The following is a 71,466-nucleotide window of genomic DNA, read 5'->3' on the forward strand; positions in this document are numbered from 1 at the left end:
AGCCAGAGGAGCTAAGAGTCCTGTTGAGAGACAAGTAAACAATGCAGAAGAGTAGGGGGTGTGGTAGAGGGAAAGTACTTGAAGAAGACAGAGAAGCGACAGGTAACGGATCAGAAATCAAGGCACTTTCCCAGAGAAAGTGATAATTGAGCTTGATCATGAAGGAGGAGTAAACGTCAGCTAAGAAGGATACAGTCAACCGTTCATCGTGTGATCACTTGACGGTGTGCAGGGAAGAGTCTGGAGGCAGGAAGCCAGGGAAGAGACTTCTTCAGGACAGAGATGACACAGACTTGAATGAGCAGGACAGTGGCTGGGGAAAACGAGGAAGCAGATGGGAGAAATACTTTGGAGGAAGAGGGTGAGTTCAGGTTTGGACTTGTAGAAATCTAAGAGGAAGTGTTTAGTGGTCACTTGGGTTTGCAGGGTCCCAGACACAGAAGAGAGGACTGGAGGGGAGTCAGAGGCTAAGGCTGACAAGATCATTAGCCAGGGGCATGCGCAGTGAGAGAAGGAGAGGGTTGAGGACAGAGCCCCGAGGAGCATCCCCATGTCAGGGATGACGAGAAGGAGGATGCATGAGGCCGTCTGCAAAGGAGACTTCAGAGGGAAAGGAGGGGTTCCTCTTGATGAGAGAAAACAGACTTCAGGGAGGAGATGATGGCCCATGTGTCTAACGCAGCAGGAAAGTCTAGAAATGAAAAGACTGATAAAGCCCATCGAGTTCGGGCCATAGGGTGATAGGCAATGTTGGTGGGTGTTGATGGAATGGTGGATGGTGGAAGCCAGAATTCAGTAGGGCGGTGAGCCCTTGGGCAGCAAACTTCCATGCCTTATAGAATCGCTGGCTGGCCTTGGGATGAACGAGATCAGTGTGCCTGGAGGATACTGCAATCCTAGCTCCTTGAGACCCACTGAAGAGCTGCCCTACAAAACAAAGGACAGTAAATGGGATTCCAGCCCGGGCTGAGGCCAAGCCAGTTGGACTGCAGAGAGAATGAGGCTCATTTCTGCCTTCTGGTGACCATATGCCCTGGTCGGTGTGTTTTCTTCTACTCTGACTGGTGTATACGTTTAGGAGCATCCAGTGCATGACATCAGCTGCTGCCTCTGGGTGGAGTTCACCCTGAGTGAGATTTTGCAGAGCCAGACCCGAGGGTTAAGTACAACAGAGTTTCTTTTAATTCATTAAGGAAGTGTCCTTTCTGCTGCTGAGCTAAGCAGCGGGGTGTCTATTCTTCAGGAAATCAATTAGCAAACCTTCTTGTATATCCGGTCTCTAAACCTTGGCTTGGATGAGGAACTTGCATTCATTCTTCGGATGAGAAAAATAAATGACGCAGACCCCAAATAGTTCTAAGTGTGAGGAGAGGGGTGTGACCATGATATAAGGATTTCAGTTTGTTTACTTACTAAGGCATTAGAGGCCTGGTAAATAAAAAAGATGCGTGTTTTCCATGGATTATTTCCAGATTATTGCTTATTTTCCTTTGAGTTTCCACGGTGGGGGCATTGGAGAACCAGTACTGACTTAGGCCCAAACGGTACTGAAAACTTGTCATTAAAACTCTGCCTCTTTGAAAACGGATAGAGAGTTTTCAGTATTCGTGTCAATGAAACAAAACCATTAATGAATAAAAAAGCAAAAGCAAGATGTGAATCTTTCATATGGGGTGGAAAACATGACAGGTCATTGGGATGACATGCTATTGCAGGGGAGCACTGCATTTGGCTTCAAGCTTCTTCACCCCGAGGCAAGAAGGAAAACAGGCCAGACTACATAATTGTCCACATTAAATTCACATAAAAATATGATCAGCAGTGACTTTGGAGATGACACAACGGTATTAGTGGATGAAAGGGTAGCTGTTTTGGGTAAAGTCGGTACAGAGGATTTAGAGCCCCATGTGCTTCACACCCCTCAGGTACTGGTGTCAGGCTTCAGGGAAGGGTGCATGTCACTTTTCTCAGTCAGCAACTTCATGTCATATATGAGTAAACCGAGGCCAAGGAAGTGAACCCAGTTGATTGTTTGGTAAATCAGGACTAAGTTCTGTACTGTCCACCTCCTTTTCTGTCTATAGTGATTTCAAGATTCTTCTTAAGTGGCATTTGATTTTCATAAATAAAATTCACTAAAAATTGACCAATTTCACAAGCCAGAGCTAGGTACTGTTAACATTCAAAATGCACATATACAGGGACGCCTGGGGGGTTAAGTGTCTGCCTTTGGCTCATGTCATGATCCCAATGTCCTGGGATTGAGCTCCCATATCCGGCTCCCTGCTCTGTGGGGAGTCTCCTTCTCCTTCTCCCTCTGCCCATCCACCCCCCACTCATGCTCTCTTGTTCACTCTCAAATAAATAAATGTCTTTTTAAAAACTTAAAAAATGTGCATATACATACACACACACGCAATTTACAGATTCTCTCTCTCTCTTTTTTTTTTTACAAGAAGCTCAGACATGAAAGGTTTTTTTTTTTCTTCTTCTTTTTCCCTTTGACCCCTTTCACTCATATCTTCCACCCTCTAACCTCTGACTCTGGCAACCACCAATCTGTTCTTTGTATCTATGAACTTGTTTTTGGTTGTTTGTTTGCTTTGTTTTGTTTTGATGTCACATATAAGAGACATGATATGGTATTTGGCTTTCGCTGACTTATTTCACTTAGCATAATGCCCTCGAGGTCTAACCATGCAGTTGCAAATGACAAGATTTCCTTTTTTTTTTTTTACATCTGAATAATATTCCGTTGTATATATACACCACATCTTCTTTATCCATTCATCCATCAAAGGACACTCAGATTGTTTTCATATCTTGGCTATTGTAAAGAAGGCTGCAATGAACATGGGGGTGCATTTATCTTTTCAAATTGGTTTTTTCGTTTTCTTTGGATAAGTACCCAGAAGTGAAAGTGCTGGATCATATGGTAGTTCTGCTTTTAATTTTCTGAGGACCCTCCATACTGTTTTCCAGAGTGGCTGCATCAGTTTGCATTCCCACCGGCAGTGCCAGAGGGTTCCCCTCTCTCTGCATTCTCACCAACACTTGACATTTCTTGTCTTTTTTGTAATGGTCATTCTAATAGGTCATTGACGTTTTGACTTGTACTTTCCTCATGATTAATGATGCTGAGCATCCTTTCATGCACCTGTTAGCAGGCCATCTGTATGTCTTCTTTGGGAAAACGTCTATTCAGATCTTATGCCCAGTTTTAAATTGAATTTAGTTTTTTGGCTACTGAGTTGTATGAATTCTTTATATATTTTGGATATTATTAGCCCTTTATATTATATATCAATTTATTTCTGCTTTTTAAAAATCTTTTTAATTTAATTTTAAAAATTTTTACTTATTTATTTGGCAGAGAGAGAGAGAGAGAGAGAGAGACAGAGAGAGAGAGAGAAAGAAGCACAAGCAGGGGGAGTGGCAGGCAGAGACAAAGGGAGAAGCAGGCTTCCTGAAGACCAAGGGGCCGGATGCAGGACTCCATCCGGGGACCCTGGGATTATGACCTGAGCTAAAGGCAGGTGCTTAACCGACTAATCCACCCAAGGGTCCTATTTCTGCTTTTTTAACTTAACACTTCATAAATATTTTACCATGATGTTAGGAATTTTTCTATAAATGTGATTTTTTTAATAGTCATGTAAGATGATGTCATATGAATATATCATATAGTGAACTTATCTGGAAGATTGGCTGTATTTTTTTTCCAGGTAAAATCTGCTTACAGCTCTGCATGATACACACCAGCCCTGCTCTTTTAAGGCAGGTAACCCTCCACTTCAATTTTCTAGCTTGAAGAGTTTGACTATACTTCTACATGGTGATATTTGGGCACTATGGGCCTGGGTTTCCAGATTCTTGAGTGAATTCGGTTATCTCAGTACTTCCTGCCTCTGAGAAAGCCAGGTTGTTTCCTCTCAGTCTGGTTTTCACATCTCAGCTTGCACAGCTTGACTCTCTGTGTCTGGTCAGAAGCCCTCTGTTCTTCCCCAGTCAGCCTAGGAGCAAAAGGAAGGCCATGGACATTTTCAGAACCATTAGTAGAGCATTGGGGTGGGGAGTGGTTTGCATTTGCCGAAGAGAAAGATTCTTTGGAATTTTAGAATGGCCAAGATGAGATCAATTCCTACAAGACTAACAAATTAAGAAAGAATGAGGAAGGATGCTCAGAGAAATGACCTGAGGTCATTGCCAGGTCCTTAAAGTGCCTCCTGAATCATCAAAGAAAGATTGCATTACTGCCCGGATGGTTATAATGTCAGGTTCAATTTATTATGTCTGGATGCCTTGAAAATTAATCATTGAAGTATAAATATTTTATTATTTATTTATGATCTATACCCTGGTGACTTCAAAAATGAATCAGAATGGCAGGTAGCATGCCATATTTTATTTTTGTATTTTATTTGTATTTTTGTTAGAGTCAAATGTGCATTGTTTTAACAGCAATGAATACCCCTTGCTCTGCTCCTCATTTCCTGACTTTGCTCCTTAAAAGCGACCAGTTTCAACACTTTATGTTGGTTTTTACATGATTTATTTCCATTTTCTATGTGCTTATATTGCTATTTTAAAATTTATTAATGCTAGGCATTATCCATATTGACCGCCAGCACACCTCTGGTTGATTACTATGCGTTACTGATTCCTGATGGAGCACATCCAGAGTGAGATACTACAGAATCAGAATCCAGGAAGAATATATTTAACCTTCGGGTTACTTTAGTAGAGTTGAGGATTTAAATCTCTTATAACCATGCCCTTCACTTCCTCTCTTTCTACCCTCCCAATATAATTACTTTGTAATCTGTAGTTAAATCAATAGTTGGTATTTACATTTTTACTATGAAAATGTTGCTCACTGAAGAGCCAAGCAGTGCATGATGGATGCTCTTCTCTTTCAATACAGTATTTTTTGTTTGTTTGTTTTCTTCTGGAGTTAGTAATTCCCTGCTTAAGACTATGTCCATATTTTTATTTTTTTTTTAATCATTAAGGTTTACTAAGAGTGTTTTGCAAATGCTTATATAAAACAGACCATCTATCAGTCGTGTTTTCCTTCTAGAACCTCTAGACCACTCTCATTGCTCTTTGTCCTGTGGTCCACTGTAGACTGCTTTTTAGGCCTGATACATAGCTGTCATCCTAGGATGTAGTAGACTGCATGTTAAAACATATTCACTGAAAAAAAAAACAAAACAAAACATATTCACTGTCCCTTCCTGAAGAAGATGAGGTCTCTGAGTCCCATTGATATCGGGCTTAGTCCTGTAACCTGCTTTGGCCAATGAAATGTGAGTAGGAGTGGTATGTGTGTGTGTCACTTCTGAAAAGAAATTTTAAAGCCAAAGTATGGTTTGCTATGGCCTCTGCTATCCCCTGCCATGATGGCTGTCAACATTTCAGATAGAGGATGCCCCATGAAGTCAGATCTGGAGCAAAGATGACATGGAGCAGAGCCACAGCCAACCCATGGTGGGCATTTAGGAAGAAATAAACGAGGTAAGTCCCAGCACACCCTACCCTATTTTGTCAGGGACATATGACTTATCATGGCTGCCTTTTTGTGTTGGCTATTCTTCTCCTACTTGTTTGTTCAACTGATCTATCACCTCTCTCTCTTTCTCTCTCTCTTTAGTCAATTACCTACTGATCCATTCTGTTGTTTAATCCCTTGTTTTGATGTAGCATAACCCATGCCAGCTTCCTAAGAAATGGTGTATGGGCTGTAAAATTTTTGAGTTCTTGCATAACAAAACATTTCTTTCATTCCATTTTTATATTATTTAGCTAGTTGGGCTGGGTATAGAGTTCTATGTTGAAAATCACTTTCTCCCAGAAATATGAAAGCATTGTCTCTCTTTTTTCTAATATTCTATGCTGCTATTGAGAAGTCTGATGCCATTCTGACCCCCCAAACCTTTGGATTTTTTTTCCTCTTTAGCTAATGGGAGTTTTAAGATCTTTCTTTATCCCAGTATTTTGAAGCTTTACACTGAGGTAACTTACTGTGTATATTTTGTCTTGCTCTCTCTCTCTCTATTTTTTTTTATGGTATACTTTCAATACTGGAGCTTATGCCCATCCCTTCTAGGACATTTTTTTAAAAGTAATTATGTCTGCAATAATTTTCTCCTCTCTGTCCTTTCTGTAAATAGCATCAGTCAAATGTTGAATACCCTGGAATGATCACAACACTTCAATTTTCTGTCCTATTTTCCAATTCTTTGTTATATATAAAAATAAAATTCAAAGGTTCCATAACTTTATTTTCTGAATTTTCTATTGAATTTTTCTGTTTTTGCTATGTTGTCTAAGTCAAAGGAATCATCAAATACAGAAGAGATGACCTTGGGGATCTAAATCCCTGATATTTAGCTTTAAAATATGTATGAACCTAGAAGTCACTGGGTTTAGCCTCTCCCAGATGAAGATGATAGTTTCTAGAAAGGAAAATAACTTATTTAAGGCAATGTACCACACCTTCTTACCTCCAGGATAGCTGTCTTTCCACTACAACATTATGCCTTTTAATCCTATCATGGCGAAAACTTTGTTTAAATTCTGGAAAGGGAAAAAAGAAAATTCTGGAAAGGGAACTTTTAAAATTAACTTCTGAATGTGAGTGGATTATGGAGATCAGTTGGGGCGGCATTAAAAAGTGGACACTTGGGATCCCTGAGTGGCTCAGTGGTTTAGGGCCTGCCCTCGGCCTGGGGTACGATCCTGGAGTCCTGGGATCGAGTTCCGCATCGGGCTCCCTGCTTGGAGCCTGCTTCTCCCTCTGCTTGTGTCTCTGCCTCTTTCTTTCATGAATAAATAAATAAAATCTTTAAAAAAAAAAAGTGGACACTTAGGGACACCTGGGTGGCTCAGTTGGTTAAGTGTCTGCCTTCAGCTGGGGTCATGATCCCAGGGTCCTGGGACTGAGTGCCACATTGGGCTCTCTGCTCAGCAGGAAGTCTGCTTCTCCTTCTCCCCCTCTCTCTTTCTCCTTCTACCCCTCCCTCCTGCTCATACTTTCTCTCACACACACTCTCTCTCCCTCTCTCTCTCTCAAATGAGTAAATAAAATCTTTTTTTTTTAAAGATTTTATTTATTTATTCATGAGAAACACAGAGAGGAGAGAGAGAGAGGCAGAGACACAGGCAGAGGGAGAAGCAGGCTCCATGCAGGGAGCCTGACGTGGGACTCAATACCGGGTCTCCAGGATCACACCCTGAGCTAAAGGCAGTGCTAAACTGCTGAGCCACCTTGGCTGCCCCCCCCCCTTTTTAAGTGGGCACTTAATGTAATGGTAAGTGAGTGTCACTCAGAGACCCGGAAATCTACTTCCTCTTCTGTCTCTGACTTGCACTCTGATTTTGACAATTTGTTTCATCTTTCTAGACCTTGGGGTCCTTATCTACAAACAGAGTAACTTAGAGTAGGGCATTGCTTCTCAAAACACATTCCTCATAGCCCCAGAAGTTCCATGGATACCTTGAGCCTTGGTGGCTTGGGCAGGGGACTAAAATAGGGAAAAGGAGGAGGGCTCTGGGTCCTTCCTTTGCTTCTACCTAAGCTGGTACCCTTGGGTCTGTTTTATGTATTCATTTTCATGTAAACTTTTATCTCAAAAACAAAATTCTGTGGTTAAATGTTTGAGAGCCATTGAACTAAAACTTCTCTAGCCTTTCTCTGGGCAGTATGTTTCTTGGCTCTCTCATTGTACATGTTCTCTCAGAGACTCATTTAGACAGGCTCAAATTTATATGCTGTTGAGCTCTTTGGAGTTCCTATAAATTAGGATGCACATCGAGATAATTACCATTCTGGAATTCTAAGCACTTAAATACAAGTCAATCCTTATAACCCCCTTTTAAACCAATTGCCTCACTGCAGACATGGTCACTCAATATACATTATCGAATGCCAATAAAACAGGAAACCCGATCCTGCCACTTTCCCGATTAGATAGTACCGACGAGTTAAAGCCAGAATCTCAACTGTCATTCTGCTGGCAGGATCTTGCTTCTCTCAGCAGTCAAACTCTGGTTGTCATGCCAGGCATAGAGGCAGATTCAATTCCTTTCATCCCCTCAGCCCTGGAGACTCATGGAATAGACCAGCTTGTAGTCCCTTGCCTTTGGGTAGGAAACTGGTTTTCTGCTCTGTTCCGACCAAGTCAACTAATCATTAAAGGAAACAATAGATCCAGGCCAAGCACTGCTATAAAATGGAAGGGCTGGGAGGAAGCAGGTCAGTGTCCCTGCCTGGGATTAAGGAAGTCAAGGTCAGTGGTGGATCCCAGAGGACCACAGAGATGGTTTCTGTGGGGGCATATCTGCTCTGAAGAAGAGGATGGTGACCTGGGGACTGAGGCAGAGATTGGCTTAAAATCAGAATGAACTTCATAGAAAGCCCTTCAAAATCATATGATGGAGCCTCTTCAATGAATGCATGGAAAAACTAAAGCCCAGAGCAGTAACACCCCTTGCCCCGGGTCACCCCTAGGTCACATTATTTTCCTTCTTCCAGGTAACATTGTGAGTCTGCAAGTTTCAACAGGGGCTGAGTGTGTAAATGTGATAACTGGCAAGGAGTGTTTCCTTGAAGGGTAGCCTTCAGGAGGGAGGAGGAGGGGATGGCGTTTCCCCACCATGAGCTGGTGCTCAGTAGGTAGAAGGCAGCACCCCAGGGTGAAGCCAAAGCCAGATCCAGTTCATCACAATGTGAGACTCTCAACCCCACCCAGCACTAGACTTTGGAGACTCCCCAGGATATGCGAGAATCCTCCTTCTGCATCCCCACCCCCCTTGGCTGTCTGCCCACGCCAGTCAGTGCTTGTCAGCCTTATCTCCTGTTAAAAATGTGACCACACCCCAAACCCTCAGTCCTTGGGCCACCTCTGTACTGAAGCGTTTGTCTGTCGTGTGTGGGTTACGGATGGAGCATCCTGCCCTTTCTGAGGTTGACAGTCTGTGACGATCCTGATAGGGACAGGGAACTCACACATATCATTTACTTCCGTAAATAGTCATGCCATTAATGAGCATCCACCGAGAGGAAAGGGTTCATTTGCAGTCTCCCAGACCACAGGCTTCGGTTTCCGGAAAATGCAGATCAGGACGGCAGATGAAATAAAGCCATCAGCGGCCCACGGGACAGTCTCAAGAGGAGTGACGGTCCCAGTCCTCCGCAGTTGTTGCCGGGGAGCAATTTGCCCTTGAATCCAATACACCACCCCGATCCTGACAATTTCATTTCCCTCCGGCCCACCCCCTGCCCCGAAGATCTGCTGAAACCGCGACTTCCATCTCAAGAGGCGGCAGGATAATAGGTGAGTCCCGGCCGTCCATCAGCGATAATAGTCACCGACACTCATGACGCCTTTTGTCTGCTGGCTTCCCTGAGGATGCAGGCTGGGGACCTGGGTATTTACACTGCCTTTGTGTGTGAGTGTGTGTGTGTGTGTGTGTGTGCGCGTGTGTGCTTTTAACAGCAGCCTTCTTGTTTACTCTCCGGCCTTCACCCAGGCTGTTTACTACCTTTGCAGGGGCCCAGCCACTAAGTCAACACGCATTAAGACCCAACATCAAAATGTCATAATGCGAATGAGCAGAATTCAGAAAGGCCAGGGACATTGGCTGCTCTGTTGGGTCCTGTTTAGTCTGAGGGTAATGAAGAGCTCACAGATGACCTGATTTCATTAAACTAGGTCAGATTCGGCTGAAAAGCAGCTACCACTCTCACCCAGTTATCCAGCAGGCTCTCCCTGCACACCCCCCACCTCCCCCCCCCCCCCCCCAGGGCTTGAATGCTTTCTGGGAATTAACGCTGAGTTTTATCAATACGGTCGCTAAATCTCCATGGAATAATTGGACCTTTCCCTTTGGCTTCTGTTTGTGCAGTGGGGAGGCCATGCATGGGAGAGAAGGGTGGGGGGGTAGAAGGATGGAGAAATCTGAAATTGCCTTTTTGGAGGACGTTAGGGCAGGGCGTATGATTCAATGTTAGCCGATTTTTCTGGAGCCAGCCCTTCTGAGTTGCAGCATCTTATCTGAGGGCTGTATTGACGGAAGTTGCTGAGCCACTCAGAGAGAAGTTTCCAGGCAAACAAGGCTGGCAGTGTGCGCAGTCTCCCCAGGAACACACGGGCCCTCTGCAGCTTCAAAAATCTGACTGTGGGGAGCAGGGAAGGGCCCAGGCTGAGGGCAGAGGCAGGAAGCAGTGGTGTCTGCAGGAATGTTGGGGGCCTCGGAGTTGTCCTTCTTCTGGGAGCCCTGGAGGCAAGGGCAAGGTCAGCGGTGGGCATTCCGGGCAGACAGGACTCAGCTCATCCACATAGAAGAGAGCCTTTCTAACCATTCGAACAGAACCAAGGTCGGATGGGCTGTCAGACGAGATCATTTAAATGTTAGACTTGATCAAGCATCTACTGTGACTCGGCCCTGACGTTGGGCACTTTGCCTACCTTTTCTCTGAGCTGAACACCATCTCAGTGGAAGACGAGAGTTGAAGAAACCGAGGTTTAGACATAGTAAGGGATGTATTTAGGGACCGGTGGGGCTATGGGACCCCAATAATCAAGTTTTGAACCCTTGATTATTGGTTCAAGACCCAATAATCAAGTCTTGAACCCAGATTTTTCAGTGCTCATGCCCTGTCCATGTCCTCCGGCCTCTTGCCTCTTGTTCAAGAGAACAGGAGAGTAGAGCATTGCTGGGCTTTGGCAGAGGGGGTCTCAGGTATTGCTTGGAGGCTGGACCAGATGTTTTCTTCACTAGACTTTCTCAGGGAGACTTGTAGGCCTTGAGGTTTGAAAAGCTCAGATTTCTTGTTCCCAAAGAACCCAAGAAGATCCTTGGGAGAAAACAGCGATTGTGGAGCATGATCTCCCTCACCCTTCTACTTCTCCAAGCCCTCCCAACCTTCCAATGCCATTTCTTTTGGGCAGCCTCTCCAGCCACCTCAGGCCCGAGGAGTCTCTTGTCCAGAGGGCCCACAGGGCCCACTGGTTGGGCTTCTTCTGGGTACTGAGCTTGCTGGGCACTGGGTGCTGGGCACCGTATTCTGGGCTGAGGGTCTGGTCTCACAGGGACGGGCCTAGATGCAGGACCTCCCTGAGTCTGATGTAGCAGCAGGAAAAGGCTATGGACATACGGCTAGTTTCTGGGGACAAAGCGGGTGTCACCTCCCCACTTCTATAGAGCAGGAGGAAGAAATGTCTCTGAAACAGACCTTGGCGTTTGGAGACAGAGGACAATTTCTAGTTCTGGTTTAGCATCTGCTTCTGCCTGTGAACCTTGCTCGTGTTGCTGTCTCTGGACCTCTGTTTCTTCTTCTCAGTGATAGAGGTAATGACATACATCTTAACAGAGTTCTGGTCAGGATCGTATGAGATCATCCATATAAAGAGGCTCAGTGGGCTGGAAAGTGCTGGGTAGACGTGAAAAATACCCTGAGGCTGCAGAAACCAACCTGAGCAAATGTAAGCAAAACAGGGGGAATTTATTTTTAAAGAAATGGCTTGGTGGTTGCTCTCTGGAGCCTCAGGAAGGACTGGGTTCTAGAATGGCAAGTCCTTCCGAGACCCCGGGGGCCTACTTTCTCTTTCCTTCACCTCTACTTTTCCTCTGTGTGTCTAGTTCTTTCTTTTTCTCTGCTTGTCAGTCTATGTGGCATGCAAGATGGCTCCCCCCAAGTTCCTGAAGTTATTCATTAGGAGACCCAGTCGGTTCCACATTCCTGAGACGGCACTTGGGTCGGCCCAGTTTGGTGAGGTTGTTGCTCCTCACCTAATCCTCTGTGGCCAGAAGTGTAGGGGGTGTCCTCCCTACAGTTATGTGGCTGGGGTGAATGCATATGGAGAGAGTTCTAGAGAAGAGCGTGGGGAAGCCAATAGTTCCTGGGCTGGAGAGGTGTCTCATAAATATCTGTCATACTTACATGGGTTGTCTAATGCTGCATGACGAGGTGCCCAAAATTTCACAGGCTTAAAACAACCATTTATTGTGCTCACTCATCTCTGGGTCAGGAATTCTATTAGGGCACAGAGGGGATGGCTTGTTTTTGCTCTATGGTCTCTATGCTCTATGATGTCTAGGGTCTTAGCTACCAGACTCAAAGGTTGGGGCTGGAATCATCTGAAGGCTTGTTTGATCAAGACTTGAATAAGTAGGGGGCAGTTGATGCTTGCTGTTGTCTAGTGGCAGTCTCAGTTTCCATGTGGGCTTCTTCCTGTGGACTTGACACGTGGGCTGTTTGGACTCCCTCATAGCATGGTGGGTGGGTTCCCAGGGTGAGCATCTGGAAAGAGAGGCAGGCTGAAGCCACACCACCTTTTTGACCTGGTCATAAGAGTGACACAGGGCTTCTGCACATTGTACTCCGTAGCATTTGTTAGAGGGGAGTCATTAAACCTGACTCATGTTCAAAAGAGAAGCGAGATTAATCTCAACCTTTTAATGAGAGGAGAGGCAAGGTTCTTAAAAAAATCAGAATGGGACTGGAAATATTGCTGTAGGCTTTTGGGGGGAAAATAGGACCTATCACCATATTCATAATCCTTTCCATTATATTTTTATATTGTTTTATTAGTAAAAAGCTGAATGGCCATCTCTAAGTTTGTACCCTAGATTGTGGGTCTCCTAAACTGTGTTGGCTCCTGGTGGCACTAGACCAAAGGAAATACCTAATAGTTCTGTTCATTAAGTAGTTATATCCAACAACTTAATAATTATGTATCTCTTACTGTATTAGTAGCCATTTAATAATAGTAACAATACCCATAAATTGAAAGAAAAAGAATCATCTTTATTTCATTTATTTTTAAAGATTTTATTTGCCTGAGAAAAAGAGAAAGAGAGAGAGAAACACGAGTGAGCACAGGAGGAGGGGCAGAGAGAGGGAGAGAGAATCTTCAAGTAGATTTGCTGCTGAGTGCAGAGTCCAACGTGGAGCTCAATCCCAGGACCCTGAGATCATGAACCAAAGTCAGAGGCTTAACTGACTGAACACCCAGGCACCCCTGTTTCATCCTTAAATAGCTACCGCTAACAGGATGTGTGAGCCCTGTGAACCTGTTGGGTGCTACAGTTTCTTAGATCCTGGCATTTGACTGGACACCACCCTCTTCATTTCCTGTTTCACACTGATTTTCACACTTCATATGCTTGGTATCATTGAACCCCCAAAACCCACTTGGCAAGGAAGGATATGATGTCGTGGAAAGGAATGTAACACAGTCTAATGCTGCAAGAAGGAACAACCACGAGATCATGGTTTATGTGATGTTTAATGGTTGTCAGGTATTGCTCCAGGCTACAAAATATTCCTCAGTGCTCCCACGACTTTGCCGTGGGCCTCAGGGTACCTCAGCACACAGTTTGGGAATCATGGACTTACCCATAGTAGACTTAGAATTAGGGTTCTACTGCTGAAGATGCAGATTCTTAATAAATACCCAACTTCCTAACAAGGGCATTCCGATTTCAAATTTTTAGGGTGCTCTGAACTTGGATAATTTGGAGCCTGTGTAGTTAAGCTGAAATGTTGAAACTGATGAGTCTTAAGGAACCACTCTGCTTTCTTTCATATGTAACAGATGAGAAACAAGGATCTCCCCACCCCCCTCCTCGGAGACGATGAGTTCTGAGTTACCTCTTGTCTTTAAGATGTTGATGGTTGCCCTGGAGGATGTCATAGTTCGAGACTGAGGGGACGACATAGTATGCAGGGAACACATCTACATGGTAAGAGTTGCCCACACCACGCTGGTCAAGAAAGGCAGAGTATAGTTTCATTCCAAGCTTAAGGCAGTCTTTTACTACCCTATATAGTGTTGCCCAATATGAGGTGAAATATTACATGAATCATAAAAACTTAAGATAGGCCCCATCACCAAACCAGAATAGTTCTTGGAACCCCTGGAGCTAAATGAACCTGGAATATTGACATAGTCTCCAAAGCAACTCCCTGTTTAGTTTAGGACTTTATATATGGCCCCGACAAGATCGTTTGATAGCTCTTCATTTCTTTAAATAGAGCACCGATGTCGTAAGAAGGCATTATTTTTCTCTAAAGTTACTTAACCAAATTGCAAATGAAAGAGAAAATACACATGCAACTAGAGGGTTTATCACCTCGCTGAACTAAAAAATATGGCCCAATTTCTCTTGCTCCTCTCTCTGTTTCTCATAATTCTCAGCCAAGACAATGGGAGTCATGTGATGTGACCGAGAAATTGGGCCAGTTAAAAATAGAAGGCGCACTCCACCAAGTTCATTAGAAAGTTGAAGTCTTATTGTTGATTGCCATTAATTTATCTCTGCCTGCCACATGTGTGAGGGAGCCAGGCGACAGACAATTGCCGACTCTGAGAGCTGCAGCCCCTGGCCCCTGAACCCTTCCTCTCCTGCCCTGGCCAAGCAGCATCACCCACGACAGCTCATCTGGGCCCTGATAATACCCTCCACCAGCCCCAGAGGCCTTTTTCCTCTGGAAGCAGGTATAGCTGTGAAGCAGTTCTGGTTGGCTTCTCCTCTCTCTTGAAGGGAATGTTCAATATCAGCTTTTCTAAATGGAGAATGCAGGCCCCAGCTTCACTTACTGGGCCTAGCTCTCTTCCCTTTGCACCTGCGAAATCCTAAAGACTTCTCAGCAAGCTATGTCTGTGCAGGTGTGACAGCAGTGGCCTCGGCGACACCTACTAGTTTTGTAAGTAGGACCAAGTGCTCCCCTTACACCTCCCTCTCACGAATGTACACGCACCCACTGTGTGTCAGGCGAGGCACCTGTCCCTGTATGCAGAAGGGCCAAGGGTGCACACTTCTGGGCCGCGAGGGTTCACGGTGGAGAGAGAAAAGCTCTCAGGTAAGACTCCCTCCAATGGTGGCAAATACTCTTCACATTATGATTTGTGGTCATTTCGTTGAAAAGGCTTTTCTTACCCTTGGTTTACAGACGAGCAGATTGAGGCCCTGAGAGGTAAAGAGGTGGGGCTGGACCTGGACCCCTCTCTTTCTGGGTTGGATAATTTGTCATTTGGGTCCACGGTGTGAGTCATAGACCTGTGCTGTCCTAGTGGCCAGTACTGAAGTTGGGGATGAGGTCTGTTAGGGTTGTTTGCCATTCTTCCTGGTGTGGTGAAGATGTAATAGTGGGGTTCAAGTGGTGGTGCTCATACCCCTTCCTTTCCCTCTGAGTTGGGCCAACTGAGAAACAGCCTCAGGAGTGGGCCTACAGGGGTACAAGTCTTAGCCTTACTACTGCTGCGGTTGGCTTCGGGGACATGGCTTGGCACTCTGGCTATGGCCTGGCTTTCTAACATCCCTCCCCCACCCCACCGCCCCAAGTTTATACTTCAAAACCCACCTGGGGAAGAGCGAGAAGCTCTGAAGTATTCCTGTTTGCTGCCTCATTGCATCAAACCTGTTTGTGCTGGGGTTTCAGCTCTGGGTGTGGAGGCAGGCCAGACCCTGACCTTGAGCATTCAGTGTCATGGTTCAGGATACCCCGCAGAGCCTGGGGGATCACACCAGCTGGCGGGGCTGGCCCAGAGAAGGGCTGAAAGGGCATCCTCTTCATCCTTTCAGGAGGCATGAGGGTAGGGGAAGGAGGGTGCAAGAGTCTTACTACCTCTTCATTACATTTTCAGAGAGGGTGCACAAGTTCCCCTAATGGTCACAGGGTGGGGGCTCTATGCTATGAGGCCTTCTTTCACATGCCTTCCAGCCAGGTACCCCACCAGCCTGCCGCACACGGGGTGCACCCACAGTGTGGTTCGGATGACCTGCCGGGCTGAATTGAGCTCTGGAGTCCCCAGCCATGAGTGACACACAAAAAGCTGGGTCCTTTTTTTTTTTTTTTTTTAAGAATTTAAAAAATTTATTTATTCCTGAGAGATCCAGAGAGAGAGAGGCAGAGACATAGGCAGAGGGAGAAGCAGGCTCCCCATGGGGAGCCTGATGTGGGGCTGGGCCCTGGACCCCGGGATCACGTCCTGAGCCGAAGGCAGATGCTCAACCACTGAGCACCCCCAGGTGCCCCAGCAGCCTCAACTTTTCCCCTGCACCTGCCACTTCCCAAAAGCAGGGTTCTCAGCATCAACTGGGGCTGTAGAAGGCTGAGGTGCCGGGCCCCCACGCAGGGGAGGGGTTTCGTCAGGGAGCAGCTGGGCGCACCTGCTCTCCAGGTGGGGAGTTAAGCCTCAGCTAACCTCGGGGTGAGTGTCAGTGGGACCTCCCACTCCACCCACCTGGGATCCTCAGGAGGACTTCTCTCCGCCCAGCGCAGCCCGCAAAAGGAGGACAGCGGGTAGGGGGCTGAGCAGGGAGGCTGGGATGAAGGTGCTGGAACTGATGGCCTGAGGAGTGTTGAGAAACGTCCCATCACTGCCAGCTCCATCAGCTGCCTGGAAACTGGGCTAGCCTAGCTTCTATTAGGAGGTCTGGCAAGGGGGTGGTCTGCACTGAATGGGGTAGAGAACAGAATCCTGTGGGTATCACCAGGAGAGCCTGAGAGCTCATTCCTGTTTTTGCTTTTGCTGCTCTTTGTAGGTTCTTCTCCTCTGCCCATTTTTAAACTATGGGGGGTTCCAGGGGCACCTGGGGGGTTCAGTGATTGAGTATCTGCCTTCGGCTCAGGTTGTGATCCCGGGGTCCTGGGTTCGAGTCCCATGTTGGGCTTCCTGCTTGTATCCTGCTTCTCCCTTTGCCTGTGTCTCTGCCTTTCTCTCTCTCTGTGTCTTTCAGGAATAAAAAAAATCTTTAAAAAGATATGGGGGTTCTGACGCCACATCCCTCCTCCTCTAACTGCCAATGTCACCCTCCTCCTCCCTCTCCCTCTGCCCTTTTCTTCTCCTGTAGATCTCAGGGGAGCAGGACCCCCATGGTAGGACAGGTCTGAGAGTTGGGATGGCCTCCAGATTTTATAGGTGGGGAAACGAGGCCCAGAGGAGAAAGGGGACTCTTTGGACATTATACATATATATTGACAGGTCCAAAATGAATTTATAGAAAATGCATCTCTGTGTTGCAAGGAAGAAGTGTTTTGCAAGCCACCATCTCCTTGTGTACAAGGTATGGTCCTCACCAACCTGGGGCACATGTGGCGCGTATCATATGGAGGGGCTGGATATTGCTTCCCCTGTCAAAGGGGGACATTCTCTTGTCTGTGTTGAAGGATTGTCGCCAGTGATGAGTGAGCTAGTTTATGGAAAAGGACTAACAAGTCCCCAGGAGCCCGTGCATTACCATAAACATCATTCACTCATTTCTATGGAACAGCACGGCTTGGTAGTTAGGGTATGGGTTCTGGAGCCAGATTGTCTGGGTTCTGATCCTAGTTCTTTGATTTACCGTGTGGCCTCGGGCAAGTTATTTTTACCTCTCTGGGCCTCAGGTGTCCTGTCTATAAAGTGGATATAACAATCGTACTCCTCCATAGGGTTGGTAAAAGATGGAATGAAGATTAAGTGAAGTAATCGCCAGGAACGGTATGTGGCCCCTCAGTGACCGTTAGCTGCTACGATGAACGTTGCTATTGACAAACCACGATTGTCATTATTGTGTTTGGCATTCTATCCCCCAGAATCTTAGGCAGGGTACCTGCAGAAAGATAGGATTAATGAACAATTCCCCCTCCTTATCATCACAGGGGGTGTCCAGGGGGAGACACGGGGCAATTATTTTTTTTTAGGGGATACTGCAGAAGGGATTCCTGGATGGTCAGAGAAGCTAGTGCTAGTGTCCCTTTCGAAGATTCCAGGCCTCGAGGCAATACTGTGAATTTTTAGGGTTCTTAAATAAATTTGCACAAAGATACTGCAACTTCTTAAAGAAGATACTGATCTCTGCTTACTCCCACTGATTCATTCAGTGCTTGCCGAACACCTTCTGTGTGGCAGACACTGCATGGGCTCTGGGGACCTGGCAAAGGATGAGATATGGCTTCTGTCCCCAGGAGAGACAGACATAATAAGCCTGTGTTTATAGGACAGTGTGTTGTGTACAATGAGTCTACACGGGGCAGGATATGGCAAAGGGGAGGCTGTGACTACTTCTACCAAAGAAGTCTTCAGAGAAGGAAAAAATATCGACCCTGGGGCTTGCGAGAGCGATGAGTGGGAGTGCTGTAGACAACTGAGAGGCAAAGGATATTCTCAGAGGAGGGAACACCATCTTCTCCCTTCCTTCCTGATGGGCTCGTGAAACAGAGAACATAATGGCATGTAACTGTTTTGTAAAACAGCAAATGAGAAAGCTTCCTGACAGACCAACTGGTAAGCCTCTATATTTACAGAATTTACGACAGGCCTCTGCCCCCTGCTTTGGGGCCAACCACCAAATCTGAGCTATTCTATCAAGAATACCTACCTGCGGGTTTATGCCAAAGCCCCGTCATCCTTCTCGGGCTGAGGAGTTACCAGTCAGGGTGATCCCTCTACTTTTGAAATGCAGATCACATGGAGCAAACCCTAGTTCCATCTATGCCTCATCGTTTATAAATTTCAGAAAAAGACCCAACAGTGCCCCCGTCTCACCCACAACTCCCACCCATTCACATCAAAAGAGATCAAAACTTCAACCTTAGAAAGTTCCTGGAATCCAATAGCCTCTGCCTTGCTGTCCTCTTCACATCGATTCCCACAGTCCAGGCAAGTCAGGTGTGGGTTTCAGTTTATCTGCAACCATGTATTGAAGGCTGAGTGCCCACCGATTACCGCTATAAGGGCAGGGCCCCGAAGTGAAGAATAGAGACAGACACCATGTCGGGCTCGTGTGATTATGGGAGAAAGGAGGAATTCAGATGGGAGGATTATGAAGAGTGGGGAGAAAGCAGAGCCTCAAGGGTTGGGCGTCCTGTGGGCTCTATAGGAGGCTGACCGATCACTCACCCTGATCCAGTGGCTCTAGAGCTCGGCCCACATGGCTCAGCATGCACTGAGGGTATCAGCCTGGTGCAGTAGAAAAAGCAGGGATTGGGGGTCACTGAGACCTGGGCTAGAAGCATGGTGGTGGCTTTGGTTAGTTGTGTGACTTTGAACATACGACCTGGTTAAGTCCCAGCTTCCATACTGGTAAACCGAGGCTAATAACATTTACCTCCAAAGGTAATGTGGATTAAACAATATAATGAAAATAAGAATCCAGGCCTAGTGTTAGCCACATAACAAACGAGAGGTGATCAGCGGATGTTAATATGTCAAACAACAGGCATGTATTGAACACCTGCCAACAGTCTTCCATTTGAACTGATGTTTCCTGCCCATCATGGTCCAACTTTAAGCTATTTATTCCCTCAACAAATATGTACCTGAGATAAACTATATGTCAAGCCCTGAGATTTGTTCTGTGGATGCAGACAAAGATAAGATGGATACAGGTTCTCAGGGAGTGCCCATGCCACACTGTATTCTCTCTGCAGCTTTGTCTATAAGGTTGAAATTTTGGAATTACCCCAAAGGCCCAGCAATAAAGGAATGGCTAAGTAGATGGTTTATGCACACAAGGGAGCATTAATTTTTTTTTCCTTTTTTTTAATAAATTAATTTTTATTGGTGTTCAATTTACCAACATACAGAATAACACCCAGCGCTCATCCCGTCAAGTGTCCCCCTCAGTGCCCGTCACCCATTCACCCCCACCCTCCGCCCTCCTCCCCTTCCACCACCCCTAATTCGTTTCCCAGAGTTAGGAGTCTTTATGTTCTGTACAAGGGAGCATTAATATACAATAACGTTGACAAGTATTATTGGTACAATAGTAACTGAAGCAAGCAAGAAATGAAATTTTAAGGAGAGTTAATTCTCAGTATTCATGGTAACATTCTATAAAGTCACTTCGAACACCAACTTAGTGAACATGAACCATGGCTCCTATGAGAAATACACGGCTAGGTTCCTGTGAGCCTCCGGTTATAGCCTCTTTGTCAACTGGTCAATTTTTAACCATATTTTATGTGTGCTTCTGTTTAAAGACACTTTATTTGATATCTATTGTTGATTCATTAACATGGAACTCATAAGTAACAGTGCTATGGCTCTTGCCCTAGTGAAGCTATTCTAACATGCACTTTTTCTATAAGGCACATCACAGCTTTCTTGCTCCTGGAAACACTTGACAAAGCTATGGTGGGTGTCTATTTCCAACACTGAAATCACCAAAAGAAAGCAGAGAAATACGACAAACATTGCACTGAATGGACTGGGAGGAGGACACTTGTTTATAGTACGGAGCTAAAACAAGAAGGCAGAGCTTCTCTGTGTTCCTCCTTGGTTGGGAACCTGGATATGGGGTCACTCAAATTTTTCACTTTGTGAGTGTCTGTGAATGACCATGAAAGTGCTTCAAGCAGAGGTTTTGGTGTTACAGATGCATTTTAGCGAGTAGGCAAGTTTGCCAATAAGGAATCCACAAATAATGAATGTGTGCTTGTGAATAAAGACTGGAGGTAAAACAGAAGAAAATAAACACAGTGGTCATAGGTTTACTACGGATGCTTTTCTGTTATAAAATTTTCATTAATGTTGGTGCACCTGGGTGGCTCAGTCGGTTAAGCATCTGCCTTCAGCTCAGGTTGTGATCCTGGGTTCCTGGGATTGAGCTCTGGGTCAGGGCACCCTGCTCAGCGGGGAGTCTGCTTCACCTTTTCTCTCTCCCCCTGCTCTTGCTCTTTTTCTCTCTCTTTGAGATAAATAAATAAAATCTTAAAAAAATATAAAACAATAAATAAAATTTTCATTAACGTTGGGGCACCTGGGTGGCTCAGTCAGTTAAGCATCTGACCCTTGATTTCAGCTCAGGTCATGATCTCAGTCTTGTGAGATTGAGGCCCACAGAAGGCTCCACGCTCAGCGTGGTTTGCTTGAGATTCTCTCTCTGTGTATCCTGCTAGTGTGCATGCTCTCTCTTTCTCTCTCTCAAATAAATAAATGAATCTTAAAAATTTTTTTTCATTAATGTTATCAATTTTTTTTTTTGTTGCTATTGTTGTTTTCTACATTTTACAATAAATACACCTCAGGGAAAATGAACATGAAGCCTGCAGGTGGCCTCCTAAACCCTCCCTGTCTACCTACTTTGTTTCCTCGGCTTGGTCAATGGGCTCAGGATAGTGGGAGTGAGGCCTCAGGGTCAGTAGCTCCCAGCCTGGGCCACCACGCAGCTACTGGAGTTTCTGGAAAGGCGGTAAGTGCAGCCTAGAATGCTTGCTACTGCTGCCCAGATGTAGCTGGTGTCCTACCCTGATGCAGGCCCCCTCACTGGAGAGCGTAGCACTAGCCAGTTTCTCTGGGCGATCCTGTCCTATGTGCATGGTAGACCCTGGGACCTCAGACTTGTCAGAAATCCCGATGTTTTTTTTTTTTTCTTAAAGATTTTATTTATTCATTCATGAGAGACAGAGAGAGAGAGTGAGGAAGAGACACAGGCAGAGGGAGAAGTAGGCTCCATGCAGGGAGCCTGACGTGGGACTCGATCCCAGGACTCCAGGATCACGCCTGGGCCAAAGGCAGCCACTAAACCGCTGAGCCACCCAGGGATCCAGAAAGTCTGATGTTTAATTTCCTGTGTTTTGATGACTAAAGGCTGGGAGCACAGATTAAAATAGTGCAGTTTGTTTAATAGAAAGTCTTCCTAGAACTTAGGCTCCTTGGAAGAACGATTGAATATTCGTGTGATTCAATGTGTCTGTGATTGAAATATTTAGAATTATTGCTCTAAATTGGGTAAAAGACACACTTTTCGATTCCTTTTTAAAACTTTTTGCCAAGAAGCCCACTTACATGTTAATGGGACCTAGTATGCTCTATTGGATTGTTCTAGGGGTTCACTTGAAGGGGAAGATCTAGAAACTTCTTCATCATAACTCTCAGAGACTGGGAGCAGTATTGTCCTAATTCCCGACTATGGGGGCAGGAAATTCCAGGCCACTAAGGTTGCTAACATTTTTACCTGATTTGCCTCCGGATTTAAAGTTATGTGAATGGCTTGTTTGTCTAACTCAGCTCTGCTCAAATCAATCTTTCATGGATCCCCCCAGTAAAGATCACCTTGGGTCAGAGGTCATAGGTCATCATGGTTCTCAAATACCTACCCACTCTGTAAGAGTTCCAAAGTGGACAATTACCCAGAAATTAGTGAGGAACAAAAGCAAGTATTTCAAAAGACTAACTGGGAAAAAATGACCGCCTCACGCACAATGAAGTTTCAGATGTTGTCATTATGGCTATCCCAGTTAATTTCCAGTCTTTCTCCAATCTGACTTGCAACAACATAGAATATGATAGAAGGCACCTGCTGTCGATAATAAAGCTCCCCTGTGTTACATCCACTGCACGACTCTTGACCTATGATAGTCACCCTTCTTGTACCTGTGTGTGCTCATACACACAATGTTTATTAAACATGTGTGAGCTCAGACAGCCTTACTTTAGATTTCCCTAAAGTAATTAATTCAGGGCTACCACTGAGAAAACAACAAAACAAAACAGCCCAAAAAACCAAAACCTTGGCTGATATTTCAAAAATATCATAGTTTTGTAGCTCAATTCCTGGTTTCTTAGGGTGCAAAGCTATTAATTTTGATTTAATAAAAAGTCAAAGCATTCATAGAAACAAGCAAGAAATAAATAGGGGCATTAAGATTATATGGAGAGAAGAAATGGAGAAGTGAGCTAGGGATTGCCTGAATGCCAGGTTTAGGCAGTGTGCACAATGTGAACGGAGCAGGTTGGTTAAATACATGCATTTTAAAAGGTGGGTGGTCATGCACACGACTCGTAGCCTTTGTCTCCTGGAGAACTAGGGAGCTTGGATGAAAAGAAATCATTTTTTTTTTCATGGGAAACGACAGGGATTTTAGACTATTGCTTCTTTGAAGTGGGACCTCCAAACATTAGCATTAAGATGCCTTATATTAAAAAAAAAAAAGATGCCTTATATTTGCCTCCAGGCTGTGCTTTATAGTCAATTTTTAGCAAATGTTAATGTTTCTGTTGTAAATTGGGGGGCAAGGAATACAAAGAAATTCATCTGTTGATATTTATTTTTCTCATCTTTTGTCAACCAAAGATTTTCTGGAACGTTCCAATCTAGGATTATGACTTTTATCCATCTTGGTTGGGGGCAGCTTCTCCCATTTGGGCCCTCCTCCTATGAGAAAGGACACTTTAGAAGGGGCAGAGCATGGTGACCCTGCCCCGTGATGCCTTCTCTTCCTTACTCAGAGGAATAAGATTCCAAAAAGGATGGGCTTGGTCCCAAGGTGCCGAATGGATTCACTCCAAATGGTTGTTTCTTCCCTGAAGGTGCGAGAAGTAGCTTTTGAAGCGCCTACTGTGTGCTAGACATTGAACTGGATGCCATGTCAATCTCTTATCATCTTTATAATGATGTTGCAAAGTGGATCGTAAGAATTTTCCCGGTTAAATGAAGCGGCCCAAGAGAGCTTAGGTAACTTACCTGTGATCACCCAGCTACGTGGCTGAGCTGGGATTCAAACCAGATGTGTCCATCTCTGTGGCTTCTATTGGGTCACACTTCTCAGGAGCTCTGCAGCCATCCTCTGGGGGACATGGTGTCCCTGAAAGCCCACCAAGGGGGGAGGGGGATTAAGGCTCATTTGGCCAGGATGGGGAGGAGGTGGGGTGGAGGGGGCAGCCAGATGCCGCAGCCATCTCGGGTCAAAGAAGCCTGATCCTTTCTCAGCTTGATTTGACCTAGAACTGGGAAACAGATGGGTTCAAGCTGCCTGAGGGTCTGAGGGAGGCTGAGCAGACAAATGGGTCCTGGCTGCAACGGCTCCTGTTCTGAGGGCCTGGGGCTCGGGCCTGCTTTGGGAACCGAGCTGCAGCGTGCACCTTTTGACTTAAAATCTTACGTAAGAATTCATCTATGAGGCTTTGAGTCTAGAGAGCCCACCCGTTTGGGGGACAGCCGACTTGGGAAGACCCCGGGCAAATCCAGGGACAGAAGGCAGATGTCAACAGATGCCTTATAAACAGTGTGGCTGGTTGCCTGGAGAGACAGGCAGGAAGACAAACAGGGCCACGGGAAGGGCCACGGAAAGATGCATAATGGACTTACTGCTCATTCAACAGCAAAGACTCCTCTTTTTTGCAACGCTGGGTAGTGGGATTGTTTGGAAGAGATGTTGGGTTGTTTAGATACGCCCTGCATTTGGATGACTGGGGGACCCAACTTACAGATTTTTCTACACGTGTTGAATGAATGAATGAACGAATGGAGACCCGATATTTATTTACTCACTACTCACTCAGCGATAAGGAAGACCAACCATCTGGTTTGCCTAGGACTAGGTTGTCTGCTGGGACGTGGGACTTTCAGCCCTAAGATGAGAAGTGTCCTGGCCACATCAGGGCTGGATGGCTTCCTGTTTACTGAGAACCCACGATGGACCAGGCCTTGGGACGTTACTGGGTCTATGGGGCTAAATGAGATGCAGTCCCTGCTCTCAAGAAGTCCACATATGATCAGAATAGATAAATATGACACTGTGGCAAATGTAATCATAGGGGCCATGTGCAAGAGCGAGGCGGTAGAGTCAGAAGCACCGTGATGGCTTTTAAGAGGCGGGGCAAACCCTGGAGGCGAGTCTTGATGGGGGGAGGAGCTCTCTAGGTCTCTAGAGCAGCTTGGGAAGGGCCTGGGGGCTAGGGGACAGCTGGGACAAAGGCGTAAGGTCTCGTACAACAATGGTTTGGTTCAAGAAGCAGTGGGCAGCATGTGTGTGTGTGTGTGTGTGTGTGTGTGTGTGTGTGTGTTGGTGTATGTATTGGGGACAAATGGGGGGATGGTGAGGTTGGAGAGGTATTTGAGGAGCCAGGCGACACGTTGGGCCACCAGGTCAAGAAAAATGAATTTACACTACGGGTAATAGGGAGCTACTGAAGGTTTTTTGAAACAGGGAGCGATGGAATCCGATATTACGAAAGGTTTCATTCCCTCGACACACGTTTACTGAGCACCTACTGTGTGTTAGGCATCGCACTGGAGGAGTGGAGGAGGGCATGCGTGCATGGCTATCTGCCAAAGAGTTCCTTTCTCATTTTCCGATTGCAGGGAGGGTCCTTGAAATCCAGGGATGTTTGGGCCTGTGGCCTCTGTCAGAAAAATTGTTCTGCAGTGAGCAAATCTAACGAGAAGACTGCCAGCACCGGCTCCAACCTCCGCCCCCTTATCTGTTTTTCTTTTTTTCCAGAAGACCTTGAGGACTGTAGTCAATTCCACTACAAAACGGTTACACAATTTCCCCCCGGAGAAAGCGAGTTTCCACCTTAGGGGATGAATAAGCCCTTTCTTTTCTGGAGAGCTGGCCAGTGGAGGCCCGGGCTGGGTACTGCAGGAGGGGCAGTGTGGGGAACAGCAGGCCTCGGTCTAATTTGGGGGTGACTGTTTTTTCATTAAACAAAGTCTGCATGGCAGGGGCCCTGGCTGCAGGCGCCCCGGGAGGCCGATAAAGCCCGGGGCCTGGGGTCGGGGGTCGGCCTGCGGCGGTGGCCACCGAGCCAGGGGCCTCTGGTTCTGAGCTGCCCAAGCATCCGTTTGTCCCGGGCCCCGGGTCCTATAAATGGTGCCTTTGAGGAGGCTGCCCCGGTGACAGCAGGACCCTCCCTGCAGCACCCACTCGGCCACTGGATTCTGAAAGCTGATTGTCCCTCCTCAAGCCCTGCCCTCCTGCGACATTCCTCACGCTGACCATTGTCTGCAGAAAGAGGCCATTGTCTGCGGCTGACATATCTGCTGACGGAGGCACATGAAACAAGCAGAGCTTTGGGGAGAAAGAAATCCACCCAAAACAACAAAAAACCTGAGCCTAGCCGGAGGGCAGGGTTTAGACTGGGCTTGTTGAATTTCCTGATTTGCTGGTGTCCTTCCCAAGAGGAAATGCCCCCCATTATGGGAGGATCAGAGTTTTATCTCTGGGCTGGAATGACACCATTTGTGCCTTTGTGTCAACAGCACAGAGAGGCATTGTTTAGGGTTATGTGGCCGGCGCTGGGAAGGGCTTGTTTGAAGAGAAAAAAAGAAAAAACCCAGAACAATGTTTACCCAGCAGGCAGCTCCTGCCAACGTAGCCGCCGCCGCCACCCTCTGCCCTGGGATGTAGCTGGCTCGCCCGGGGCCCCCTTGGCTGTGCCCCGGCCTTGAGTGCGGCCGGGCGGGCAGCTGGCTGGGACGGGGATGCCGTGCCAGCTCTCAAGACACCAACAAACAGCCTCCCCCCACCCCAACCCCAAATCCAGAACTGAAGGTTAGCTCTCGGGGAGCAGAACCATCTCCCCGGGGTGCAGGCAAGGGCCTGTGTTGACTTTGCTCTGGGGGCTCAGCCTCAGAGACTGGCTACTCCAAGTGTGGTCCTAGTGTCGGCAGCATCTGCATCACCTCCACTTGCTTGAAGTGCAGGCTCTCGGGCCCCGCCCCAGACCTGTCACCCCCGGAGCTGCATTTTAACAAGATGCCCTGAATGAATTTGCACACTTAAGCTTGAGGAACGTTGGTGTAAAGCGGGGGTTCTCGACCACGACTGGGCATTGAAGTCACCCGGGGAGCTTGTAAAAGTTTTAATGACCAGGGAGCATCTCGTCTCAGGCCAAGGATGTGGGGATCCCTAGGGGAGGACGGAACATTGGTATTTTCTAAGACACCCCGAGGGATTCCAATGTATCCCCAGGTTTGAGGCAGAGGAGCGAGGACAATGCCCTCCTTCCCCTGTCCCAGCACTCAGTCTGCGTTGGTTAGGATGCCGCAGTTCCTGAGCATTTTCTAGGTGAGAAGTGCTGAGCTTTCATTAATGAGGATGGTTATGTGTCCATGACAACATTGCCTTTCTGGCCAAAAGAACTCCTATTCGTCCTTCAAAACCCTGTGAAAATGATTCTTCTCTGTGTGATGCATCCTTAGATCTCCTGAAGCAGGAGAAAAGCTTCTTCCTTTGAATTCCCACTGCCTGCTGCATCTTTCTACTACTGTACTTGTCACATTAAAGTTCAGTGATCAGGACGCCTGGGTGGCTCAGTGGTTGAGTGTCTGTCTTCGGTTCAGGTCGTGATCCTGGGGTCCTGGGATCAAGCTCTGCATCAGGCTCCCCGCAGGGAGCCTGCTTCTCCCTCTGCCCGTGTCTCTGCCTCTCTCTCTCTGTGTCTTTCATGAATAAGTAAATAAAATCGTTAAAAATAAATAAAGTTTGATGATCTGTTTACCTGTCCCTGGGCTGGGAGCCCTGAGTTCAGGGACTGTATCTTACTTATCTTTGTGTCCCTAGGGCCTGGGGCAGGGCCTGGGTACAGAGTAGGTGCTCAATAAATGAAGCAACAACGGGAATATGAGGGGGGGAATATCTGAATAAATGCAAGGAAGAGTGAGGATACCTTCCCTGCCTTTAAAAAAATAGATTCTAGCAGACTAGACCACCTTGCACAGAGTTAATGAGATCTTAGCTACTGATTGGTGTTGCGATTGAGGTTCGACCAGCGTCCTATGGGAATGCAGAGCAGGGGACAGGGATTCCCTCAACCACACTGTTCCAGGCCCGCTGGGCAGAGGGTGGTCCACATTCTGTTCAGTGTTGAATCTCTAGTCCATACCCCAGAGATCCCACTCGAGGGGCTCCCTTGGGCTCCTTTCCTTATCATATTTGGCAACAGGAAGATCATCCAGTTGATGGAAGGTAAAGATTCTGTTTTTGTTGTTAAATGATGCAAGTGCTATTACCTGTAAGACAGGTGAGTGTCCTTGTATTATTGTCAGGAATGGGAGCCCGAAGAGTCTCCGGAGGAGTCTCGTGGGTCTGTGTGACTGCTGAGCAGATGGTGAGGCCGCCTTGGCTGCTGGGTGTCTGTGGCAGTTTGGCCTGGAGGCCAGCTGATTCCTGCAAAGGTCAAGGCCTGACTGGCTGAGGTCTTCCCTGGTCAGAGGCAGAACAGACAGTCCAGTATGCCCAGGGTTCAGGCTGAAGCGGGCTCGGTCCCTCACTGCCGAGGACTTATCAAGAGTCCTAGAGGATGGACAGAGGTCAGCCAATCAGATAAATGGGTACAAAAGAAGCCAGGGTAGGTGGTGCATGAAGAGGCCAGAGGTCAGTGGGCCCAAGGTTTGTGACAAGAGACAAGAGGCAGGAACAGGCCAAGCGGACGAGTCAGGGACAACAGCCAGGAGAGGGAATCTCACTTGAAGTTGAGTTTTAAACCCTCCTGAGGGCGTGCTGAGGAAGAAGAGGGCTCAGGGAGACGAGGAGGAGAAGCCAGCGGGCTGACCCCAGCATTGGTAGGTGGCACTTGGCTTCAATCTTCCCGTGGACATCCTCCGAAGGTGTCTGTGGGAGCTTGATGGAGACACGGTTCTAGAGCCGCTTCATGTTCTACTGTGGCAGATCCTTGGGATCCTGGGACATTTGGGAGGGAGATTTCTCTCCATCTATTCTCATTTTCCTGCACTGGCCAGAGTTCATTTCCTGTGTCAAAGAAGTCACTTGTACTCTTCATCAGAGCGCACCTCATGCGGGCGCCTCGTGTGTCAGGAAGTCAAGATTTGCTCAAGTGAAAGTCACCCTTGAAGTCGTCAAGTCCCCCCAAGCACAGTCTCCAAAGGTTCCTTTGGGAAAATAGCCTCAAGAACAGAAGGACAGGATGGAGAAGGCGGGCAAGCGAGTCATCAACTTCCCGGAGAGGAAGGAAGCCTGGGGTTCCATGGGGCACGTGGTTGCCTTCAGTTCTGTCCTTTCTGGTCCCTCCGATGCCAGGCCAGCTCTCACGGCTGAGCAGGGAGGGGCACCAGAAGAGGCCTGGAGGGAAGAGCCTGTGAATTCCAGTGGGGTTCCTGTGTGATCCTGGGGGTCAGACGCTGTGTGCCTCGTTCAGGGAGGTCATGGGGCTGGACAGGGACAGAGCCACTGTGTAGTAGACATTCTATGGGGACGTTCTGGGCTGAGCTGGGAGTGGGAGCCAAGGCTGAATCCAAGTCAGGGAGCCTGGAGCAAAGGCTCCTTCTGTAGGCAGAGGAAGCCCAAGGCACCCTTTTATTGGTTACTGGGTAAAAAATGTGGGAAAAAAATAAAATAAAAAATGTGGGAACACGGACTCAGTTCAAGGACTTGGCAGGTGCACTCCCCTCCAGGAAGATGGCCTGATAATCCGAGAAGGAAATGATCACACCTAGGGATTGATCCCACACCTTGACGTTCCCCCTGGTCACAGAATGTGTCTCCATGTCCTACTGTCCACAGACCCAGTACCCTCTCCAGGGTTGGTCAGCCTTGCTCTTTCTCTGGTCTCCTGGATCCTTAGCGTGGGACCTGGCATGGCCTAGTGCACCGTGAATATTTCCTATGTAGAATGCCTTGTCCTCTTGCCATGGGTGCACTGTGTTGGGGTTTGGTAGCAGAGGCAGCTGGAAGAGTCCAGAATGTTGCTCAGAGCACCCACCTTCTTTGATTTCTCACCTGCTACGTGGGATAAGAATCCCTCTTCCTATCTGCCCCTCCACACGGTGCTAGAAGGAACACATGAGGACCTGAACATCAAATGTGACAAGTCCACCAGCAACCTTGGGGGAGAGGTGGTGTAGAGTATTGGCCAAGGCCTGAACTCTGTCACCAGGCTCCCAGGAAATAAATCTGGCTCTGGTGCTCAAAAGATGGATCCCCCAGGGTACAGAGGCTAGATTTCCCTCTGCCATAGATTCCTCATCTGTAACATGAGTTGTCCTGAGGATTCCAGGAATGAATTTATGTAAAGCCCCTAGAACAGTGCCTGGAGGTTGGAGACGGATGGAGGCAGGGATGATCTAGCACTCCAAATTTAGGGACCCTCTTCCTGATGACAGGTTACCAGTCTTTAAAACAATAATATTGCATTTTATGCTCTGTGTGCAGTCTTGGTTCACTGAGGAACAAAGATGCAAACGAGGTAGCACAGCCTCCAGAAGGGACTTGGGTTGGCCTGGATCTGGCTCCTTCTAGCTCCAGGTCAATAATTGTTGGCGCAGACCATCTTCTTTGTATGAGGAAGTCAGGACTAAGCACCTGCCCCTTGGGTGAAAGCATCCACTCTCTTGGGCACTCCAAGCCTTTGGCATTTTCCTTGAATCTTATTCCTTGCTCTTCCCATATTACATTCTGGAGTTGCTGGGAATCTAGAATTGAGCAGGACATGACCCTTGCCCGTGTGAAGAAATGAAGTTCAACATTGAACAAATCATCACCAGAGTGTCGTGTAGTATCAGGAAGCGCAGAATGATATGACAGCACAGAGCAGGGCTTCTTGACCTGAGGGTGGGGGACCAGAGAGGCCTCCAGGGAGAGGTATGAGAAGCACAGCCAGGAAAAGCAAGGCTGGAGAGTAGTGCACATAGAAGAGCGCCAGGGACAAAGGCCCAGTGCTCATGAAGAACCGAGTGGCCCTCACCTGCCCTCTGAGTCTGCTAGTCTGATCTTGAGATGCTCCTGCACTTGTCTGGTGTTTTGGTTTTGTTTTGTCTTAAAGATTTTATTCATTTATTCATGAGAGGCAGAGACACAGACAGAGGGAGAAGCAGGCTCCCCATGGGGAGCCCAATGCGGAACTCGAACCCAGGACCCCGGGATCATGATCTGAGCCAAAGGCAGATGCTCAACCACTGAGCCACCCAGGAGCCCCTCTTGTCTAGTGTTTGATCACCATATATATATATACATATATATGTCACCATCTGTGGAGTCCTCTGTTCTCTATCCTTGGCCCTGGCCATGAGCTTTTAATCTGGAATGGAGTGGGCAAACTTTTTCTGAAAGGACCACTTGGTAAATACCCTTGCAGGCTGCCCAGTCTCGGTTGCAGTTCCAGAAGCCGCCATTGTAACGTGGAAGCAGCCATGGGCGCTCTGCGAATGAATGAGCGTGGCCGTATGCCAGTAAGACTTTATTTACACAAACAGATGGTGGGTTGGATTTGGCTCATGGGCTGTAGTATGCCAACCTCTGGCCTGGAAGGGAAGACAGGCGTTGACCAATGACTTGTAATGATCAAGTCATTACAACCAGGCTGTGAAATCTCTCTCATCATGATTTTTCACCCATGGTGGTTGCTGTGGGGATTCTCTGGAACTCAGTGCAGAGGCTTGAGTCCCTCATAGTCTTCAACATCCCTCACTGGTCCCTGCCAGGCTCCTCTTCACGCTGATGTACTCACTCGTCCTCGTTCCATCCCCCTCTCTTCATGTCCCAAGGCATCTGCTGTGTACCCCTGAAATCACATGCATCTCTCTAAAGTATGTTGCTCTGTGTAGTGTATTTTGAGATCATGTAAATGCCACCATGCCATCCACTGTTTTGCTTCTTACTTCTTTCCCCCATTCCACATTACATTAAAAAAAAAAAAACTAATGTTGTGCATACACCTAGTTCTTTGCTCCTAAATGCTGTAAAAAATTTCACATTGTGCCCCATCAAATTCTCCTTATTCATCTCCCTAGTGAGGATCACTATGTTTGGTGCTAGCTCTTTATCCCCACAAACACCATCACATCCTCCGCGAGTGGAGGTGCTTATACCTGCCTTTCCTTTTTTTTTTTTTTTTTTTTAATATTTTTTTAATTTTTATTTATTTATGATAGGCACACAGTGAGAGAGAGAGAGGCAGAGACACAGGCAGAGGGAGAAGCAGGCTCCATGCACCGGGAGCCCGACGTGGGACTCGATCCCGGGTCTCCAGGATCGCGCCCTGGGCCAAAGGCAGGCGCCAAACCGCTGCGCCACCCAGGGATCCCCTGCCTTTCCTTTTTGACATACTTTACTGTCATAGCACTTGTCTCTTGGGTGTCTGCCTCCACCCTGGACTGTGAGGTCCTGAGGTCCATTGTCAGATCCGTATCTTTACCCTAGAGCCTAGAGAGGTGGCTAGTACTTTGGAGGGTCAACAATGTTTGGTGAATGAATTAGTCTTTGAAGGGATAACTCAGGGATTTTTTGGATGAGCACCTGGTGACTTTTGGTTGTTCTCCAGCAGCAGACTGGTCACAACCCTTACCCCAGTGGTACCTTTGCATGTGGGATCCTCCCTGCCACCCGCACAAAGTGCTTTCCCATGATTGCTTCTGTTTAGTTACATGTTGATTATCTCATGCGCTGATTTCATTTCATGCTGTAAACTTGGGGAGTATAATGGTTACTTTGATGTGTCAATGTGGCTGGGTTATGGTGCCCAGTTGATTGGCTGAACACCAGTCTAAATGTCACTGGGGAAATATTTTTTAGAGGAGATTAGCGTTGAAACCAGGACACTGAATAAAACAGATCACCCTCTGTAATGTGGGTGGGCCTCATCCAGTCTGTTGAAGGTATTAATAAAAAGAATGAGATCCCCAAAGAAGAGGGAAGTCTGTGTTGAGATTGTCTTTGGACTCAAGAAGGCAGCATCAACTCTTTACTGGGTCTCCAGCCTCCAGCTTGCCTTACAAATTATGGACTTGTCATCACCTATGATCACATGAGCCAGTTTCTTTCTTTCTTTCTTTCTTTCTTTCTTTCTTTCTTTCTTTCTTTCTTTCTTTCTTTCTTTCTTTCTTTCTTTCTTTCTTTTCTTTCTTTCTTTCTTTCTTTCTTTTCTTTCTTTCTTTCTTTTTTTTTTCCAGTTTCTTAAATTCTTTCTCTCTCTCTCTCTCCACCCTACATCTGTTTCTCTAGAAAACTCTACTAATATGGGGAGGGTCAGGATAAATCTACTCCAGAGTAAGATCTTTTTTTGTGACATTTAAGGCCTTCAAGGGACTTTGGGAGACTCTATCTGTGATGGTATATAGGAGTCTCCCTAGCAGAGTGCCACCACACACAAGCACAGGCACCAGATGATGATCCTGAAATTTGGGGTAAATCAGTGCAATCCAACAAAGACCCACATTAATTCTTTCCTATGTCTGGCTTTAGATTGTGCAAACCATATAGTTGATTTGGGGACCAATTCTCACCTAAGTCTTGCTCATTATTAATCACCCATCAAACCAAACTCAGGCATGATACAAGAACCACAACAGCCAGCCTCAGAGGATACTAGTGCACACCCCTCAGAGCACCAGAAGATGGTTAGAGTGGAAGATCTACTCTCTGATCCCTAGTATTTTCTAAGTTTATGCAACATCCATTACTGTGTTCCAGGTACTTGTGATTTTTACAACCCTGAAGGGTGGCTTTATCAGGCCCATTTCACAGATAAAGAAATAGAGCCTGGAGATTCTAAGTCTCTGTCAGGAGCACTAGGGTAGTCAGTGGTGGATATGGATTCAAGCTCAAGTTTGTATTGTGAGACCAAAGTCTATGCTCATCCCATTGCACTTTGACTTTCATTCATTCATTCATTCATTCATTCATTCATTCATCAAAATCCTGAGTGCCAGCATATGTTCTAGGTGTGAGGGAATCTACGGTTGTTTTCTTTTTCTGAACCAGGGCTCACAGGCACAGAGAAATCCTGGGATGGTGAGATAGTCCTATCGTGGAGGTGTGTGCAAAAACTATTCTCCTCTGGAGGTGTTGGGGGGTCAGTGATTTAAATGGGAGAGTATGTTGCAGGGCTTCTAGTGCTGTGTACAGGAAGAAGGCCATGGTGACCCTGGAGGAGGAGTTGACCAGGGGGAGTGAGGATCCCAGAGGAAATAAGGACTTTGTAGGACAGCAGGTCCAAAGGTCCAGTTGAGAGCTAATCCTCAGAGTGGGTGCAGTAGGGGTGCAGAGCCTGTGTCTATTGCTGAGGCCATAGAAAATGTGAAGAGTGGAGGCCTATGAGGCCAGAGTGTAGGGAAGAACCTGGAAGGTGGTGCCAGTGATTGGACTCAGGACCACCCGGGGCTTTTGTTCAGGGCTAGGATCAGGTGAGGAGAGTGAGGAACTCATTTTGGGTGCAAAATTTAAGGAGGGCCAAAAAAGTCAGTCACTGAGATAGAGAATATCATAAATTAGCACAAAGGGCACAAACATTGTGATCCGAAAGGGCACTTGCACCCCATTGTTTATAGCAGCAATGTCCACAATAACCAAACTATGGAAAGAGCCCAGATGTCCATCAACAGATAAATGGATAAAGAAGATGTGGTGTATATACACTATAGAATCTTACTCAGCCATCAGAAAGGATGAATTCGGGCAGCCTCAGTGGCCCAGCGGGTTAGCGCTGCCTTCAGTCCAGGGTATGATCCTTGAGACCTGGGATCGAATCCCACGTCGGGCTCCCTGCAGGGAGCCTGCTTCTCCCTCTGTCTGTGTCTCTGCTTCTCTTTCTCTCTCTGTGTCTCTCATGAATAAATAAAATCTTAAAAAAAAAAAAAGAAAGGATGAATTACCATTTACATCAATGTGGATAGAATGGGAGGGAATTCAAAAAAAAAGAATGGGAGGGAATTATGCTAAGTGAAATAAATCAGAGAAAGACAATTATTATATGATCTCATTCATATGTGGAATTTAAGAAACAAAACAGAGGATCATGGGGAAGAGAGGAAAAAATAATACAAGCTGAAATCAGAGGAGACAAACCATGGGTCGTTGGAGGGGAGGGCAGGGGTGGGATGGGGTCACTAGGTGATGGGCATTGAGGAGAGCACGTGATGTGATGAGCACTGGGTGTTTTATTAATTAATTAATTTATTAATTTATTTATGAGAGACAAAGCCTGAGAGAGAGGCAGAGACAAGGCAGAGGGAGAAGCAAGCTCCTCACAGGGAGCCCGATGCGGGATTCGATTCTGGATCTTGGGATCACGACCTGAGCCGAAAGCAGGCGCCCAACCGCTGAGCCACCCAGGTGTCCCGCACTGGGTGTTTTATACAACAGATGGATAACTGAACTCTGCATCTGAAGCTAATGGTAGGCTCTATGTTAACTAAGTGAATTTAAGTAAAATACGTTTACCAAACAAACAAAACAAATAAGTGCAAACATACCTATGATGAGCAACAGAGCAAACTTTTAAATAAAGAAAGGATCTAACCCTACACTTGCATGACCCACCTCTTGGCCTACCCTAATTCTATCTCAGCTTTTGTTAAAAATCCCGATCCTTGGTTCCCCCGCCACCAGACCTACTGTCTCAGTCTTTCCAGGAGGTGCCCTGTTATTTGCCAGTGCCCTGGGTGGTTTTTATGGTTGTGTTTCTTCTTTTTACGTGTCCACGGCCAATAACCACCTGTGGGCACTGGGTAAAAATACAGTTTCTTGCCTCACTTCCAGACCCTCTACCTCCAAACAGGCAGCACAGGGACTTCAGAGGTTGGAGGTCTAGGGAGGGCCTCGGGAGCTTCATACCACCCAGGCAGGAGGGCAGGTAGCAATGAGGGCAAGGAGTTCTTTATGCCGATAGGTCCCAGCTTTGGGAAGACCACTGGCAGGCCCAGGGACCAGGCATTGTTTCGGATGAGGTTTTTCACTTTTCAGTTTCCAAATGGGAAAATATTCTCATTGTATTAATGCCACACACATATCATAGCTCTGCAGTAGTTACTCCAGGAGGGTCTGGAAGAAAGCCCCAACTCCTGGCCCGACAGCAAAGGCCCTACACACCTGGTGCCTCCCTCCATCTCTAAGTGCTTCACCGTCGGGACTGCCGGACTGTGGCATCCACTGACCAGCCTGGCCACTGTCCCTGAGCTGACTTCTCCCTCCACCATTCTTGGTTCGCTCTTTCTGTGCTGCTCCGTCCTGAGGTTCCGGGGAGGACCTTCCTCTCCTAGGAAGTTCCAGCCACAGCCTCTCCATCCTCTGAAGTCAGGTCTCCACCACTTCCTCTGGCCATCGCTGCTCCATCTTGCTTCTGTTTCCTTAGGTGTTTATCAGAGCCTGGAAGCCTCCTCCTTCTTCTGCATTCCTGGAGTGTTCCTCCTGCAGCATCGAGATGCTCCAGAGAGTTCGTGGGCCGCAGAATCTGCAACCTTGGCTTCAACTCTCTGCTTCACCTTTTCCAGGCCTGGGTGACCGAGAAGCTTGCAGCCCTTCGGTGTCTTGGGATGTCATTCAGTTCCCTCGGTGGGGCTGTGGGGGGTCAGAGGAGACTGTGCAAACTGCAAGGTGGGAAAGCATCACGCTGATGAGGTGGTTATTATTCACAAGCAACACAGGGAGGGCCTCTCCCCTGACTCCCCTCAAACCAGTCCCAGGGGAGCCGCAAGCTGCAGACAGACCCGTGTGTCCCTGTGTCCCCAGCCAGCACCTACCATGTCCAATGCAGCCAGCCGTGGCCGTGAAGCTAGCCATCCACAGCTTCCTCCAGGAGGGCAAATCTAGGGTTGGAAGTGCTCCGAAGAAGCCTATTGATCGCTCACTTTATTCTAAAATAAGAACTTTTACGAAGATCGAAGGTGAGGTGGAGAAAATTTCTTCTAAATTGTCTTAAAATTTTCATCTTCAAGGAGAGTCTGGGAAACACACTTTTACAGAAGGCCCCAAGGGGCCAGGTGTTGTAGGTGGCTGTGCAATCTTTCAAGGAGATGAGGCCCACCCCCCCCGTCTCTGTCTCTGTCTCTGTCTCTCAGCTCTCCGTGAGGAGGAGCAAAGGCTGTGGGAGCCACACAGCCTGGAGCAGGGATGTGGGAGTGCCAGGAGGCCCAGGCTGGAATGGGGGAGCCGGGCCCCCCGATACACGGCCCCTCGTGTGCGTTCCCGCGCCGGATATCGGTGTGAGCTGAACAGATTTGGCTCGAGGTTTCATCTGGGCAACGACAGAGTCAGGAGGGGCTTATTTCTTTGTGTTTCGACCCTGCTGATGAGCACGGATGGAAAACTCAATTATCAGTGAGGTTAGGGCCAGGGCGAGAGGTCAGGGCCAAACTGCCCGCTCTTCCTCTGGGCGCTGAGAGAGTTCATCTCCTGTCTGCTGCTCCAGGAGGAGGATGCATTGATCAGAGTCAAAGGTCATGTGGCATCAAAGGCGGGCCAGGAATAAAGGGAGCCCTTCCCAAGCATTCTAGAATGGCCCCCGAAAACCCAAGGCGATTCGCCCCTTTCGTAAGCTCAAATGTGTCTCAGATTCAAAAAGTCTAGACTTCTTGTCACAAAATTTACAAGAAAACATTGCTTTATCCTTGCATAGCTTTCAAAGATTTCGGATTTGAAGGGAGAAGAGTTGGAAGCGTTCTCTTTCTAGCCTCCTTAGCCAAGAATTCAGAACCCTCTGGGGGAGAGACTACACATGTCTTCCTTTTTTGAGGAAAAACAATTCGTTAAAAAGTTCTTTGTATGAGTCTGGACACCTCAAAGATAGGACCCTAGCCACCCTTGTTTCACACTTATCTTTTCCCATGGGAATATTTCCTTTCTAGGCGGGGGTGGGGCGGAAGCCACACACACGCAAGCAGACACATGCACAGCAGTTTGAAAGTTGGAAGTTAAATTTAAGCAATCATGTGGTCAACGGATTGCGTAGAAAAACCATAAAGACGGAAAAAAGAATAGTCCACCAAAGGACAGACAGATGAAAAGAAATTCAGAGACAAGGAGAAAGAAAGTTCATGCCTGTACCCCAGAAGGCGAAATAAGATTACCATGCAGGCAGATACGGCCCTAGCCAATTATCATCAGGTGATTGAAAATATGACAAATACCCTCAAATTGCAAAATTTTGAGCTACAGGGGAGAAATGAGTTTCCCAGCCTATACACCCCCATATTTTCCCTAATAATTTCTTGTTCTTTACAGTGAAGTGTGGAAAATGAACAAAGGGGCCGATTGTGCATCTCACTTTCCAGTTGTCACAGCAAACTGAGCACAGAGGGGATGGAGCTGACGACACACGAGAACAGGTTTGTGTTTCACGAGCAGGTCTGAGTCCCAGCTGAGAACGTGGCTGCGGGGGCAGAGGCATCACGGAAAACAACAGTTGGGATCCCCCCTGCAGAGATGCTAGCGTACATCCATGTAGATGTGTACATTGATGCTTGCCTATGGAGGTATATACACAAGGGTATCAAGGTGTTCACGGGAATCGAACTATACGTCGGAAGTCTAGATCAGCTGCCTGAGAAAGTTGGCTGGTCTCCCACAAATGAGTCCCAGAACTCATTTCTAGATTATGGAAAAATGAGCTCAAGGGTAATGTGTGTGAGGCACTGTGTTCCTGGACCTGTCCAAATTTAACTTAGCGGCATGTTAACTCTAACGACCCTGGTGAGAATGCCACGTCATCTAGAAAGCCCTCCCTACTTGTGCCATCTCAGTGAACTTCCTCTCCATGGCTCCTCTACCGATGGGCCTCGTGTAGGGCTGCTTGCTGCCAGTCCCTCAGCTAGAGGTCTGGCCCGTTCTTGATAAACTTTTGCTCGTGCCTCGTCTCTCTGCCAAGTTTGGAAGCTTCTGGGCAGTTTCAAGTTTGGAAGTGGGCAGGGACCACTGTGGTGACCTGAAGCCCTGCTGGGCTATGTGAAGTCCCCCACGAAGCCCTGTTGGCTAATTAGAACAGTGGCCCCACCTGGATAGCAATAATTCTGAATCAAACCCATTTCCTAGGTCCCTGTGTATCTTGTAAGTAGGATAAGAATGTCGTTGGAATCGTTGTGGCCTACTGTCTAGGTTAGCTGGCTTTTTTCCTTGTTTCTCTTCCTTCCTTCCTCTCTTTCTTTCTTTCTTTCTTTCTTTCTTTCTTTCTTTCTTCTTTTTCTTTTTCACAGCAAGACTTTCTCAATGAGGAGGGGAGGGTATTGATTTATATTCTAGCACTGAATATAAGCTCCTCATCTCGTGCTCGTCTGAAGGCTACACTCGAGGTCCACTGACCAAGAACATCGGCCTTCACCACCTTTGTCTTACAGATGTGGGCATAAAGGCTGAGAAGGAAGAAATAACCTGTCCAAGGTTTCACAGCAAGAGATGGAGCTGCAGTTGGTAGCCAGGCCTCCTGACATGGAGGTCTCGGACGACAACAGCACGGTAATGCCTTTCTCTCGCATGATCTCACAGCAGCCCTGGAGTGATGCTGAGAACTGGACCTGGCAGGGTTCAGTCTCTGCCCATGAAGAAACGAAAGCTCAGGGAGGACAAAGACGTGGCCTAAGGCATCGAGGAGAATGCTGGCCAAGGAGGGGACACTGGGGCGCCCCTGCCCCCAGCTCCACACTTGTCCCAGCGTACCCAGCTTCAGGCGAGGTAACAGGGTCCTTCATGCTCCAGCAATGGCCAAGAAGTGTGGGACTAGCCTGAATTTCCAGGCCTTTTAAGATAATCGCGGTAGGAAGGCGCAAATGCTATGTTTGGGAAAAGTCTCAGTGGTGGGAATGCTCCCAGTTCCTGGCCGCACCTTCTGGAATAGAGCTTATGTCAGCAAGGCCTCACACCCGTGGGTTGTACCAGCAAGGCTACCAGTTGTCTCAAGCCACCTTTGGAACACAGCGGAGTGAAGATGAATACGGAAGATGAATACGGACATCGCCATTTAATCTCAGCACATGCTAGCAGCAAGCACCACGACTGACACGAGGTACTTCGTGAATTGTGGCCCTCCAGCAAATGGTAGGTATTCTTATTTCTGAGCCAAAAACAACCAGCTGTTTGACATTTTCCAATTAAAAGTACCGGCCTGGGATACTTGCCCATTAAAAATGTAACACTGCCCATAAAATCTCAGTTTTTGCATTTTCATTTTTTAAGAACACAAATTAGGCCAATTAAATCGTTTAAACGACTTTTTTTTTTTTCTTTTGAGCCAAGTAAGTCGTACACAGGAACCAATAGGTCCCTCACAAAGATTTGCTTTTTTCCCTGGAGCAGACACCCACTGAAGGGACAGCCACAAATAAAGCCCTTTGCAGTTTTTACAACCAAGGGTTAGCCAAACTTTCACGGCCCCCATGTAAACCTCTCATTGCACGTGGTGAACCTGTGAGTACTTTATTTCTATTCCAACTTCCCGTCGGGATGCTGGTGCCCAGTGGGCAGGGGGTGGTGTCTGTGGCCTCAGGGGTCTTCTCGGTGCATGCCCATGGCGGCCTGATGAGGCCTTGTTATCCTGAAGTGAGCTGCCCTGGCCGATAGGCTTGAACTTCCTTTCCTCTTTTCCCCAGGAGAATTGAAGATGCCTGTGGAATGAGGTCTGGGCTTTCCAGAAGGACTCTACTCTAAGTGTAGAGAAGAATGGGGGAAAAAATCTCTGTTTTCTAGATTTTTCTTTTTTTAAAAAAAAGATTTTATGTATTCATGAGAGACACAGAAAGAGAGGCAGAGACACAGGGAGAGGGAGATGCAGACTCCCAGTGGAGAGCCCGATGGGGGCCTCAATCCCAGGTACTTGGGATCACTACCTAAGCCAAAGGCAGATGCTCAACCACTGAGTCACCCAGGCATCCCTGTTTTCTAGATTTTTCTGATTTAAGTGTCCAATAAATATGATTGCTTTAAGCGTATGTCTTTGGGGTCCAGTTGGGGCTGTGGCCAATTCTATGGTGGAAAATCCCTATTCTGATTTGAACACTGCTTTGCAAACTCAACTCACAAGTTTTCAAAAAGATTTCAAGGTCCACTGCTTCTGGGATGAAGCTGAAACTCCTGGTTGGCCCTGGGTACAGCTGGAGAGCCAGGGCCATGGAAATGTCTGGAGGGTGGTCCCAACTCAACTGGTTCTTTTCTAGATGAGCTTCATGTCCTCCTTTCTAAGATGGATTAATGATAACATCCAAACATTTCAGGGTTTTATGAAGACTGATGGAGGTCATGACTAAAATGTCTGACCTCCCCAAACTCTGAAGGCCTTGCTCTCTCTTCCTTTTTTTAAATTTTTTTATTTTTATTATCTTTCCTCCTGTTTCATTAGATCATACTCAGAGGCAGGCACTGGCAGAGACACAAATTCATGAATTCCACGAGTTCTAGTCTTTAGCGAGCCCACACCTGCTGGGATGCACTGCCAAGGAGATTGAGAATGATGTGGCATCAGGTGTGTTTATAGGCTCAGAGAGGGAAGACCTGGTTCGGGCAGTTTTTACTGTCCATCAGGGTCTGGGTGATACCTTCCCCAGCTTCATGCATACAGCTGTCTTCATATCCATGGCTCTTCTTGCCAGCAGTGCCCTTCAGTGTCTGGGGGAAAGGGTGTGTGCACCATGGAAGAGAGAGACAGTTGGTTCTGTTCCCCCCCGCCAGGGGCTCATGGCCTCCAAAGAGAACTCTAAAGGTATATAGGCAGCCGGTGGTCTCCTCCTGGGTGACCACTCGTGAGGGAATCGCTATGAGGAAGAACATGGCTATTGTCCAAAGATGGGGACAAGGGGCTCTGTAGGTGACAGTCTGCAGCTCCAGCTCAGGAAAGATGGGCAGGCAAAAGAGTTATTACCATACGTATGTCACGTCACAGTCAGGTTGTCGGAAGGGAAGAGGATTAGATTGAGTTTGTCTAGAGAAAGAACATTCAAATAAGGTAGGGCCATCTGAAGACTCAACTTCTCCTTTGGGTCCTCAAAAGGCCCCAGGAGTTGAGCAGGCAGGGGTCCTCAGTGGCGGGGGCAGTGGCCGAGAATCAATGGCCCTCGGTCCACTCAACTTACAGAGTCTTGGAGGGCAGGAGTGTCAGCCCAGCATACTCTGTCCAGTGGATGCAACTTGTCAAGTGCCCCCCGTCCCCCCGTCTCTCCCTTGAGCACAAAAGCCTGTTGTCTGGGGAGCTCAGGGAGTGGGCACAGACCATCCTCTCTTCTCTATGTCATTAACGTAATCTATTTGATCTCGAGGGTGGTTTTGTTTCAGTTTCTCAAGGGAGTGGGGGAGGGAAGCAGACATTTCTTCTGACTTTGAAGACTAGAAACACTTAAACGTGAGAATTAAGCCCAGGAAGAAACCCATCTTGGGTCCTCTTTTCCTGATCCAAAAAGAGCTTGTCCTTAATATCTCTCAAAGGAGAGTCACCTCTTCTTTGGAATCAAAGTGTTTTTGTCGTCATTATTGCTAACAATACTATAGTTGTTTACAGTGATTTATGCACATCTTGCCTCTCAAAAAAAGATTTATTTATTTATGTTTTGAGTGGTGGTAGGCGGAGGGAGAGACTCTCAAGTGGACTCCCCGCTGAGCCCAAAGCCCCATGCGGGATCCCATAACCCTGAGATCACACCCTGTGTTGCAATCAAGAGTTGGATGCTCAAACAAATGAGCCACCCAGGTTGTCCTCATCTTGCTTCTTTTTCAAAAGGGTTTTGACATATCAGTAAAATAAGGTTACAACAAATAAACAAGGGAATCATGACAGAGAAAATGAAAAGAGAAGAGATAAGATGGTAACAAGGAAACATAAGTAGACAGAAATTCTCCTCCAGAAGCCTGGGTAGTAGCTGGATGTGGGCCAGGGCTCAGTTCTGAGCTCCCTGGTAACCATGGTAATGAGGGAAACAGGAATACATGGTTCACGGCATCAACAAAAAACAGAACTGCCTCCGTAAAAGCAGATTCTCCATGATGTATTAAGAAATAATATCGGGATCCCTGGGTGGCGCGGTGGTTTGGCGCCTGCCTTTGGCCCAGGGCGCGATCCTGGAGACCCAGGATCGAATCCCACATCGGGTTCCCGGTGCATGGAGCCTGCTTCTCCCTCTGCCTGTGTCTCTGCCTCTCTCTCTCTCTCTCTGTGTGTGTAACTATCATAAATAAATAAAAATTAAAAAAAAAGAAATAGTATCAATAAAATTCTCTAAAAGATCTAGCTATTAGGAGATATGACCCTTTGGAAATTCTTAAATTCATAAATATCTTTAGGGCAGCATTTTCTGAACTGTGTTCCGTGAAACAGTGATTCTAGAAGACATTGAGAGGTATTCCTCAGAATCAGATGCTGCGGCCAGGTAAACATCATTAGTATTCATACTTCCTTCCCTCTTGGAGATTTGCAATGCATTCATTCTCCTGAGGACCTGAAGGAGTCTGCTGAAAAGAAACCCAGTAAATTGGGTTCAAATAATTATTTCCCAAAGTTTTTGGGCCACAGAACCAGCATTCGGGGGAATCCCTGAATTCATGCGGCCGGTTGGGTTTCCCTGGACCTTTTGTGGGAACTGGACTCTGCAGAAGCATTTTCCACGAAGAAAGGCAGATTCTATCTCTTTAGGAGAGTCACCGCATCCATCAGATTCCATAGACCTTTCTCCCTTTTGCCTCTCATTCAGAGACTGGGCTCCCTCAGCAAGAGCATCTGATCCCAGCTCTGCCCACACCTGGCAGGGGCCGTGCAGGGAGCTGTGGCCCTTGCGGGGTCTTCAGAGTTAGGCGTCTGCAAGATGAATAAAACTTTTGTTGCCAATATGGACCCTTCTTGTTGCATAACGTCTCTCCCAATAAGTTGCAGTCTCCATTTCACCAAAGACTCCCCAGGATACCCAGGGTGTGGTGTGATAAAGGAGGGCAGCGAGTGGCCACATTGATACAGCAAGATTAGTAGAAGATACATATCTGTGGGATCTCACGAGGGGCAGAAGGCTGGCAGTTTCCGGTAGGCTTCTTGGAGGAAGTGACAATTTAACAAAGATTTAAGAGATTGGCAGGAGTTATATGCAGGAGGTGGTATGGGGTCCCATTTGGGGCCTGGTGGGAACAAATGGTCAGAATTGGCTTTGAGTAGAACAAATGGCAGGAGACGAGGCAGCTGGCCAGGAGCAGGAGACAGTGGGCCTGGCTGACAAGTCTGGGTTTCCTTGTCCAGGGACCAGAAGAACACATAGAGGGACTCCCAGGAGGGATGGCAGGGCTTTCCTGGTAGAAAGAGACTCTTAGTGATGATAGACTGTGACACAGAAAGACACATGGGGACTGGGAAGTTGGGGCCAGTGTTCCGAGCAACCCACCCAGGGTGGTGGCTGCAGGAGAAGGACAGAGCTCTGGCCTTCACCCTTGGTTCCAGTGGATAATGGGGGACAGGACAAGCTCTCCATACTCCCTGGAGGATTGGCGCTCTCCGTGGCTGGACGTCAGAACAAATTAAGGGCACTGGTCTCACAAGCCCCACCTGGCCGGCAGCATGGTCAGGCCAGGCTGGCAGGGGCAATGTGTCCCCAGCAGCATCTTGGACCTTGGCCACTGGCCTTAGAGCGAGAAAGACTCTGTGCCCTGTTTAGTGAACGGCATACGGGAGTACAAGAGACTACGGCAACCAAGGACCTGTGTCAGTGTCACGGTCCGAGGCTCTTTGTGCTCACCAATGTGGAAAACAGAGGCCTCTTGCCCCATCAGAATCACGGCTGGTTTACAGAAGCAGCCGGAGGCTGTGGGGACAGCGGCTGGCCACTGCACCTTGCATTTCCACTTTGCAAAATGTACTCACAAAGATGACCTCATTTGATTTCCGTCTCAGCTGGTTCTGGCTGCTATACTAAAAATACCATTTTTAAACAACAAACATTTGCTTTCCACAGGTCTAGACCCTGGGACACCCAAGATGGAGGCACTGGCAAATTCAGCGTCTGGTCAGAGACAGTCCAGGTGCTGTCTTCTTGATGTGTCCTCACAGGGCAGAACAGAAGGGAAGGGACCTCTCTGGGGTCTCTTTTATAAGGACACCAATCCCATTTGGGAGGGTATCATCTTCGTGACCTACTCACCTCCTAGAACCATCATACTGGGGGTAAGGACTTCTTCTCCTTCTCCTTCTCCTCCTCCTTCTCCTTTTCTCCTCCTCCTCCTCCTCCTCCTTCTTCTTCTAAAATATTTTATTTATTTATTTGATAGAAAGAGATGGGGACGGGGAAGAGCAGAGGGACAAGGAACAAGCAGACTTCCCGCTGAGCACAGAGCCCATCACAGGGCTCGATCTCATGACCTGGAGATCTTGACCTGAGCCAAAATCAAGTGTGGGATGCTTAACCGACTGAGCCATGCAGGAGCCCCTGGGGGTTAGTATGTCAACATCAGGCTTCAGAGAGGAATAAACATGTGGTCTATAGCACGCTGCACCCTACCTTGGGACATGGGGATTCCTTCACTGCCTATCAGAGTATTGGGTTATCTGGGCAGCCTTCCCGAAGCTCCACCTCTGGGCCGGGTGTGCCCTCTCCGTCCAATCACTGCCCCGGGTGCCCCCTCTCATGGCACTCAGGCCACATTCAGATCATTGCTCCATTTGTGTTTTTCACTACACGAAGGCAGAAGGCAAGTCCTCCTTCAGCTCACATCCATATCCCCAGCGCCTACCTCCGTCCCTGGCACATTGAGGGTTTAACCAATGTTAGCTGAATGAATGAACGAAAAGTTTTATTTTCCTATGTTTTTTTAAAAAAAAAAAAAAAACCCACCAAAAAACAGATGCTCAGGTCTCAGCTGGGTTGGTGGATCTAACTATGGGTGAACTCAAGCCTCAGATCCCATTGTGTCAGCTGAGGACCTCGATGGTTCCTGGAGTCTGTCCACTAGTATAAGCTTGTCAGGATTCTGGGGGGGGGGGGGGCAGTTATTTTGGTGAATTATGCAGAGTCCATTGTTGAAATTCCAGGGAGATATTAGCTAATGCCTGATGATGCTTTGAGAGGGTGTTAAAAAACACTCCCCTTTTGAGGGGAATTAAAAAACAATAATGTCTTATTTTGAGGAAAGTAATATATTTGCTATAGACATTTTATAAATGAGGTAAGCAAAAAGAATTAAAAAATACATGAACAAAACGATAATCATACCATTTCAGGATCTTGAGCATTAACGCCAGGGCTACTTGGGCATCCTCTCTGTCTTGTCCCAGTCCCTCCAGCATGGTGGCTTCAGGGTAGCCGGAATGCTTACATAGCAGCTCGGAGCTCCAAAGGGCCTGTGTCCCAAGAGACAGTCAGGCGGAAGCTCTATTATCTCTTGTGACCCAGCCTCAGAAGCCACTCAGCCTCATTTCCATGGGATGGCATTGCTGGAGGGAGTTACAAAGTTCCCCTCCGGTGTGAGTAGGGGGTGCACGGAGCCCACCTCTTAGTGGAGGAATTGACCATCCCACAGTAGGGAGAGCATGCGGGAAGGGAGACGGACCAATGTGGCCAGCTTTGAGAAATACAACTTCTCACAGTTAAATCTCGGTATTTACCGCTAAAATGTTCAATGAAGCTACAATCATTTCAGTTGGGAATGTTTTATTGTTACACTTAAGTGAAAAAGAAATTCTGGGCTAAATGATGCATAACTGCCTTACCCCGCACAGTGTTTCTCGGGTCCCAGAAGTGTTAGCAGAAGCCACTTTGTTGCTCACTATTTCTCGGTAGGACTCATCACCCCCATTTTACAGCCATGGAAACTGAATTCTAGAAGGGAGTAAAAAACAATTTCTGCAGTGTCAGCCTCGGACGGGGTTGGAAGCCGATCTAAATATTCTGCTTCAGTCCCAGGTAATGCCACTTGTCGTGATTAAAATCCACCAGGGGTCACATTCCACTCCCAGAAAATTCTAACACTGACCCAGGAGGTAAGACTTCCTTTTTAATGTTTTAACTTTAGCGTGGCCTTCAGCCTTTAACTCTAGGATGGTGTGTACTGAGTAAATATTCAGCCAGGGCTGGATGACCTGTGTTTCATTAGCTGAAGGAATGCTCAGCAGAAGGGGCTGGGAAAGGGTGACCCAGCATTTGAAAATGGCACCCGATTCTTGGGTGGGCAAATCTCTGCAAGTCCTTACACCCATCTAGGTGGGTGCCTACCTCTGGGGGAAAGCCTCAGGACTGACCAGACGATGATTTGTGACCAGCCACTCTTGAAAGGCCTCTGGAAGCCCTGGCTCCCTCATTCTTGGAGATCTCACGCAACTTCCTATCCTATGTGCCGTGACTCTGTCATTCCTTATTGTGCATCACGGGGTTTTCTTTACTTTTGCTATAAAAAACATTCTAAAGAACTTCTGCAATTTTGCTTTTGGAATTATTTAATTATGGGTAACTCGATTAATTTACAGTAAGTTCTTTTTTTCCCTTCTCCATCCATTCGGAAATTCGTGCCAAGTGAGAACATATAACCTACACCCTGTTTTCTAACGTAATGACATGTTCACAAGTGATAAATTTAACAATTAACGAAGTGGCATATGACATAACATTTCATTTTTTTGGACAATTAGTTAAACATTTATCTACTTTGATTTTGCTGTTTTAGTTTTGTGTTTTAGAACTGATTTTTTTTTTTCAGCTTTCAGATTTTTTTTGCGGAACGCTAAATATCTCATGAGCCGGATCCTGTAGCTATGGAGACTGACAGATCCGATGGCTGAGGCTAGTGCTTTCCCAATGGGAAGAGCTCCCAAAGTCCCTGCGGTTGTGTCTTCAAAGCTGAAGTCATGAAGAGGAATCATCCCTCATTTCGAGCTGTCCTTTGGGTTGGAGTATGCAAACTCACCCTGAGCTAAATGCTGCTGCTGGCAGGAAACCCTGCTGCTCAGCCAATGGAATAAGCAGGTCCAAGAAGATGACCAAATAATTCTGGAGGCTCTGAATTCTCCATCATGAGTTCAGATGGTTCAATTCTGATCATCGGTTCAGGTATTAGAGAAATACCAGTGGGCCAGAGAGTGTGATGGTAGGAAAACTCTTGCAGAGAAGTAAATGGGCCAGAGAAGTGGACTTGCTTGAGTCCAGTTGTGGAAGGGAGTTGGAGTACAGAAGGCCACTCATGTCATAAACAAACCAGTGGGGTGGCAAAGATGGCAAAGACCCTGACGAATTTCATCTGGTAAGTCCAACATCTTGTTGGGGGAGCACTAACTCCATTTTACAGACCGGACCCCTTGGGCCCAGATAGACCAATTATCTACCCGAAGTGACCCAGAGACAGGAACCCAGTCCTGCCTGATTCCTGGGCTCTGCTATGTCCTCTTGCCATTGGGACGGACAGAAGCGCTTGCAATTTTTAGAGGAAATTAGGAGCATGTTTTGAGGTTTGTGCTCGGAATACCAGCAGGCTTAAGGGGATTGCAAGAGCAATGTCTTTTAGAATTTTCCATTTGCAGAAGCCACAATCCTTTAACAAACACTCGGTATGAAAGAACTGGAGACAGGTAAATTAAGGGCTTAGAAAGAGGCAATCGAGCCTTTGTCTAGAGTAGCGGAGCCAAGAACCCAGTTGGTTAACAAATGCTCATGGAGCACCTACTCTGCGCAGGAGACCCTGAGGGATGATAACCTCTTGGTCTTGGGCTCTCTGTGGTAGATAGGCACAGAAACGGAGAGAAAGAACTCTGGCCCACCAATCAGAAGATCAGAATTTTCAGACTTCTCTTCCACTCCCTGGCTGTGTGGCCTTAGACAAATGAGTGCTCTTCTCTGAGCCTCACTTAACATTTTGTAAGAGGGAGATGATAATTCTTGCCCAACCCACCTCTCAGACCTGTCATGTTCCTGAGCATCCTGGGTAAACTACTGTGTGAGGTAAACCACTGTCTTCTTTACGACTCTCTCTGGAGCAGACCCACTCTGTGGGCAAGAGGTGTGTTGTTCTCTGTCCTCAGCACAGGGCCTGGCATGCGGTAAGCAGGTCCTTTGTGGGTCTGGGGTGAATAAAGCTGTAAATCTCTGACATCTTAGCCAGAATAGCCTTTTCTAATGCATGTGGACCTTAACTGGAGTCTTCCTGCCCTATTGATACTTTAAATAATAAAGATGATTTCTTCTCAGGGCGACTTGGTGGCTTAGTGGGTTAAGTGTCTGCCTTTGGCTCAGGTCATGATCTGGGTCCTGGGATCAAGCCCTGGATCGGGGTCCCTGTTCAGTAGGGAGCCTGCTTCTCCCTCTGCGTCTCTCTCCCATTCCCTATGCCCCCCTACTCCCAGCTCATACTCTCTCTTCTCTCTCAAATAAATAAATTTTTTTTAAAAGACCCTTTCTTTTCAAGGATGGGAGTCTCTTTATCCATCCACAAGATGCTTCATTAAAGCTAACTTTGTTTGCAAAACAACTTTATGGCTTTTTCTGTAACAGCTACGTGAACCCTGCAGCCCTCAACCTGGGATGGGGTTTCTTCTTTTTTGCAGCTCAATGTTTACAAGTAATACTCTCTTCTGATCCATACCAGCAATTGAGCAAGGGTCCTTTGTAGCTTCTGGAATCACAGCATCCTGGACTGTCAGTTCCAGAAGGGCCCTTGAGGGTTCTATATTCCTACTCCCCAACTGTAGAGGAGGGTCTGCTGAGGAGCAGGAGGGAACTTGTTTGAGTTCATAGAGCAGAGCCAGTCTTGGAGCTGTGTCTCTTTCCCTTAACTTGATGGGAATGGCTACCGTCCAGGACACCTCTGGACAGAGCTAGTGGTTGTCTCTGGAGACCTTGGGTCACCGAGCTGAGCCCTGAGGTGGAGTCATCATCTTTTTTTTTTAAGATTCTGTTTCTTTATTCATGCCTCTCACACAGAGAGGCAGAGACATAGGCAGAGGGGGAAGCAGGGTCCCTGTGGGGAACCTGATGTGGGACTCGATCCCAGGATCCCGGGATCACGACCTGAACCAAAGGCAGATGGTCAACCACTGAGCCACCCAGGTGCCCCAGGGAGTCATCCTCTGATGGGTTCCCAGCTCTGCCAAGACTTTTGCAAGTGCTCTTTGGTATAGTACTCTGCGTAGACCCTCCAGAGAGGGATGCGCGCTGTGGGTGTTTCCTTGGCCCGGCTCGTGGTCACGGCAGGTGGTGGCTGGAGTGGCCCTGCCCTGGCGTCCTGTGCAGAATGTGTGAAGGGAGTCTCCTTCTCCCCAGCCATAAACTCACAGAGCCGTGGGAGAGGATTGGGTGTCCTGGAGGTTAACCCTGAGAACAGTGGTGGATTGATGGCCACAAGAGCAGTCCCAAATGGCCTGGGCCGTACCTGGATCTGGAACATGTAGGGGTTATGGGCTGCAATCAGAGATTAGTCAAATTCCCAGCTGGCGTCTCCGAGAGGGGAGTGGAAAGGCCTGTGACTTCCTTCCTCCTTCGCTGAAACAGGCCTGCAGAATGAGGCCCTTGCGCTGTAATTATATGGAGGCAGGAAACAAATAGCTAAGACCTGTCTCTGAGTGAGGAAGGAAGGAAAACATCCAGGGCTCTGGGGATCCTTTATCTTTGGCTCTTGAGGCGCTGGAATAATAGGAACTGCTATCTACTTTCAGATCTTTGCCAACCCTGGTGAAGGACATATTATTAGCCCTGGTCCACAGATAAAGGGTAGTGAGTTACCCGTGGCTGCAGCACTAGTAGATGGTGTCATGGAGCTGGGAGTGAGTGACACTGTGGCTGACGGCAGTCCCTGTCAGGGTCACTCTCCCTCAGCTTTATGTGGCCCGGGTGCTTTCTCTTATTAGCTCAAGGGGGCCGCTGGCCATTGCACAGAATACCCGACCAAGGAGGCCACGGTCCAGTGGATGCTTTCCTTGACACCTTGTGTGCTCAGCTAGAGTCTGCACCTGCCCAGAGGAAGGGCACTTCCTCCTCTGCAGAAAGCCTCTGTCTGTTCTGAAGCCTGTCCCCACGGGGCCCACACCCGCCCTGTAGGGGTGACTTTTCCAGTTCACACAAAGGTTCTGAATTGGCCAGCGATGGCCCCATGTTAGCTGTGGTCTGTATAACTTCTCTAGGCCTCAGTTTTTCCTCTTGAGAAGTGGGAATCTTTCTGCGTCTGCTGTGAGCTCTTGGGGGGAAGCAGGACTATCTCTGCCAGACCCAGCACAGAGTCAGGGGTAGGGCTGCTGCAGGCACTTCTTGGTCTATTTGCAACCTGGCAGGTGGCAAGGCGATGGATGCATCCCTCGAATTCTTCTCTCCAGGGGGCTCATGGTGTTTCCCACTGGTCATTCCAGTTCCTGAGTTTGGTCTCAGTAAATGCAGGCCATCCCTGCTGGACTGTGGGGCAGGAGGAGATGACCCTGGCCCTCCCCACAGGGCTTCCTGTGACCACCAAAAGGGAGAAGGCTGTGTGTGTGTGTGTGTGTGTGTGTGTGTGTGTGTTGTCTCTGGCTTAGACATGGGCCAGGGGGCAGAGACGGAACAGCCAGCACCTCTTTCCCCTCAGAGTGTGAGTCTGCAAGGAGAGCGAGAGAGCCCAGCCCTGTCCCCCGGCCTCCACCTCAGTCACCTACACCAACTGAGCCTTTGGTATACACCCTTCCCTTTTGCAGGTGTAATTGCTTCCCTGTTCTTCCCAGCTGATTCCTCTTGTCAGGGTGCCCCTGTCTCCTCTGGCAAGCATCCCTGGACCGCAGCAGGTGGGCGGAGCTGCTGCCCACGTCCAAGCCCATAGCATCCACTGCAGGGCTGTGTGCGTAGTAGGTGCTCTCGTTCTGTTTCCTGAAGAAGGGGGTGAGGGCTGACCTTGCGGTGCCCCCTGTGGGCTTCAGGTGCCCCCTGGCCTGGCTCCCCCTTCCCTGTGGGGGGCTTCTGCTTGCTGGGCCCAGAGGCCTAATGATCTGGGCTTCTCCGCAGGCCCAGGCCCATTAAGCTGCCATCTTCTCTCACCTCGTTATCGCCTTGGCCTGGGGAAGCCTCCGGGGATGCAGGGAGCCCCAGAGAGTTCAGAGGTTCCCCCAGGGCCCTCCCACCCCAAGACAGAAAGCCAGCACCAGAGGGAGGGTCTTCTTTGTGGTTTGAGGAAGGCCTTCCTTCCCCAGCTCAGTAAACACAGGCCGGGGAGCAGTGGGAGCTGGAGCCAGGCCCGAGGCGCCCTCCCAGAGCCCCGGCCTTTATCTCCCGGGCAGATAAGAGCCCGGGCTTGGCTCTGTGCGGGGCGAAGGGGAGCAGGAGCCATAAAGCAGGGCGGGCCGACGGTTTAGGACGGGGTCCTGGGGAGCCAGGGCTTTGAACTCTGCCCTCCGAGGGGAGGAGGCCTTTATGGCCGGGGGCTCTGGGGCTGCTGGAACAGCAGGGCCATTAGGGCAGGAATGAGGCCCCTCGCTGGCCCCTTGGCACCCTGACTGCAGGGTGAGACAACAGAGCCCCCCCCAGGTGGGACCGGCTGCGGAAACGGGGCTCCATCGCTTTATTGACTTGTAAACGACACCATTAAGAGGAAGCCCTCACCTTGGCTGAAACAGCTGTGTGAGTGGCTGTAAATCTGGGGGGGAGAGGGGGGCAGGCCTTCCTGGGGCAGGGGGTGCAGGGGCGGTGCCCCCTCACGGCTGAGCCCTGGGACTGTGGTTGCCAGCCTCAATGGGGTAGGGGCTTTTAGTGGCACCGTGATTGGCTAAAGCAGTATTTCCACCAAAAAGGGAGAAAAGCATTCCCAGAAATCTTTGAGTTAGTAGTAACCCAAAGTTACTCACATTTGCAAAGTGAGCCCAGAGACAGGGGGGACATTGAGAAGCCCAGGACAACAGAACGTCTGCGTCTGGTGAGGGGAGGGACCAAGGGTCAAGCCCATCTGGGCTTCCACGGACAAGTCCATGAGCAGTTCTCACATAAAAAATAAGCACAATAACACCCTTCAAAGGGTGGCCACCATAATCCAATGGGATGATAGAAGAACACCTTGCCCATGGAGGAGCTTGAGAAATGAATTCTCTTTCTTCTTTGAGAACAAAATAAAATGGAAATTTGGGCTCTTGGTTGGTTCTTTTTTTTGGGGGGGGGGAGTGTGAGGGGGGATCTTTGTGCTTCCGTGGAATTAGGTAACATCGCAAAACCCAAGACAAGACCGCTAGCTGCCTCAGGGCAGGGACAGTCCTGTCTGGTTCAGTTTTGTTTGTGTGGTTGCCTAATAAGGAGCTTGGTGTGGAGTCCTGAGGATGTGTTCAATAAATGTTTGGTTAATGAATAAAAGAGGGAAGGAAGGCAGGAGAGAAGGAATGGAAGGCGGGAGGAGAGAGGGAGGGAAATAAGGTCATTTTCTTTTGGATCAAGTCTAAGTAGTTGGAACCAAGAGGAAAGGAGGAAGTAGTATTTGCTGATTCCCACTGAGAGCCAATACATTATAAAACTCAGTTCTCACAGCCACCAGGAAGACCCTGAGGATAATTACCCAAGTCGTGCCATTTACTTATTAACCAATAAGTAAATTTGCATTATGGGCACGTTATTTACTCGGGGCAGGGGGCGGGGTGCGGGATACCTTCTGGGTGCCCCTGTGTTCTCGGCTCTGATGGTGAGATTTAAATGAGATAATATGCCTAAAGCTGTTAACACAGTTATTGGCAAACAGTAAATGCTCAACAAATGTTGGATATTATTATACTTCGGGATGGAGAAACTGGCAGTTAAGTAACTTGGCGAACTCACAGAGCTGAGAAGTGTCATAGCCCGGATTCCCACTTTGCTTCTGAAGCTCACACTCTGGGTTCCGCCAGGTTCTGGAGCTGTTGAAACACTCTCACGGGGGGGGGGGGGGGCACGGAATCCCACAGCTGGATGGTTTCAAAATCAATTATCCGATGGCACTTCAGTGGAGATAGGGCTTATATGCTCAGCTCCTGGAGAGTTCATGGGGCCCTGGGGATCCTTATCTCTGCCTGAGGACTACCTTCATGCATTAATGAGCAAACAAACAAGTAAATAAATAAACAAACACGAGCAAAAGGGAGACCTGGATGTTAGGCAAACATTTACTGAGTGCTTGCCAGGGCCTGGCCTGAGCTGGGAGCTGCAGAGAGCCCCACACTCAGATCCCCGTGGCATTGCCTGGAAGACAGAAAGTCCCCTTCAGAAAGTCCCTGGGGCACCCTGGAACTCCGCACCCGAGAGATGCCTTCTCTCTCTGGGCATCAGTTCCTCATCCGTGTGACAAGGACACAGGATGACATGTGGCATTTCACATCATCTGTAAATTCTTTAATGATTCACAGTGAAAGAGATCTCAACCCAGGAATTACCAGGGTGCCTCTGTGTCTGAGATTCCAGTCTGATTTTTTTTTTTTTTTGCAGTGGCTTGGGTACTTTATTTATTTAATTAAAAAATGTTTTTATTTAAATTCAATTAGCCAACATAGAGTACATCATTAGTTTCAGATGTGTTCAATAATTTATCCGTTGGGTATAACACCAGGGCTCATGAGTACTTTAAATGATTTGGTGGGTGGGTGGGTGGGTGGGTATTGTCAAATGCAGATACAGCTCCTACTACGCACAAGACACCTTTCTAAGTGTTTACAAACATTAACTCATTCAATCCTCATCTCTGTGCCCCGACAAAGACAAGTTTATTCTCCTTTCCCTTTTACAGGTGAAGCGAGGCCCAGACTTTGGAGGCTTTGGATCTGGGCAGCCTGGCTCCAGAGTTGGCCACACTTTGCTGTCTCCTCTCAAAACTGATCCAAGGAGAGTGGGTTTCAATTTCCCAAAGGACCCGCGATCGTCCAAGGAGGGATGGAATAAAGGAGGTAAAGATGGAAGCAGAGAAGAAAGAAGGTTAATGGGTCGCAAACAGAGACCTGTTGGAGAGACCCTTGAGGGTCTCAGGATCTTGGCTCTCTTTTGATTCATGTAAAAAGGAGGACGTCTGAGCACCTTTGCTGGAATTGGCCCTCCAGGACTCACCCTCGCTCCCCAGTGACTTTCAGACCTTCCAGTGAAGGATTCTGTGTGCCTCTCCTAGATTCCTGGGACTAGGCTGGCAGAGACTGACACCCGGGGCCGTCGAGTCCCGTTCTGGGTCCCAGATTGGTAGAGGAAACTTGGAGAGGCAGGGCTTCCGATGGCCCTGCAGGAGCCTGGGCCTACCTGCCACATTCCATTCTTCAGGTCTTAAAAGCCTCCTATTCTTTTACAAATCACTGGTTCAGGCCTAAATTATCCAGATAATTGAGCCGCCTGGCCCGTCACTTTGTTGGCATAGACACCATTTATGTGTAATCTGAGAATATTCTATCTGCTGCCGAGTTTCTTCCAAAGGCATTATTTCTAACCTTCTTTAAGAACAAATTTCCAGTTGCCATGGAGATCATTTTTAGGCTAATTTTATCGGGCGCAGGAGCCAGGGCTGGAAGCAGCTCTCGCACGTTTCTCAAGTTGTCTACTCTGGAGAGTCCTGGGGTTGTCTTTGTCCAAGAGGCTCCCCGACCCCAACGTCCTTTGAACCAGACAAGTCAGGTGATGGTCACGTTTTGGTTCAGAATGTTAAAAGCCCTGACATCAATTGTCTAGGTATTTTTGATTTGTTTTAACGGGAAAACACTTCAAGATGTGTGTGTGTGTGTTGGGGGGAGGAGGGGGGAGTCTCAGTTTTATAAATACGTGCTTTCTGAAACCTGCTTGTGAACAAACTGTTAAAATGAGAGCTTTCCGAGCTAGAAAAGACTAGAAAATTCAGAAAGCGTCAAAGGCATTTCATAAGCACCAAACCTGGCCCCCCTGAGGTGCGCGAGGGGAAGCCGAGGAATAGGACATGAAATCTGCCTCCAGGAAGTTGCAATCTGGTGAGAATTGAATTGCTTTAGAGCTGGGAGGGCCCCTCAAGGATCATGCCTGTTAATAGGCTCATTTTACAAGTTGGGAAATTAATCCAAACACTCAGGGCTGGTGCTCGGGAGAGTTTAAAAACCAAGGTCTCTTGGCTCCCAGTCACTGGGGTAGAGTTTGTGTAAGCTGGACCACACCTCTCCCGGAGGCTCCCACCTGCCGCTCTGCTCCCTGCTGTCCTCACCTCACCTTGTTCGTTCAGGTACTGCTCTCTGGAACACACTCTTACCCTTTCGGACTTTCTTTTTTTTTTTTTCCTTGCTTTCCTTCAAGGTTTGTCTCGAAAGGTCCCCTTCCCTGGGATTCTCTGGGCCTGCTCTCTTCTGGAACCCCTGGCTCTGCGGCAATCGCGTGTGCATGCGTGTGTGTGTGTGTGTGTGTGTGTGTGTGTGTGGTCTTGCCCGGTGGGCATCGAGCCCCTTGATGTTGGTGCTCCATTCATCCCCTGCATTACGGTGTCTAGGACAGGGACCTGGCGTGGAGGGGGCACTCGATGAGTGTTTGAATGAAAACATAATCCTAAAAGTCAACATGTAAGAACCTACTGTGCACCAGGCAGTGTATTCATGTGTAAACTCTGTTTTAGTTTGCTCGGGCTGCTATGACAAAATGCCACCGACTGGTGGCTGATAGCCCACAGGAATTAATTGCTCACAGTTCTAGAGGCTGGAAGAGTGAGATCACGCTGCCCCCACGCTCAGGTGAAGGCACTCTTCTGGGCTGCAGAGTGCTGACCTTGGGTTATGTCCTCCCGTGGTGGAAGGTGCCAGGGGACTCTGGAGAGGGTGCTAATCTCCCATCTTCAAGCACCTCCCAAAGCCCCCACCTCCTCCTACCAACATCTTTGGGAGTTAGGATGTCAACACAGACAACCAGACCACGGCAGACTCACTCGGTACTGTCACTGATCCTAGGAGGCCCTCTTTGGCTGTGGGGCCCCCCCGGGGAACTGCAGAACCACCCAGCTGGAGGGTGCTGGAGTCAGGGTCCGATTGGGTCCCTGGTGCTTTCACCCCTAGCAGCTACGTTGGGTGCCTTCCAGATCCATGCGCCATCCAGTGCTATAGGTATAAACCTCATTTTGTAGCTAAGGAACCAGACACCTAATGAATGATAAAATGACTCTCCCAAGGTCACACAAGCATCCGGCTGTGGAATTGGGATTCGAGGCTGAGAAGTCTGGCTTTGAAGCTGCTGCTTTTGTGATGTCACCAGACCGGGCTTAAATTTAAGCGTTAAAACAACACGGCGCTGACCATAGGTTATTTAGAGGTAGCTCCTCTCAGGAGATTTTTTCATTTTCTCTTATAATCCCTACTTTAAATACTTCAATTCACAGCTAGTTCCTACCCCAAGGCTTTTCTGTTCTTTGAGTGTCTGAGACACATAACAAGTGTGGGTGTGGGGTGGGGGTCAGAGGGAAATGTGCCTAGAACTGAGATTCTGAACACATGGCTCTTGATTCTGTTACTGCTATTGAAATAATACCGTTAGCTTGATCCTTAACCTGAACTTTTCAATCAAAGGCATAAATGTAAAGGACCCGAATTATCTGCTTTGGACAGATGAAGATGCTCCCCCCCCCCCCCCCCCCCGTCTGCGTAAGGGCTCCACATGAAGGCCTGACAATCATGTGCCTGGGCAACATGAGATGCTCCTTTAAATCGCCTTTCTTCCTCACCGGAGGTTTGGGAAAGTCTTCTAGCTTGGATGTGGAAAGCTGACTGGTGGTACTGGCAGTGCCGGTCTTGCGGCTGATGCCACCCTCTCCTTGGGACTCCGCTCATTGAGGTCGGGCTGGTCACCAATGTGTGGCAACAGTGGCTTCGGAAAGGAACTGGCTGTCAGGCTCCTCCTGTTGTTACCCTTCCCATGTGCATGTATAGCTGCAAACCAAGGAAATATTGACATGCTGATGGCCTTGGCCGCAGGAGCTCAGAGCTACACTGTCCAGCGAGTCTCCCTGGTAAGCCCTTGCTTTGTCCCCTGATGGGCCTGCCATTTGCTCCGGCCTTTAGCTCTCTTTGGGTTCCTTGAAACCCATTAGTGTATTCCTTCTAATCATCATGCTCACCATGCACACTGCTGACCAGAGTCCTTTCTGAGCAAATGTCCCTGACCCCACCCTCTTGCATCACACGGACGGGTTTGTAGGAACGAGTGTAGGTCCAGCTGAGCCAGGAGACAGCTAATGGCCACGATGATAGGTTATCAGGGCATTGCTGCAGACCACACAGACAGCTGCCCAGAACTTAACTGCTGTCTGCTTTGCTCCCTAAACAGTCACCGTGACCTCCCCCAGCTGTTCTGACATTCCATTCTCAAGGCCTAAGGAATGCTCCGTGGCCAAGCTAGATGTTACCTCGTTGGCTGGATTCTTAGTACACGAAATGAAAACGGGATCCACGGGGCAGAGTCATGTCTGAGGCAGGACCGGCAAAAGCAAGGGGGAGGCAGGGCAGGGGCAGTGTGGGAAGAGAAAGGACATCCTGAAGGGGACTGCATCATGAAGGCCCAGGACAAAGGAAGCAAACGTTTAGAGGCAGCTACTTGTAATAGTCAGGGACTCTGTAAATAGGCTTTTTTTTTTCACTCTTTCGGGAACCCGAGTTGGTAGGCATTCTCATTCCCAGTTAGCAGGTGAATAAAGTGAGGCGCAGGCGGGCTGCCACCTGGCTAAAAGTGACAGAACTAGCTAAGTCTGGTTCCGGAGCCCAGCTCCTATCCACCGCACCAGCCCATCAGAATCAGCCCTTAAACAAGGTTCACATTCCGAGTCGTTCATTATACAGGGAAAGAGCTTCGGAGGCCTGTTGAGGTTGATTTGCATAATTCATTTTTAGAACATTAATTAGCCGGGATGTGTAATAGTTCTTGTGCCAATTTGTGTTTCAATTTCAAATGCAAATACAAATTAGCAAATGTTATTCCTGTGGCACCTTAAGGATGAAACATTTGCTGCTTGTAGTGAGTATTAATCTTTACATTTCTGAAACTATGACTGATAGGAGCGATAATATCCTTTAATTTACAGGATTGGGGAAAAAAACTAGTCTGGTGGGGGGTGGGTAAGAAGCAATTTTTTTTTTTAGCAAAAGAAAAAAGCATGTTAGGCATCCATCCATCCATCTATCCATCCATTCATCTATACATTCATCCATCTATTCATCCATCCATCCATCCATCCACGCGTCCATCTATGCATCCATCCATCTATCCATCCATCCATCCATCTATCCGTCTATCTATGCATCCATCCATCTATGCATCCATGCATCCATTAAATACCACTGAGCATGAACTAAGCTCCAGAGAGCTCACACACATAGTGGGATAGAGTCATGTCACGAAACAAGGACACTAAATTGGGATAGGCTTTAGAAGAGAGCTAAACTTTCAGGTGGTGGAACAGAAAGGCCAGAAGTGCCCAGGACGGTTCCCAAGGAATGGGACACTGAGCAAGCTGACTCTTGAAGCGGTGGGGGGACGAAGCCAGGGAGAAGTGGGTTGTCGGTGGTGGCCATGAGACCACCATGAGAGACAGCCTTCACGTGAGATCCGGCATGCTTGGGGGACCCCAAGCCTTTCTGCCCAGCCCGAACATAGGCTCACTTGCAGCTGTGAGAGCAGGGGAAGACGATGGGCAGCCTTGTCTGCAGGCTGCATTGTTTGGAATTCAATCTGCAGACCTTTGAGAGCCATTGACCGAAGGAGCTGGTGGGATTGACATTTCAGAAAGCTCACTCTGAAGCCCATGTGGAGAATGTGAGAAGGAGACTGTAGACATGGCGTTAAGAGATGATTGGAACAACCCTGCAGAAGAGACGTGCTGACCATGGCAGCCGCAGGGGAAGTGGAGAGGAGGGGACATCATAAAGAGATATTTCAGGAATATCTGGATCTCTGGGGAGGCAATGTGGGCTTAAGAGCATAAGCTTCGAATCCACTTGTTCTCTTTCCATCCTGGCTCTGACCTTGGGGAGCTCCCATAGTGCTCTCTGCTGGCTGTCTCATATTGCCCTGGAAAATATACCAAGTTTAAGACAATATACCAAATCTAGAAAGGAAGTGAACCTCCAGCATCATGTTGAGGATGGCATGCTGGGGAGGTTGCTGAGAGAATATTGTGTTTTGATCTCAATACCAGCCACTCAGTCATTGAAACATCACCACAGGTGAGGCCACCTTTCCCTGTGGACTCTGAAGTCGAGTGAGGGGATTTTCCACAGACGGTGATTGTCTGCCTTCTAAGGGCGTATATCCGAATCTGTAACCTGTGAATGAGTCTCTAGAAAGCCAGACTGGAATACCTGTTGATCAAATGTAGCAGTGAGTAGTGGCATTTGACAAGCCGATGTCACATTCCTGTGGGATTCTCGGTAGGGACGACCCTCAAAAAAATGAGTGGACCCAATAAAAATGACTTCAGCTTGACCCTACAAGTATTCACCTCCCAGTTAATTTTCGTAAAGTGATGGGAAGAGCTGAGGGTTCTGATCTCTGGGACTCAGTTTACCCGGCTGACTAAGGAGGTTAGGTGAGATGACTTTTTTAAGGCCCAGTTCTTTTCTTTCTACAATTTCTCTAAGAGTTATTTCCTGTGAATATCCTGACTCTCTCAGCCCCTAATGACTGATGTATTATATTACGGTGGTCATTTTGCATTCCAGGGTTTCCTCCAGAGAGAAGGACAGGGTGCTTCTACAGAGAAAAATTTCCCAGGGGATTTGATTAATCCAGATTTTGACATTTATCTAAGGTCATCTCAACTGACCTGTTCTAACTTTGAGAATTCCACTCTTTCCCCCTCAATGTCCTAAGAACATCCTGGCAAGGCTGTGAATTCGATTTACGTTGTAATACTGCGACTTGTAGACATAAACTTTGGGCCTGACTCAACCTGGAGGATATGAGAAATTGGCAATTCTTTTAGGGCTGACACGGAGGTTTTCCAGTTTTCAGATTCTACCTTAAGCTAAATATTCAAACTTGGGTCTTGACCTTCTCTTCAGGTAAACTCTCCTGTGGAGTCAGAGATAGCACCTCCCCATCACGCCAGTTCTCGTAATCATTCTGTCCAACACCACCAGTGACTTCATCTCTGGAAACGTTGCTTTCAATGCCCAAGTCATCACAGACAATTGCAGATAATAACTTAAGTAACTTGTTCTTGTGCTAGTTGCCATCTACTAGTACCTTCTTCTTCTTTTTTTTTTTTTTTAAGATTTTATTTATTTATTCGTGAGAGACACAGAGAAAGAGGCAGAGACACAGGCAAAGGGAGAAGCAGGTTTCCTTCGGGGAGCCCAATGCAGGACTCGATCCCAGGACCCTGGGATCATGACCTGAGCCAAAGGCAGATGCTCAACCACTGAGTCACCCAGGGGCCCCTACTAGTACTTTCTAGAAAGTTGTCTACTTGCACATGATTTTGACCAAATACCCAGATAACTAATTTCAGCTTGCCAGTTTGGAGAGTTGGTTGTGCAGAGTCTATGCCTGTGTCGCTAACCTGCTGGTGTGGCTGCTGGTACTATGGCAAAAGCCCTGCTTGTAGGGAGTTGGGAGCCGGGAGCCTACTGTCGATGACAGCATGGGATCTTGAGAGGCCACCCTAATGCCTGCTGCTGTACTGTTCCTCTAGAGTCAGAGCACTCAGACTCCATGCCACCCGGATGGCTGACGTGCTGCTGCCACTCCTGGTGCCAGAGCCCATGGGCATCGTGCTGCCCCCACATCCCTTACCAACCTGTCATTCCCGACGGAGCTGTGTTACCTGAGCAGAAACCCTGGAGCCCACGTCTGTCTGCCGCTTCTCTTGCTGTTGCTAGAAGCAAAAGTAGGAAAAACAAAGTGGCTTCTCTTTTCCTCCTGCCTTTCAATCTCCTGGCAGTGCCTCTCATTGGCAGAACCAAATCCGAAGCCATCTGGCAAGGGAATCTGGGCTTGCATATAGTTTCCAGGCTTGCAGCCTCCTGCAATTCAGAACAGAGGGGGGGACAAAGTGGGAATGAAGCTGTTAGCAATCAGTAAAATGGTTGGTGCATATATTATCACCAGACAAGTGATTAGGCACAAAATCGAATTGAAACAAATCGAACCTCCATGGCAACAATGGCCCTAACTATTTCCTTCCTGTATCCATGCGATGTAACCGTCCAGCTTCTTTCCTTAAGAAGTGGGGTCTAGTTCCCCACCTTTGGAATCTAGGCTTGCTTTGTGATTTGCGTCAGCCAATAAAATATAGCAGAAGTGATCATATGCCCCTTCCGAGCCTAAGCCTCAGAAGGCCTGTATGCTTCCACTTACTATCTTTGAATCCCGTCTCCAGGATTAAGTCCAGGTTAGTTGGTAGGAGGTTAAGAGGCTACATGAGCAGAGATCAGTTGTGTCAATGGAGGCCTCTCTAGACCAGTTAGCCCTAGTCAATTTGGCAGCTAACCATGGGCACAGGAGTGGAGTCAGCTAAAAATAACCAGTTGCAGCCCCTCAGACAATTCTAGACTTGTGAATTTGAGTCACTAAGTTTTGGATGGTTTGTTGTGCAATAAGAATTAACCAATACATCTGCTCCCAAGAGTGCAAAATCTAGCAAGGCGGTGACGCACACGCATGGAATGGAAGCAAATGCTAGAGCATCAGTGACTGTACAGTATGCCACGTCCAAAACTTTCAAGGGGCGGGCCGATCCTGTGGACTGATTTTTAATGGAGTCTTCCAGTAAGAGATGAGACTTGAACTGGGCATTGAAAAATAAGCAATGTTTCAGTTGTCCCCAAGGCAGCCGAATATTTAAAACAATGGTCATGCCAACTGAACACAACTGAATACAAAGATGTCTGGCGTAGAGAGTGATGATTTTGAAGTCACCATTACCTTCTCTTTCACTACGTGAATATTCTTTGTTTGGCCTGTAATGGAGTCCTGGCCTTAAAATTAGCCATATTAGCACACGTGTGTATATTTTTAAACAAGGTAAACTGCTGTCAATATTTTTCTTTCTTTTTTTTTTTTTGGTTAATATTTTTCTAACTAGGACACTCACATACAGGTATTGAAGAAAACTTGGAATTTCTAGAGAAGAAAAATTTCTCGCCTAAGCTGTAATCCTACGAGCAGATACAGTCACTGTTCCTGCTTTCCAGTCTTTTAAAATACATTATCTGCAGGGCTGATATGCAGTTGGTAGGTATGATTTTGTGCGGCTCTTCTCAGCGTTTCTTTTAAAGTAAATATTTTCTCATTTATCACATTGTCTTAAAAATGTAATTCGAAGTGACTTTGTACATTTCATCTGAAAGTACCGTTATTTATTTAATTTCCCCCATGTTGCTGGGCATTTTATATAGCTTACTATTTTGCGCTATCCTAAGTAGCTCCGTGAGAGCCACCGTTCTAGGTGAAACACATTCTGATTATTTTTTTTAAATTTTTTTTTACACATTCTGATTATTTCCTTAAGATCGCTTGCTAGAGGTGGACCAAAGTTTATACATTCTTTTTTTAATTATTTTTTTAAGTTTATACATTCTTTTAATTAATTAATTCATTTTTAAAAAGTTTATACATTCTTAAAGCGACTTGGTTTGTATTGCCAGATGTCTTCTTTTCCCAGAAAGGGTGTCCTAACTTTTTCTCTTTTATAAATGAAGGATGACTGCTCTTTCCTGCGTCAAGGATCATCTTACGTATACCTTTTTGCTATTTTAATAAATGCAAATCGATAACCCATTGTTGCTTTAATTAACATTTCCTTGAGTTTGAGAGAGATTAGACATTTTTCATGCAGTTATTGCCTCTTTGTTCCCCTTTTCCCGTGAACTGACTGTTCATGGTCTAGAGAATTGATATTGACATCAAAGTCCTTTTGTGGTTGTCCAGCTGCTCCTCGCCTCCCATGAGATATGGGCTGTGCAGTAGGAAAGCTGTCACCTCCTATAAAAATGTCTATAGGATGGGCTGCCACACACGGCCATTGCTGCAGCTGTCACCTGGGTGGCATTGCCAGGGATCTGCTATACACAGTCCTTCCTACAGAATGACATGGAATCTCAGATCTGAGGCTCCACTGCATGCAGTTGCCTCCGGGGTCCTGCACTTTATGGTGCTTCTGCCCCCCGGGGGTTGTGTGCTCCAAATGGTACAAGCATGTCGAGAGTTTTCAATGTCCCAGTGATACAAGGACCTGCTGTGGCCAAGAGGGAAGTGGGCACCATAAGGCTGTGCTGCTTGGGTGGTTTTCAGGGCGACTGTAGGCTGCTTGGCCTGAACCGTCCCCTTTCATCTCTGGCTCCATGGTGTGAGATGCTGAAGGCTCTGGGAGAGAGTTTCGAGCCTCATTACCCACCCAGAGTACCATGCAATTCCTCAGTAAGCCACCTGTTATTGTCAAAAGAAGACCCAGATCTGTGCGTACTTACTGGAGGCGATACATCTATTGTGGGCCAGACAGAGAGAGAGCTTGGTCACTTGAGTGATGAAGGTAGCGCGGAGATTTGCTTTCTGCTGTCCTGTACCCCATGGCATTTGGAACTCCCTTTTATTACAATATTTATCACCCTATGGTGTAATTATCCATTTACTCAAATGCTTCTGTCTCTAGACCTTGACTTCTGCTCGGGAATGGACAGCATCTTGTTAATTTCTGTATTTCCGATGCTCCCCACAGGTGCTGGCACATAGTAGATGCTCAGTAAATATTTGCGGAATCAAAGGAGTATTATCATTTGGACTGTGAGCAAAAGAAAACCTTATAAAACCTTCTATAAGTAGCTTATTTGCTAACAAAGCTCCCCAAAGCAGGTAGTGACAGATAATCCTGGTACCCTGATGGCTGCAGACTCTCTGCCTGGTGCTCTTTCTCTTACACAGACTGCACTCCTCAGCCAAAGGCCGCTGCTACCAATGGGCCATGACAGTGTCTGGCAGTGGGAAAAGGAGACCAGGATTCACTGATCCTTGCCCAACCCTTATAACCAAGAATTTAAAAAATCTGGTATAGTGTTATGGGTTCAGTGATGCTGCTCAGAAGGATATGTTGAAGCCCTTAGCGCCAGCACATTAGAGCGTGGCCTTATTTGGAAACGGAGTCACTGCAGATGTCATTGGGTAAATCGAGGCCTCTATTCCATACATGATGAGTATCTTTATGAGAAGAGGAAAGTGTGGGAGGCGCCCACGCAAGATGGAGGTAGAGATTGGAGTCACACTGCCAAAGCCAAGGAAGGCCTGGGACTGGCAGAAGCCAGAAGGGGCAAGGAAGGATCCCTCCCTCCTAGAGGCTTCAGAGGGAGCATGGTGGCTAGCTAACATCTTGGATTTGGACTTCTGGCCTCAGAACTGAGTCAGTGATCTCTGTACCCGCTCTGTGGGCCTTGGCTGGGCAGTCCCAGGGGGCTAACACGTGTGTGTGGTCCAGCCCGCCCTCCTAAGGCAGCGAGGGCCGTGTGAGCCACTGTACAACAGAAGCACACGCACCGACACTTTTCTCCAGCACTGACCTAGTTTCTGAGAAATGATCAATAAACCCCGGGCAAGTCTACAGCCTGCAACGCGTCTGCATCTGCCCTGGCGCTGCACTTCACTTCCCTCGTGTGGGCCAGCCCGAGAGCTGGCTTGTCAGCCGGAGCTTGCTTTCTCTCATCCAACCAAGTGTGTGGGGGTCTGGTGTTGTCCTTGCTGCCCTGGTTTTGTGTGGGTCACTGCGGGGACCTTCTTGGGCTCCTGGAAGGCGGAGGTCCCAGCCTTGCCTCTTGGGGCAGAAACACAACCGGCTGTCCGTCCAAACGGGATGTTTTAGACAGTGGACTGGAGGTGGTGCCTGAGGTCTGACACAGAGGCAGTGTCCCCAAAAGGAAGGGGGCTCGAATCAGAAGTCCCGGCTCCTGGATCCCGTTGTGTTTCTCACCAAGGGACACTGGACAGGTCACTCCTCTCTGGGCCTCAGGCTCTCCATGGACGGAGCTGGTCACAATCTGTGCCCGGTCAGTGTTCTAGAGGCGGGGTCCCGGTGGGGGACAGTCTGTCTGGTGTGTCGGGGCAGTGTGGGAATACCTGGAGCCAGGTCCAGAGGCCTGAGAGAGGGAGAAGCAGAGCATCTGGTGTCGCCCAGAAATAAGTGAGGAAGAGAGAAACCGGGCACTTGGTTTCTTAGTGAACTTTCTTCTACTTAAAGGACACGCTGCAGATCAGAAGACCCTAATTGGAACAGCAGCAGGCGGTGCGGTCTTGGGGTAACTCCCTCAACCCCTCTGGGCCTTGTTTGCCCAGTGAGCCTCCCGTGGGGGGCCGGGCAGGTCATTCCTCCGAGTCTTCTTGTCTTCTGGGTCCCCTTCCCCCGTCAGCAGAGCCTCTAATGGCTTTGGCATCTCTGCGGCCCATTTCCTGGAGGGCGTGAATTATTTAGTGGATGCACGCAGCTGCCCGCGGGCCCAGGCGGCCGCCTCCGTGCTGGCCGGGGTCGCAGGCTGCCGGGGCCGCCCGGGCCGCTCCCTGCTCTGCGGAGCCACCTCGGCCACCTCCAGCCCGTGGCGCCCTCCCACTGGGGCTGTCCCCAGGCCTCCTTTGCCAGCCTGGCTGGCTGCCCTCTGAGCCCTGGGTCCCTCCCTTAGAAGGAAGTTTGGCCTCTTAATGGCCATGAATAATCGATGAGCTCTCAGGGAAGGGGTTCTGATGAGAGACACTCCTCCCCATTAGTGACCCTGGCCTGACCCCTCCGCTGCCCCCTCAGCACCCCGCCCCTGGCCCTGCGCGCACAGGCCCCACTCTGGGTGCGGATGGGAGGCCCCGAGGGCAGGTGGGCTGCTCCCCCCACCCGAGGACAGTGCAGGGAGGCTGCCCCCAGGGACAAGTGTGCAAATAGCTCCCCCCCCCACCCCCCGCAGTTGTTCTTGACCTTGGGGAGGGGGGCGGAGAAAGAGTACCAGGCATAGGTCCTTTGGAGGGTTTGGGGAAGCTGTGGAGGCTGGCCTCGGGGAACTGCTCACATGTGCACACACTTGGCAAGCCATCTGGGTTGGTCCCCAGGGGGTCCCTGTCTTCCCTGCTAGTAGCCGATCCTAACTGGGGTGAAACCCACGTTCTGAATTCAGCTGCCTGCCTGTCTGCTGGAAACTGTTCCTCCTCTAGAGGCCTCACCTCTGCTTCCGCCTCCGCCCTTCCAGTGTCTTCTCGGGCCCCCAGGGTGAGCTGAAGCCCAGGCCCCCCCGGCCTTCCCTTCCCTGGCATTACAGTGTCATCATTGGTCTTCTCCATGAGGACAGCAACCACTCTGTCCTCTGCGACCTCTCAGGTGTTCGGCACCATGCTTGGCACACAGTGGGGACTCAAGTGTCTGTTTAATGGCATTCCTGGTACTGTAAGTAGGTTATAAACAGGATTTCCATTATCCCATAAATGTCCATATATCCTGTAAATCCTTAAGTCACTGGGTGATTCTTGCTTTTTTTTTTAAGAGAGAGAGAGGGCACACATGAGTAGGGGAGGGAGGGGCAGAGGGGCACAGGGAGAGAGAACCTTAAGCAGGCTTCATGCCCACTGCAGAGCCCGATGTGTCTCGTTCTCACGACCCTAAGATCAAGACCTGAGCTGAATTCAACGGTCAGCTGCTGAACCCACTGAATCGGTGCTCCGATTCTGGCTTTTTTACAGGAGCAGGAGAACAGATACTAGACCTAGTGTTTTCACCAATCAAGGCAGGATTAAATCATGGATAAAGGAGATGGAAGATGTTTGTCAGGTGGATTTATGATTTACCAAAGATTTGGGCCAACAGTTTAAGGATTTAAACCTGCCTGGGGGCAGAGTAGGGGACAGGAATGAGAAAGGGGGTCACTCCTTGTTAAACACCTACCATGAACCAGGAATGGTGCTGGGCACTTTATTTATCAGGTTATTCATTCCTCGTATGGCTCCCGGCATTAAGTACTTTTAATATTTGTTTGTGGAAGTTGAACCTGAGGCTCAGAGTGGTCACACAGCCTGCCTGGGTTCACAATGGTCACAGGGAAAGTGGGGGCAGGGGCTCTATTTTAGCAGGTGATGGGTGCTGAGGACTTTGAAAGTCCTAGCCACAGGCTCACATGGTGGTGAGGAGGGTGATGCTCACGGAGGTGAAGTGACTTAGTCAAGGTCACATGTCTGGGGAACGCCTGAATGGCTCAGAGGCAGCAGGGTGGCAGGGCGGATGGTTCAATGGAACTGCAATCCAGCTCTCCCGTGACTTGTGAGGGCCTGAGGGCAGCTTAGCTGGGGGGAGGGTGGGGAGGAGGAAAGAGTTGGGAGGTGTCCTTGCCAAAAGGCTATGTCCCGGGGAGCACACTGTCATCAAGGTAAGAACAATATTTTTGAATCTCAAAGCACCTTAGTATCCACTATCTCCTTTGCTCCCCCCAAAAGCCCCACAGCATAGGCCCTATCATGCCCATTTTGCAGATGAAGCATCTGAGTCTCCACAATTTTGTGACTTGCTTGGGGTCACACTGCTAGTGGGTTGTGGAGCTGGGTTCCCCATCTACTCAGCTTCTGGATGTTTGTACTCAAGGTCAACCCTTGACCATCCAGGCCTGCGACTTGGTTGTTCTTTGATTTCCAGCAGGCACCATGAACATTTTTTCCAGATGGAGATGCCCCTTCTCTCTGTAAACTCAGTCGACCAAGGAGAATTCTCTGGCAAGCTCAGAGGCCCTGCTGGGAGTCCTGCAAAGGAGACACTGATTTCCTCGCTGGTCACAGGGAGCCAGTGGGACCTGAGCTGGTTGCTCTGGGTCTGGATGACGGTATCTGGAAATGTCTCGCCAACTTCCTGCATCACACCAAGGCCTGGCGTCAGCCAGTCAGAGAGGAAAACGTGTTCAAGTCGCTCGTCCCTCACACAGTATGTCACCCACCTTGCAACCCAGTTGAACAACTGCACAGACAGTATTTGTCTCTGGCCTGTCTTTTCTCACTTCCTCTCTGCTGCTTGATCTAACCGGAGTAAGTTCGAGGATAAGTGACTAATAGATTCTTCTATCTTTTGATTCACTCTTTTCACGAGTTGCCAACGAGACTCTGCTTTTGGTGTTACTAAAAGGTGCGTCACAGAGGCTGAGACCACTGAACACACAGAGCTGCGCATCTAATGAGAATCTGAGGCTCAGACCTCTGCCCAAAGTCCCATGAGGAGCCATGGAGGGGAGAGGGGAGGAAGGGTTAGGGCTCACACCGTGTTCTCATGGGGGCACCACACCCTCGCTGCTTGATGCTGTGCTCTGGCAAGGCCCGCATCTACTTCCGTGCCTCTCTGACTCCTCTTCCCTGCCTTGGGTCAGGACTTCATTGGCTCTTGCTGGTCGCCCTTCTCCCCAGCCCACCCACCATCTGGCCTCCAGAAGTGTGACCCTACCAGCCTCCTGCTGAAGCCCCCCATTGGGCTAATTGACCAGGAATACACTTGTGGGTGGGGCATTCGAAGCTTCTCACGAGGCCCCTGCTGGCCTTTCCAGCCTTAAAATAGCAGCTAACATTTGCAAGATTAATGCACTTTATGAAAGAAGATTTCACATATGTTAACCCCAGCAGCTTATCACACTTCTTGTTTTCTAGCCAGTCGGTCTAGGCACCGCTCTCTGAAAATCTTTCATGTGTTCCAGACTTTCGGCATTTCTTCCTGAGCCTTCTTCTCCCTGGAATATATTTTCCCTCTGTTCTGTTTTTCCCCTCCTTCAATGCCCTTCCTAAAAACCACCTCCCCCAGGAAGTACTCCAGGATCTCTCTGCCAGACCAGAATCCACCCTCAAATTTCCACAGTATCACAGAATGCCAAGCTTTTGGAGGTGAGGATCGGTGTTGAAGACATTCCTTGCCCCTGCAAGATCCAGAAAGGTTTATTTAAAAACACCCACTAAAGGACATTGAATTAATTACTATCAATAAGCCGATGCCGTTGCCTTCTGAATGAATACCAGTTGGGCTGGATTATTATTATTAGCCTGAGACTATAAAACATAATGGAAAGAAAGAGAACGCTTTCTGGCCAAAAGAAGATGGCAGAGACGTGCCCATTGGGTGTGCCCCGGTGGGGGAGAGGGTGCGCACACTCTCTATTTGAACCAAGAAGGGCAGTACCCAGGCTCCACACTCTGCAGGGCCAACCCTGTCTCTCCCCCTAGAATATCCATTACCCCACATCTCCCCCCGCATTAAAACGCACACCAGTGCCCAGTGTACCTAGCAGCAGCAGGGGGTCACTGGGACAATAATAAGGAGGCTGGAAGGAACAGTCGCCAAAGGGTAGCCCTCAGTTACGGATGCTCTGTGTTTTGCTCCTCTGCCATCTGTGTTCTTTTTCCCCTTTCTTGCTAATTGTGGAGATGGTCCTTGACGTACGTTTGGCATCCTATGTGCCAGAGATGACAGTGTTTAAAAGGTAGAGAAAGCAGTGAGAGAAGAGGAAAGATGAAGAGTGCGGGGCGTGTTTGCACACATGCGCTCGGGAGTGCATGCACACACATGTGCACGAGCCTGCTTGCGCGCACACGCTCCAGAACCAGTGCTCTGCGGTCACCTGCAGGCTCTCAGCAGATCACAGTGCCGGGCAGGAGCAAGCAGGGAAGATGAAGCACTGCAGTGAGGCGTGAACGCAAGGCTAGGCAGCCGGGGTTTTGTGCACAGCACAGTGCACTCCTTGGGGTGTAGACTGTAAGGGTAGATGTGGGCAAGCCACTCACTGGACGCACACCCCTTCAAGGAGCCGGGGTCCTGGCAGGTCTCCGCATCTTGGACCATCAAGCTCGTGTGTCTGTCTATTGGCCCAATCTGCTTCTGCCCAGTTTGGGGTGTGCAGCAATGCCCTACTGGTCTCCAGAACACTGGACTGGGCAGACCGTGTCCAGGCTTCCTATGCCATGAGGACCCCCACGAGGAGACTCTGGGCACCTACATGCAGAAACATGAAAGGCAAAGCCCCCAGAAAGGCATTCTGTCCTTGTCATGCACACAGGTCCCGTGTGAGCCTCTGCTCTGAACTGTGCATGAGCTGCGAATGGTGTGTAGGGGCCACTGGCGTTAGTGGAGTTGTGGTGTGGGGACTCCTCTCACTCTGTCTTCACGCAGCTCCTTCATTCAGGTCCCTGCTGAGCTGTCACCTCCTCAGAGATCCTCCCTGACCCTCCAACCAGTAGCCCCTCTCACCTTACTTTATCTTAAAATCTTTAAAAATTCTATCTCCAGAACTGACATCTTCGACATCAGAATCAAGGTGTCCCGATGTCAGCTCCTGGGTGGGCCCCCAGAATCAAGAACAGTACCTGACACTCGGTGGATCCAGGATGACAAATCATTATTCCATATTGTCACTTACACTTTCTGCATCTAATTCCCAAGGCAAAGTAGGATATAGGCGACACTACCCCCTTCCTACAGAGGAGAGGAATTTGAGGCTCAGCCAAGTTAAGTAACTTGCTCAAAGCCATGCAGCTGATACCTAGGTGATTGGATTGAACACCCAAATTCCAGAAGATGACTTTCTCCTGAAACGGGCCCTCTGGTTTATGGAGTACAGGGAGATGGAGTGATGGGAAAGAAGTTCTGGGTCAGAGGAGCCTGGGAATGAGGGGAGAGAGCCAGCTTCACTCACTGGGATGAGCTGGGGCCCGGAGACAAAGGAACTGGTTAGGGACTCATCCTTCTCCCAACATGCGGTGTCACCTAGGTCAGGCCTTTGGCCTCCCAGGGCTTCCAGTTTCTCATCTATGCAGAAGCCAGGATTAGATCTGTGGTTCTCAGGGTGTTTTCTGGAACTCTAGATGTCTTGAGGTCTCCTGAGGAAGTGGGGGTCCTCAGCACTCCTGCCTGTGAGGACCACCACCTGAGCGGAAAAGGGCATGTTGGCACAAAGAGAGTGGCCTCGGGTGGGGAGGTCCTGGTCCATGGGGCCAGGGCACCAGAGCCCCAGTCCGGTGAGGCTTCTCACTAACAGTGAGGCCAGGAGTCCTCACCTGGCCTGGCGAAATGGAGCTGACCATCACGGTGAATGTGCCAGGAAGGGGGAGGGCTGGCACTCGCAGCAGGTGTGTTAGCAGGGGTGGGGCAGGGCTGCTGCGAGGGAGCCGCCGGACAGGCCTGGCCTGGGCTGGAGGAGAGGGCTCAGGGAACCAAGGGCTCCTGCTGGACTGTGG

The 71,466-nt window shown here is 48.3% G+C and overlaps 1 long non-coding RNA gene across 2 annotated transcripts; it reads left to right on the forward strand.

The window, feature by feature from the left end:
- Positions 1–9,126: 9,126 nt before the first annotated feature.
- On the forward strand, positions 9,127–44,561 carry LOC129510991 (uncharacterized). 2 transcript variants are annotated; one of them, XR_008664727.1, is made up of 4 exons: positions 9,127–9,338; positions 37,676–37,779; positions 38,785–39,481; positions 44,359–44,561. It is a non-coding gene; the product is annotated as an uncharacterized LOC129510991 (long non-coding RNA). The 2 variants fall into 2 exon arrangements; XR_008664728.1 differs by lacking the exon at positions 9,127–9,338 and adding an exon at positions 36,215–36,339.
- The last annotated feature ends 26,905 nt before the right edge of the window (positions 44,562–71,466 follow it).

This window comes from Nyctereutes procyonoides, unplaced genomic scaffold, assembly GCF_905146905.1.
Source record: "Nyctereutes procyonoides isolate TBG_1078 unplaced genomic scaffold, NYPRO_anot_genome, whole genome shotgun sequence".
NCBI lineage: Eukaryota > Metazoa > Chordata > Mammalia > Carnivora > Canidae > Nyctereutes > Nyctereutes procyonoides.